Source organism: Anastrepha obliqua, chromosome 1 (assembly GCF_027943255.1).
Source record: "Anastrepha obliqua isolate idAnaObli1 chromosome 1, idAnaObli1_1.0, whole genome shotgun sequence".
In the NCBI taxonomy this organism is placed as follows: Eukaryota; Metazoa; Arthropoda; class Insecta; order Diptera; family Tephritidae; genus Anastrepha; species Anastrepha obliqua.
Genome location: NC_072892.1, coordinates 84,134,127 through 84,206,215, shown reverse-complemented (window position 1 = coordinate 84,206,215; position 72,089 = coordinate 84,134,127). Strand labels below are relative to the sequence as shown.

The window sequence follows — 72,089 nt, the reverse complement described above, 5'->3', positions numbered from 1 at the left end:
AGAGGCTCTCAATGCACTGACACACGTTATTCCAATAGACCTACATATAATATAAAGAAGACGGCAACCATGAGTGCATTTAGGTTAAATGAAGCGGGTCGCTGGAAAGGAAAAACTTATGGTCACGCTAGTCTATTATTGCGACAAACTCAGTTAACCTCGGTGAGGACTGACTACATCGTCCCGATGGTAACGTTCAGTAGAAATTTTGCCACACTCTTTCCATCTAAAAAAGAATGGAATAAGGGATTCTCTCTAAACAACTTCGATACCACAGTCTATACAGATGGCAGTAAAATGGACTGTGGTGTTGGAGCTGGTATATATTTCCATAGACTTGGAATTGAAAAATCTGTGCGTCTCCCTAATACCAGCAGCGTCTTCCAAGCGGAAGTACTAGCAATTGGGGAAGCCTGTAGGTTACTAATCGCAGATTTCTCTTTTAAGGGCAATATCGCTATTCTTTCGGATAGCCAAGCTGCAATCCAGGCGCTGGACGCGACTATAACAACCTCTAAAGTGGTGGAGAAAAGTAGGAATAGCCTCACCAACTTGAGTGAAAACCATAGAGTAACCTTAATTTGGGTCCCGGGACATCGGAACACTGAAGGTAACGAAAAGGCTGATGAACTGGCAAGAGGGGGATCTGCCCTGAATAGCGTTCTTGCAGTACCAGTATTCACTCCACTAGGGGCGGTCAAGAATGCAATTTCCCTAAAATACCTTCGAATTGCAGATTGTAGATGGAGAGACCAGACGAAATGCAAAATCAGCAGAACGTTATGGCCCACCTACAACCTCAAGCAATCGTCGACATTGATAAACATGAAACGACGGAACACCTGTAGACTTACGGCAGTCATAACTGGCTTCTGGTCTATCGGAGAACAAGCCGCCAAAATGGGCATCCCTCATAACACATACTGTCATAGTTGTAAACAACCGGAGAAAAAAGAAACAATCTTCCCTGTCCTCTGTGAATGCCCGGCCCTATGGAAGGACAGAATGTTAACCCTGGGCAAACCGCTGTTCGAGAGTCTCGAGCAACTGTCTGGCTCAGACGTCAACAACCTAATAAGGTTCCTAAACCGCACAGACTGGATGTAGTCCTGCTGTAAATAACTGTTAAGCAATTTGGTAACGAGGATGTGGCAACAAAATGGTGCGGAAGCGCTAGTTGGATTCGGGATGAATCACCACTCTAACCAGCCAACCAACGCATACCATACACATACACTCACACATATGCATATTAATTATTTGGATGATTCGCCCACTTGCGCACGAATTCTGTTTGCTTTGATGTTTGGCATATTTTTTATTTACTCTCGTGGCGCGGTATTTAATCGCTAACCACATGTTTTTAATCAACAACTATCACTCTACGATAGCTGATCGCTCACAATCAAAACAGCAACAATAACAACGCCACAAATGTTGTGCATTATTGACAAAGCAATCAAGGAGACTCTAGAAAACTTTCTCCATTATTTTTGAACATCACATAGACGCACACATTTATTTCACTTACATGCACTTCTCCGATTTAAATTCAAATATTTCACTGATACACATATGCATATACTCATAATCACACAAAATGGTGCAAAAGTGTGGACGCTGGTGGGTGTGATGCTCCATTTGATAGCTACCACACCCGAACCACATTCATTTGTTTTGCAAGTCACGGATGATGCGATGAATTTCATGCTCGTCGGCGATGTTCACCTTGCCTGCTCCTACCTTGCTAATGAAAGCCTCCATGACGAAGGGTAACCGCTGCTTGACACTTAATCGGTGCCACATTACGAGCGTCCGATCTAATTGATGCTTGGCGATGCGCTTGCTTGACTTTTTGTTGCCTATGTAAAATTGTTTGAAATTCTCGAAAGGATCATCGCAGAGTATCTCATTGGAAAGTGCAGCCCAGTAGAATGGCAGTTTCTGCCAACTTTTTAGATCCCACCAGTTGGCAAGCTTTCCGCAACTATTATTGCGCATATGCGAGTGGAGTGTCTCCCATAATTTGACAGCGCGCTCCTCAATGCAATGCAGTTCCAACAATGTCGACGACGAGCATTTATCAGCTATTTTTGACACAACCCGCTTGCACACTGCCTCACAAGTGCATTTGTCACCACCTGCCATCGGATCTGCGTTATTTTCTTCACAGGGTCTTTCACGTCATCCAGCAGGCATTCACTTTCTGCCGCACATTCACTCCGCCTTACTTGTGACTGTTTTGATTTGCTACAGCATTCATTCTCTTCAATCTCCATCTGCTTCAGTTCCTCGCAAAAATCCCCCAATTGGTTATCTGGGTCATCAAAATCCTCATCTTCGTCACATTGCATCATTTCTTCGTCTTTTGTGATATGTGGGTGTGGCTCATAGACATTTTCAAGACATCTCTCCTTTTCGAAAATGCTGGTCACATCGAATTGTAGAAAATGCAAAATGTGATCGATAATTACGTCCATCAGGCCACCAGAATTTTGATACGCTCGATAGATTTTTTGTGCCAGTTGAAAATGGTTCTGAGTTTCCGCAAAATTTGTATTTTGTTTTATTTCTACTTAATATAATTTATATTTTTGCTTGTTTCCTTTTTCGTTTACCTAATAAAAAATCGTTTGTAAAAAAGAATTTTTAATTTGAACGGAAATATGAAGAAAATTTCAGTATCAGTAGAAAACAATAGTATTGATGGATCATTTACAAAACGCATTTTATGTGTACAGGGAAGTTGTTAACTTTTTTTATTAGTTGATTTTTATTTTCTCCATTTAGTCTTGCGTAAGCATTTACTCCTGCTTTACAAGCATTCAAATATTTATATATAGCTTTTTTACCAATTCAATAAAATTTGATTTGGAGAAAATCATGCATGTATACATTTACAGTTGGCATCATTAGAGCGCTTGAAATCAAGTCTTACTTCAATGCGAAGTAATGGTGTTGTGGATATTGAACACACCGCCATTCAACAGCGGTAGGAGAAATTATCAAATGCGGAAATTGTTTTTACATCGAATCACCATCAGCCAATTAAAAATATTCATCGCATTGATTGAATTGTAACCGTAATTATTTAACTATAATAATGACTATAATAAGTGTAAACTGAAGTCGTCTATATCTTTTATAAAACTTGATGATGATGATATTTGATGAAACCTGAAACAAACTGTTAAGTATTGAACTCAAATTGGGGGACATCAGAATTCGTTTTAGAGGTATGGTTCCTTCGGCAAAGTTTCTTATTTTGATCCCTGGAATACGATTTTCACAGAGCAATGAGCGATTTTTAAATCGACCCGCCCTACTGTATACATATATATATAATATTTCAAATTGCGTACATACGATGCATACTGCGTTCTTAACACCTGAAAGTAAACACAGGTCACTGCACTTTAAAAAAAAAAACGGCAAATCATATTTATGTTAACAAAAACTTGCTTCTATATTTTCAAAACTTCTTTGTTCTGGTCTTATTCTGGTTATAACACTAATACGATTACAAAAATATCATCAGAAAATTATGGGTTATTTCAATTAAATGAGTTTGTAAAAACATCAAAGAGTCTAATTTGTCTGATTTTAACTTATTCCACAAAGAACCTGTCAGCAAAATTATTACAGCTTAAGAGCAAGCGTTCCATTTGCTCTCGAAGGGGCAATTTTGCATTCTCCTATAAAATTCTTGCACGTCAAGTACAACATTTCTGCTATGTGGTTTAATTTTATTTCAACCAGAGTGCATTCCAAATCTTTACCAAATTTAGCTTGAAAAAAATTAGTTAATTATTTTGGGTCCTATTTCCACTAACCGCAGCATCGGTGCTTAAAAATGCTATCACTTACGGGATTACGGGACTTGCATCCCTAACACATACATATATATAACGTATTTACAAAGAAAAGCCCACACGTGGTCAATCACTGCCAGCCAAAGCAGGAAGCGAGGGTGCAATCGATACGCTGCGGAAGGTAATTTACTAGTCCAAAACTGACAAACAGTACAAAGAAATACGACTACATAGTAATGTCATACGTATTGCCATTAATACGCCGTTAGGTGTACATATTTGGTTACGAGAATAAAGTGTATTTAAGTTAGTCGCCTGCACTTGACTTAAATGCCAACGAATTTTTGTGCTTATGGAAAGATGCCAGACGCTGTACTGGAAAGCTAAAGTAAATAGTTTTTGTTGTTATTTTTTCACTTCACGGAGACGGTGATTTTGACGTTTCAGGCTAAACGATATTTTGTACATTTGACATGTTTACAATACGAGTTTTTTGGTAAATCCACACCGTTTAGTATGTTTCGTTGAATGTGTTTGTGTGTAAGTTGTATTGAGAAGAAATGATTGATGACACAATATTGACGAGACACTGACTGACTGATAGCAGGGAGCAAGCAAGCCAAGCAGCCAACAGCATTTGCGGCAGCTAAATGCAACGACGACATTAGTAGCCGACTGACTACACTGATATTTGATTTCTGCCGCTTAAGCAAAAAACTACTTATGTACCATATACACATAAACATGTACACACGTAGGTATTTATGTGTGGTTGTACGGTCGTATTAGTGCCCGAGTATGCGTTTTTGCGCTGCAGCCAATACGTAATTTATTTTTGATCGCGATAAGCAGTGAGGCGTTGCTTGTTGGCCTGCCTGTTCAGCTGTCGTTTGCCATAACAGCTAAGGTGATACTGATAAATGAACGACCGGTAGAGAGTAGAGTGGGAGGCTATTGAACTCTAATTCTTCTTCGGCTTGTTTTTTTATTTGCATTTGTTTGCCTTTAAAAGTTTGAATTTATTGATTTTCTTACAATTGTGGCATTTTTGACCCCGAAAAATAATACTTATTTTATTGCACTAATCTTGTATGTATATTCCTTTTTATTCATAGAAAATTGTGCGCCTGAGTGCTTACGTATAATCTCGCATTTCATTATACATATTTTTGCCGCAAGCGCTTCCTTCATTTTTCCACTTAACGTATAGCAACTTTCAGTGGTCACGCTGTACGTGTGCATATGTAAGTGTGTTTGTATTACATGTCAATATAAAATTCCTGCCCATACCTTAGATTCTCAGCGCACGAAAACTCAATTTCCTCTCTGCGAAGCCATCAATGCTTTATGATTTTACGCCAGGCTGCCCCGCCTTCTTACACATTAACTCACCGTTCCAATCAAACTGGCGCACTCGTAAATTTATATGTATGCTTACCCACATATACACACACACACTGCTGTGCCTGTCCCGCAAATGTAATCAATGGCAGGCAAAATCCAAATCATATTTCCTTCATTGACCACAAAATGTGTCTTTTGTAACTCCCCCTACCCCGAATACACTTATGCACAAATCACATATGTACGTACCCTGACTTTTCACATATAAATCCGTATATGCATGTTTGTGTGTTCGCTGGAGCAACCCTTTCATTTCATTGCATTTTTTCTTATGGCCTGTTTGTAGATTTATGGCACCTCATCCTTTTGAACGTGTCCCACACGCTTCAAATTTCTACAAGTACAATCAATATATTTCTTAAACCTAGTAATTTATAAAAAATTATTGGTCTGGACATATGTAGTCTCGACACAGCCGTCATAAATAAAATAATATGCTTACATAGATTTTTCCACAATTTTGCGGTTAAATTTTCTCGGTTTCACCTTCCTTTCCGCCGGTGGCATTCACGAGTATACTTATACTTCTACATTTCCATATGCATGTACATACAAAGCGTATACACAGTTGCATATAAATGTACGGAAAGCGTTTTTCGAATGTCTGTCCCTATGTAGTTATTGCCCTTTTTCACACAAAGATAAACGTGCATACGTTGGCAATTTCAGGTTTTATTGACAGAACATCTTTCATGGCGCATTTTACACAAAGCACAAAAATGCCGTTTACAGGAACATATGTACATACATACATCTGCATTAAGGTCTTCGACAGCATCTATACTGGTCTTACATTGATTGGGTTATAAACTACTTGTAGTTACATACATTTTCGTAATAAAGAGATATGGTCAGATCTGCCTCAAAAGGTGATGGAATACGTGTAACTAAAATGTATCATAGCAAATGTAATTTATTTGGGAAAAGAAATGATTTTTATAAATTTTGCATCGGTGTATAATTTTCTGGAGTTACATTCTTTTGTGGTGAGAGTTTCTTAGCAAAACCAATAGAGTACGGTGCAGTAGCAATTCCATATATCAGGTTGATGTGATTAAAGTTTTCTAAAGAAACTTTAAAAAAGTGATTTGCAACACAACATTGGCATAAAAACATGTACGAATATCAGTTACTCCTCTTAAGAAATAATAATTCGTACAAAAGACAAGTAGCCATGCCTTAATTGCCTCTTACTACCTACAACAAAACCTCAACAGTGGTACTTCCTGATTGAAAACGTGGCGTATAAAAACTAACGCTAATCCGCCATGGCTTGTACGAAACGAAGCATTGCACCGAGGTCTAAATGTTACGGCAATTTACAAAGAAATCAGCAGAATCAGTCAGCGCTACAGCAGTCGGCTTGCCACTCATTCACATCCTCGTGCAGTTAACCTCTTTAATAACAACTTCACTTCACGAAAATTAAAAAATTGTATGCCTAATGAATTAATACATAGATTTAAAATGTAATATGTAAAAATATATAAAACAATATATGTCTCGTATTATGTTACACTTACTTCTGGCAAAAAAATAGCGGGAATTGTTCAATAAAACGCAAAAATATTGTTTAATCATCAAAATTTATTTTGTCGCCTTCAAAATAGGCTTCATTCGAAGCAATACACATATGCCAACGATGAGTCCAATCATCAAAGTACCTTCTAAACGCGTTTGAAGATACTCAAAGCGGCATCCGCGGGAAAAGGAAAAAGTCATAGAGAGCTAAATCCTATGAATGCGGATGATATTCGATGATATTGTTCGAGTTTTTGGTCAAAAAAGAGTTCACAATATGAGCCTTGTGAGACGGTGCGTTATCATGGTGCAAGATCCATCCATTTTCTTTCTTTCCACAAATCTGTCTGTGTCCTAACAATACTCTTTATTTACCGTAGAACCATTTGGAACGAGTTCCGAGTGCACAACACCCTGATAATCAAGGAAAACGAGTAGCAAGACATTCGGCTCATATGGATATCGCCATTCAGCCGCCTGTTGACTGGTTTGCATGCCAAACTCATATACCCACGACTCGTCACGCTGGATAAACGTTGGTTTCGAATTCACTTGCTTGAGCATGTCTTCAGCCACCTTCTTCCGATGAATTTTTTGAAATCCTCTTGGACCGAGTCGAGCAGCCAAGCGTCACATGCCCAATTGATGGTGTAAAATGTTGCGAATTGATTCGTGAGACAGGCTAAGGTCACGAGCTACCTCCCTCAAACTTAAATGATTGTTTTACAGCACCATTTACTTCACTTTGTCGACGTTCTCAGCAGTTGAAGACTTTGATGGGCGACCAGATAGGGATAAATCTTCCACGACTTCTCGGCCCTCTGCAAAAGTCTTATACCACTAGTAGACCCGTGTTTTTGATAAAGCACTCCTGCAATAGACTTTCTGCAACATTTTCGATGATTCCGCACACGAAATCCCGGCCAAGCACACAAAATTTATGACGAATTCTTTGTTCGCTATTTTTATCCATAGTGAAAATTGCAGAGCACACCTGCGGTTGACCGATATAATTAAATGCCAAAGTCAAGCTAATAGACAGATCATCTAAAACTATGCGACACTTTAGAGGACAGTTGTACCACCATTCCAGCAAAAAAAATTTAGACATATTTGTACCGAGCGCTTTTTAAATGAACAACTCCCGATGTTTTTTCGGCAGAATTTATATAGTGTGCACAATTATGTAACGAACTCCGCTGGGTGTTCTCACGCAAAGCTAAATTCCTTTCAAATGTAACTATAACTAATACTAGATTTTATTTTTATGACAGATTGTATGCAATAAATGGAGTTAAAAAAAGAGGGCACCATAAGGCGCAGTTAATTCTGATTAAAACTTTGCGTTACAGACGGTTTCTAGGCAGAATTAGTGAAGAGCTCATTTGCTTATTGAGCAGCTTTGTCAGTAAAAGATGAATCACAGGCGTCAAATACGGATATTAGCCGTTCTGATATTGAAAATATAATTATTTATTTAATAGGAATCTTAAATTGCTATTTCTCAATCGAAATTTCAAACGGGTTAGTGCAAACTAGCTTTGCATACATAAGGGAAGAGAAAGATAAATATAGAAAATTGTAAGTTTAATATTATACAATCTATCTAAGAGTTGGATTTCATATTATATATTCAGGATGGACGACGCCAAGTCTAAGGAACACTTTTGCCTTATGGCCTCTGGTGACGGTCAAGCATTGTTTGACAAGAACTTTATATGTGTGCGTGTCGGCTGATTGACGCTAATATCTAAAATTTTTGATTTTCATCATTCAAAAGCCGACAACAAGTATGTGTGACACGACGACACCCGACTGCACTAACACACACAAAGCTCAGTCAAGCATGCTGGACCGTCTCGCGAGGCCATTAGTAAAGAATGTCATGAAAGTGCTGATATTTTCCAGCAGAATATGAACACATTGGAGGTGGTGATGTGCCGGTGCTGCTTATCGGCGACTGGGCTTTTCGATTGTCGCCTTTTCCATATTCACGGAATCAGCCAGTTGTGGGAAAGTACTGCAGATGCCGCCGTGTAGTAGAAATTCCATTCGGACAACTTAAAGCTCGATTTAGAAAAATCGGCGGAGGTCTCCAAGTAGCCCAAATCATGGTAACACAATAATACATGAATGCTGTATTTTGCATAATTTTTTAAAAGTGGAAAATGATGAAATACCTTTCACATGGATGCAGGACGCTGCGGAAAAGGTATCTGCACAAAATCAATCCAATTACTCTACAAGAGCCGGTGAAAACGACGTAACAGCATTGGCTATGGCTATTAGGAACGCATTAGCTCAAAGTTTTCGTAAGTACAAATTCTGCGAAGTACTTTAACTCTAGTACAAGTCAAACATTTTCGTTCCTTATAAATATCAGTATTTTTTAATTCAAGTATTATCCATGTACATACTTATATACCACAAAAGTTTAATATTACTTCGTAATGTGATTATCAAGAACTTAAAACACAGAGTGACAAAAAAAATAATTCAAGGGATTCATTAAAAAAAATGAAGGTTCAAAATTAAAACTTTTTCTTCTTAGGTTAAATAAGATTAAAAATGATATCTTGTCAATTAATTTCTTCATCAGAGAAATTATACTGGCAGATGCTGAATTGTTTTATTCTACTGCAGAAACAATTTGATTTGTTAATATTTTCGTGTGCGCCACTATAAGTGCACTATTTCTCTGGGCATTAAATATAATATACATTGAATAGGTAGTAGCACTAAAGCAGATGCTTTTATTTAATTTCTTCTATTTATTTGGTCTCTAAATTGTCAAATTTGGTAAATTTCGCCTTATTTGATGGTTTTAATAAAGAGAGTATTATTTTAGTGATAATTTAATTGAAAATCATTTTAGTTTCTGTAGTTCAAAAACTTTTTATTAAAAAAAACAGTTAGCCACTAGATATGTGCTAGCTAATCAAATGAGTGTCAACTTTAAAAGCTCAGCGCATGTTTTAATCAGGCTTAAGTAAAATAAGAAAATGTGGTGATAGGAAAGAATAACGAGATTTGCATTTTTTTATATAATTGTTATTATATTTTATATAAATGTCGTAATTGTAGATTACAGATTATTGCTACTCCTAAAAACTTGATTGAAATAGTTCATGAAGATATCCATAACCTCAATACTAAAGCCAACTTATGGCTATGTAAGAGATCCTCAGGGTGGCGCAAAGTTATTTTCCTATCGGAAGACTTTTGATTTTTGCAAATGCGTCGTACACCAATCATAATTGATAGTTATGAACTAGAAAGTTTCTGAATACAAATAAACACGAAAGGCGATTTCCAGCACTAAATTTTTTTTTTATTCTAGAAAAAAGTAAGTTATTCAAACGTCCTTGTCCTGTTTTCCAAACGGAAATTTTTGCCATCCTTAAAGTAGTGGATAATCGAGAGACGATAGAACGGAAAACAGATTGGAGTTTGCAAGGTATAGTCAGGCTGCACTGAGGGCCGTGGAGAACGCGAAGCAAACCTCAAAGATTGTTCAAGAATGTAAGAAGAAGCTTAATTCTGTTGCAGGACAGAACAGGCTTGTACTTATATGGGTTCTAGGAAAGCAAATTGCCGATGAATTGGCCAACTGTCGATCAACGGTTCCTCTACAAGGGCCAGAGCCAATAACCGGAATCAGTTCCGCAGGAACCATAAATTGGATCAACGATTATGTATGCAATTTACATAAAGAGCGATGGTCCGGCCCAGAACGCTGCAGAACTGCAAACTGTTTTGTGACATGTCCGAACAGAAAACTGTCAAATTTTCTACTAAAACTTGGAAGGAAAGACGTTCGGTTGATGGTCGGTATTATTAGAGGACACAACCTATGGGGTCAGCATATGGCCACCATTGGAATCATTGACGACCCAATGTGCCTGTCTTGCTGGGAGAAGGCGAATAGCACTGAGCACTTTCTCTGTGAATGTCCTACCTTTGTCAGAGCAAGGCTACGAGTTTTGGGTTCCGATGTCGGGAGAATTAGTAATATTCGTTCTCTAAAACTGGAGGATATTTACAGATTTGCCAAAGAATGTGGAAAATTCGCACAGGACTAACTACCTCTATCTCTGTCTCTATTCTTTCTTATCTCTTTCTCTGATACTTTTCTCCTTCCCTCCTAGACTATCTACCCTCTTTGCAGAGCTCTATATATACTGGGCTTTTCAGTCTGAGTGTTGTAGAAGCCACCAAATCTCTTGGTGCTTCTTGGCTCGACCTATGCAGATTTCAATTTCAAATTTCAAGTTATTCAAAAAAATTGTATGATGATTTGCTACCATCTTGCAGTTTCTTGATAATTAAATTTCATATCTACATTTTAATACGATTTTCGTACAACTATTCGGCCTAACTTGTGTTCACGGATAACCAAAAATCAGTTGAAAAACACTCACCGTAACTTTTTGTGGAGGGTAGGAAATGCCACACATTTACCTGGTGAGGGTATAACAGATAAGAACATGAACATTTTACAGCTCTGGCGCGGTTGGAATGAATGCGGCATGAAAACTCCATGCAAAAAGAAAACACCCTTATTTTCTTATTTCGCCTTTTAAATAAATATATCATCAAATACTCGCTAATGCTGAATAAAATTCTGAAAATGTGGGAGTTTGTTGAACAAATCATTTCTAAAATTTTAATTGGTATGTTAATAGTATCGATAAAGGTTTATGAAAATATGCGCTGTCCTCACTTAATCATGTATACCTATAAACCCAATACGGACATGATGAAGTATGAAATTAATCATGAATTACATTTTTCGCTTACATTGATCATAAAAAGTCCACTGTTCGGTAGCTCTGAGAAGGCTTTTGGTCCAAATTTTTGTCAAGATTATTTTCTAAATATGGATGGAAAACTCTGTAAACTTTCAGAGGTTGGCTCAATATCTCTCACTCACATAAAGTCATTCAACTAACTTATATGACTACTAGCGTACCCTCGCCCGCTTCGCTAGACGATAAATTCAATGATTTGCTGAAAGAGAATAAAATTAATACGAAACAAAGCAAATTCTTTGATACAATTTCATTCGAACTTTATTGTAACACTTTTTGGTAGACAACGTTTTTGGTTTTTTCATCTTTCGCGTGAATAATGACGATGGTTTGCCAACTCGTGAGCAAGCTACATACAATTGTTCATGAGAAAAAATTGGGTATTCTAAATTAATACCGCACATTTGTAGAGACTGTCCTTGCGCCTTATTAATTCTCATAGCGAAGGCAAGGCGAATAGGGAACTGCAAACGTTTGAAATCGAATGGTAAATCCGCCGGAATCAGTGGAATTCAGGGTATCAAAATGTCTTCTCCTTTGTACTTCCCTTTCAAAATTGTTGCTTCGATAACGTTACCCATTAGCTTCTTCACATTACTATTGCGCAGCATAATAATCGGTGCTCCAATTTTTAATCGTAAATTATGAGGTGGTAAGCCTGGCAAATCGAGTGAGTTTAAGAATTCAGTTGGATAATTTACGACCTTGATCAGTAATAGTGTCCATTGACATATACGCAACTATGTCACCAGGTATTTGATCTAAAATAGCTGAATTTATATCATTGACGTCCTTATTTTTCCCAGCTAAAATTGCTCTTTCGCTGAGTCAATCATGGTTTTTGTAATGTTGAACTATGTTTGGAAATACACTCTGTATCAATGCCTCTTTAGACTGTGCAAAAGTGCAGAAATTGTTAGGCAATGTTATCATTCCTGTTGTTTTTGAAAAAAGGTTTATTTTTTTTGGTTAAAAAGTGTTTTTGAAGTTTTGAAAAACACTTCGCTCTAACAAATTTCTTCTCAATTAATTGCTGAAAATTAAATATTTTGAAAAAACTAAATATTTTTCTTTAATTTAACGTTTTTGAGAAAATTTTGTTCTTGAAAAAATTTCATACTTTTGTAAAAGTTTAAATTGATTTGTTAAAAAAGATTTTTTTCCGCTTTGAAAAACACCCCCTCGAAAAAATGTATTCTCTGTTAATAGTGGAATATGAAATGCTTTGAAAACACCTTTTTTTAATTTTGTTTGGTTTTCAGAAAATTTTGTTTTGAAAAAATTTCATACTCTTGAAAAAGTTTTATTTTATTTTGTTTAAAATTTTTGAAATTTTTTTTTTGTAATTTGAGAAAAACACCTCTTCGAAGAAATTTCTTTTATCTTTTTGAGGAAAATTTGGGTTTGAAAAAATTTCATGCTTTCGAAATTTTTTTATTTTACTTTATTTCTTCAAAATTTTTGAAAACAATTTTTTTTATAATTTTCGAAAAACACCCCTTTGAAAAAATGTTTTCTATGTGTCATAGTGGTATTCCATTAACTTTTAGGATTATAGTCAAATACTTACAAATATCTACGCTTTCACAAATAGCAACAATAAACAAATTTCCTCAAAACCAAAAAATTTACTTTTTTTCTAAAAAAATTCTAAACAAACAACGTAATAAATTTAGAATTTTGTGTTCACGAAAAAACAGTATTGTTTTTATTGTATTAACTGAAAACCAAAATGTTGCAAAAAATCAAAACAAAACTAAATTATTTTTTTGTGTTCATTTGGTCCATATGTTCCATAAAAAGTTGATATGGTAAATAATATGCAGGGTCTGATACACGCAAATTTCCATTGACCATTATAGTGACAAAATTATCGATCACCAATTCCAACAGGATTTCAAAATCAGAGTTGGAATGAGTTGTTGTGTGGTGTACTTCTGAAAAAATGAGAAATAAACAAAATAAATCTAAAAATTCGAATTCTAACTTTATCTTGTGCATGTTCTTATTACCTTTGAATTTTTCCAATGAAGCACCATTCATTTTAAATTTTCCAAGAATTTTTTTTATCATTTCGCGTTTCTTTCCTTTTTCATTCGATTCCAACATTTGTTCATAGCCGAAAACATCGTTTGCAAACGCATTCATTTCCATATAGAATTGGTCAAAGAAAGCATTGCTCAATTGAATTGAAACATTATTTTCATAAATACTTAGGACCTTAACTAATGCACCTTGGTACATACCTAACGCAGATATTCATCGCGATCTTGACATCGATACTATTGATGAAACAATACAAAGCGCTAGCAGAAGACACATAAATAGACTATTAACGCATACAAATCCTATGATGAGAAGACTACCAAATAAAGAAAAATCTACCCAAAGTCGGCTTAACCGTCAAACACCAACAGATCTTGCAAAATCCTTGTAATCAATTGTCAACTAATCGTATATGTCATTGTTTGTTAACCACTTGTTTTTAAATAATATGTATATATTTCTTCTAAATGAGCTTGGGGGCATTGGTCCTTCAATATCACTCTCATACCACCTTTTTGTAAATCAAATTACTTATTGTCTAACGACAGGTGTAATATTTTATGGAACAAATAAAAAAAAAAAAAAAAAAATTCATTCGAATCATTTGAAATTTCTGTATACAATAACGAAAAATTCAAAAAAAGTTGTACACATAAAATGAATGTCGATTCGAAACTTACTTTAATCTAAGAATCGAGCAAGTTTTGTTTTGTACAATATTTTGATTTTTTCTTTTTTTTATATGAAGAAAATATTTAAAAGAAATTTTTTTTTGCTAAAAACCTTCCCCTAGTGGATCCCTATAATATGAAAAAAGAACGAATAAAATTGGCCTCGTATCGGCCCAAAAAAATGCGTACAAACGAACATCATTTCATTTTTATATATATAGATTTGAATGCTATTTCTATCTGCTTCTATGTGATTCCTTGACTTAGGGCTGCAATTTCAATCGGAAATTTCAATTATTTTAAAAGATTGTGAACTAATTATTTATAGATGCTCATATTAGCTTTGTTCCAATGGCCAATGATCGTCATACAAATTTTGCATTCAACAACAAAGATGATAGAGATCTGGTTCAATCTGGTTCGTTTTGTTTTTGTCATTAATTTGGTAGCACAGCCGTTTGTAATTGGTAGCTTTCAGAAGTGAATAATAAACAATAAGTTATATAAAGCCAATTAGAAAAACTTATATGATCATTAAATAACTATTCACATAAACTATTAACTATTAAAATTCGAATTGATTAACTCTTGAAAAGCTATATTATGCCAATTTTCATTTAAAGTATCGCTCTCTTGACAATGTGTATTATTTACAGGTCCTTCAGCTTGAATCATGCCATGTTCCTATCGGCAAATCTTGTGAAGAATATATCCACACATAATTATATTTATGCTTACTAACAAAACAGAAATTTTATATCAGTGTTTTTAACACCCATAAAAATGAGCCGGATCACTCCCGTGGGAATTGATCGGAATGCTGAGCCGTATACCAAAGAACTTTTCACGCCATACAAATGTAGGAAATAATAGGCATGCAGTGAACATGCTTAACGGAAACCGTTGGCCATATGAGCGAAAGGACAGATTAGTCATTGTAATACCGGCCGACTTCAAGCAAAGTATTGTACAAATGCAATTTGTAGCAAATTGTGACGCGACAAGATTTCGAGGTGTTCAAATTTAATTTTGAATTTATGATAAGTTGTGAATAAATATATTGAACTAAAATCGGTATTTTACTACATAAATAAAAATAAAAAATAAAACTCCCCGAAAAGAATTGTCAGACAAGAGCCACCACTAAGAGTCGATCCGGACCATGGAAAGAATTCAAAAGATGTGACCAAGATCCGACCGTTAGTCGTCTTTCAGAGAATTTGAAAGGATAGGCTGATTGGCTGGCGTCACAGCATTTCGTTTACAAAAACACTGAGATTGTGTTGGTACTATAGTACGACCACTCATATTGCTTCGTTGCCATTTCCCTCCAGCTCAAGTACCACAACAAGTGTCAAGTAATCCATTTTATTCACCAATTTTTTTAAGTTATCAAAGATATATGATTTGACACGAATGGATGAAATGTAGAGCTAATTGTCGTAATTTGGGGAACAACATCAAGACGCACGCCATAAATAGGAGGAGGAGCTTGGCCAAACACCCAGAAAGGGTGTACGCGCCAATTATATAGGTATATATATATATATATATAATTGTCGTAATTGTATATCATTGGTGCCCGATATTTCTTTTATAGTGAAGGATATGAGTAAAGCAAGTAAAAAAAAATATTTACTATCATTCTTGTTTTATTAACAGATATGTAAAATTCTATGGTGACTCAGTTTTTATGCCTACCGAAGAGGCAAAATCAATGGCCCTACCAAATCGAAGAAATAACAGCTTAAAAATGGAAATAACAGCTTTAAAAACATGTATGCAAAAAACTTTGGACACTTGGCACGTCAACAAAGAACAACAACAACTATACAACGCAAAGCAACAACGATATGGTCAGCAGTTGCACTTCATTGCCCTTTATAGACTCGCGTGAACAATAATCAAAGATGTATTTGAAGAATGCATGCCCACATAAGGAGCATACATACCCATATGGCAACAGTGAAAAAGGGATAACAACTATAAAGAATAAAAAAATATGTTCTTCAAATGACCACCACAACTGTGAATAACGAGAAATCCAAACACGTAGATATGGTAGTCTATATAAATGCGAATTGGTATGAGTTCGAATATGGATTTAAATATGCATGTTCGAATAGAATTCTCGTTCTGCTCTCCCCTGCAATGGTCGCGTAGGGATATTGAAATCATTTTGAAGTACGGCAATCAAAAAAAAAAAAAATTACCAATGAAACAGCTACAAAAAACTTACAAAACTAAATCAAATGCGAGCGAGGTGTTGCCCCAACCGTACAACAAGCAGCCAGTTAAGTATAGCATTCCCATTATCCGCTGGCGCATATGTGTTTGTGTGCCGTTGGTGTTGTAAAAAGGAATACAACAAAAGCATCATCAAATGTACACCAGCGTTGGAGAGGGCCAGCTTACAAAATGCGACGTGTGTGTGATCTGACTGCAAGATAAAATGATTACCCTTTTTATTTTGGTGCGATTTTTTGTGTTCTTGCCTCACTCACTCCTTGACACCCATGACATATCCTGTTGGGATGATGTAGCCAAAACGTACTCTGCGCTGCTGGTCAGTAAGTTGGTTTTCGTGTGTTGTTGCGTTGTTGGTACACTTCAGCTGCATGGCCTTGTCGTGCTTACGTGTTTGCTTGGACACCGTCGTCGCCGTTGCTGCTTGTATTTCCTGTTGGACTTTTTCCGGCTGCCATTTACGAATACTGAAAAGATAGCAAAGAAATAATTTGAAATTTTGGTTTTTGCATAAGTCGGCTACTATGGCTTTTGTTGGCTTGTTAGTTGCTTTATTGCACTGAAAGACATTTAGAAGAGTACAGTGTATCGCAAAGTAATATTTTTTAGAAAATACAAAAAAATATTTCTGGAAAAGTTTTCATATTCTACATGTTGTAATTTTGGAAGACTTCGAAAAGGAAGGTCTTTTTTGTACCCTGTGCGGAATCGAGATAGATATAAACATATGTTCAACGAAATATCAGACTAAAACGAATAATATTCTTAGCCATATTTGTTCATCGGTCAAACTTGAGATAGCTTCACGTACTTTGGTATACCAGTAGAAATACTGTGTCACCCTTTCTGATAGCCGGAATTTTGGTAAATACGACAAAAATTATATTTTCCAAATTTTGTGTACGTATACTACCGGCCATCATAACAAAATGTGTTGGTGTGTAACTTCACTTCGGTAGGATTTTTCAAAACAAATGCCTAGATGTCGATAGTAAATTATTTCTATATGGTACCTTTTTTCTATGTCATCTTTGACATTTGTCTAGGTAGGTAGGTATATAAAATTGTTAGAGTACCACTCTGGCACTCCTCAAATAGCACTAAAGCGCTGTTTTGAGACCATCATGAGACCTCCAACAGTCAGATATCTATAGCTAGCTAGAACTGTTGATTTCATGGAGAAGATTGAGAAGATTTAGGTTGGCGCACTGCCCCTGGCTGTCGAAGAAAGGAGCGCCACTTAATCGCCTAGCTGCCAGACCCGGACATTTATAGAGAAAGTGCTCAACTGTTTCCTTCTCTGAAAGGTCCCCAAAGCTTCAGGAATGGGGGTTAAATGGTAAACCTAGCTTTTCCGCGTGTGTGCCGATTATCCAATGACCCGTAAACGAGTTTGGAAATTGAATGGCGCGAAGCCCCAAGGACTGTCTGAGTCCTTGGTATATTGTATTGCGGCCAAAGGGTTTTCGAAATAGCACTTGAAAAAATGGAGTTCCATCTCTTCTGCGCTTTCCTGAGAAATTATTTGTTCAATTCCCCTTTAACAACTGTCAGGGAGATGCCGATGACCGGGTAGGAGGCCCCTGAGGCCAACTCATGGCAAGCTCATCAGCATTTTCATTTCCCTCTATGTTCCTATGTCCTGGAACTTAAATAAGAGAAATTTTACTTGCACACCCAAGGGGTTTGATCTCTTCCTTATAGGTTCTATATAATTTGGTTCTACACCGTGGCGTCGTCAGAGCCTTGATCGTGGCTTGCCCATCGGAGAAAATGTTAACATTTCCCTCGTTCCCTAAGCATTTTGCACGCAAAGTTTGGATAACAAAGACTTCTGCCTGAAAAACACTAGCAGTATTCGGCCGTTTAAAGGAGGTATATAAGTTAGCTGATTTAGAGAAAACCCCTGCTCCGACTTCCGATTCCATCTTGGAACCGTCAGTGAATACAAAGGTGCAAGCTTCGGTGCAGATTTTCCCCTCGATCCAATCCTGCCCATTTGGAAAGATTGCTCCAGCCATTTGTCTAACAGATAGACAGATTCAAATTAAAGCGTGTTAAAATTATTGAAACGTATTATGAACATAGTCGACTCGTGATTTTTTTGATGGAAATAATCGTCCGAATGAGTCAACAATTCAAAGATTGGTGAAAAAATTTGAAGAAACTAATCTTTCCGAGGTTATAAAACAGAGGCCAAAACAAAAGCAGACCGCAAATCGGACGTCATGTTGAGAATATTGCTGCTGTAGTGCAAAGTGTTGCTGAACAACATCGATATCTCCAATTTTGGCATTCATCAATCGACTGTTTAGCGGATTTTACCTGTAATCGTGCTTATGGTGGGCATTTGTTGTAATTTTTCATCGTTTCATATATTACAAAAATTATGAAAACCAACCAAGCAACAATCAAAACAAAACATATAAATTATTTAATTAAGTTATTAAAAAAATTTAATGTTTTTATTTAGCTGTTCCACAATGTCAGATTTTTTTCCTCTAAATGCTATCCTTAAAAATTTCGAATACGTTTTATTGCAAACCTAGATGAAGCCACACCAAGAATAACAACAAAACAAAGAAACAGTTCGAATGAAAAATGTATATGTATATACCACACTGAAAGTCGACAATGTGGCAGCAACATCATCGCCAACACATTGTGCAACAACGCCTGGAAAGTACGAGCGTGATGATGAGTACGTTGATACTGACGTTTGGCCTGCTGCGAAAGGGGTGTGTGAAGACGAACAAGCCATGGTGATGATGTCGTATGCCGATAATGTGCGGCCATAAGGTAATGAAAATTTTATCAGATTTTATATTTGAGAGCAAGCAAAAAACCCAAAAAAAAAATGTACAAAAACTACAAAGCTTAGAAATAGGATGGGAGAGCATAAGCAACCATTGTGGTCAGCGGAGAAGTTGAAAGTGCAAAGGATTTGCGTTTTTGTGCAACACAGAACTCATTCAATCTTTTTTTTTAGTTTTGCTGCCAATTTCTGTTTCTTTTTTCTATGGCTTTCAAGTCGTTTGCGGGCGCGCAACTTCCGTTCGACCACAGCTTCCGACTACCGCCTAGTATCAGATATGTGGTGATAGGAGGTTATGCTATGTGATTGTGGCATAAATGACAAACGTGTCATAGGTATTTGGTTACTTATTGGAATTTGAATTACAATGCATAAAAACCGAATGAGTGACCAACAAAACATTGAACTGTAGTTGGGTGGGGCGAGGGCAATGGAAGAAGGATATTGCTTGTTTCATTTGATTGAAGGGTGAATGTCGTCAAAAACAAAATCAAAGTGAATGATCCAAGAAAGGGTGTCACAAATATGAAATTGTTGTATGTGGGGATCTAGAGATTTTGCAAGTGTTATGCGCGCATTGATTCCTTGCTTAGATGTTCCCCTTTTATTTACTGATTTTAATCAAATTTACTTTAATGTGACACGTTTTTAGCTTTGTACGGGCAACATATGTCTGTGATGAGCGCCATTTAAAGATTTACAAAGCAACACTGCGCTATGTACAAACACCTACATAAAAAAATATGTATTATAATTCTTTGCAAGTGTGCATGCACTTCAATTATAAATACAACACTTGTCAGCTGGCAACTTTTCAGCCATTGGAAATGCATAAAAATATAAACTTAATATGATTAAATTTGATTGGCCCCAAAAACAGGATGCCACTTTGTCGTAAGCGCCAATAAGGCGGAAAGCCAACAAAAAGAAAACTATTGTCCTAACAGTACAGCGTACAACTAATAACAATAAAAATGCACACACATGTAAATAATGTAAGTGAATTGAAATCTTATTAGTTCACATTTAAATATCCTGCGGCTGCCAGGCACTCGATTTCACCACTTCTTTTGCTCGTCGAGCAAGTTTTTAATTAAATTTCTTTGACAAATTGTATAACTCAATCAGAGCAGCGGTCAGAATAGTGACCGAAAGCAACATAATTACGTACGTACATATGTATGTGTGTATATGCTACTTGTGCCACATATGTGACACTTGTATTTGGCTGCGAGGCGTTAAATATGCAGCAGCGATCACTTGGCATCTCAAGATGTTCATGAATGCTTCGAAGTGGTGCTCCTTAGCAAGAGCAATAAAAGAAAATATATGTATGTGAATGTGTAAGTTCAGTCTAAGTTCATAGTCCTTACTAGCAACAGGCAATGCCTTTGCCTGCCTGCCTGTCCTCGTAGTCAACTTTGTCGGCGACAATAGTTTTATGCACAAAAACTTGCCCAAATTATTTACATACATACATACATATATGGTATAAAGACTTGTGTGACTACCATACCTCTGGCTAACTTCAGAGAAGTAAGATTGTACAATGAATATATTTATTTATAGACAATTATATTTGTTCGTACTCGTATACCTATGCACATTAGGGCAGCGCTTGTTTTATGATAACGACAGTTCAAGTCATTGTTATCATTCAAATTATATTTAAGCCTACAGCCATTGAATTACCCGGTTGATTTTTTAGATTTATATGATGGCAGTCAGCATCTCAATTACTTCTTGGCGAGTTTCTGCTTTTCCGACAAAAAATATCACTTATTGTTTTGAATACTGCATAGATTCTTTCTCGGCTCGTTTCCAGGTCGACTGTATTAACATTGACTTTGTGCAAGCCTTCGAGAAAGTTTCTCATAGAATCTGAATTAAAAAATTAGCTTGTTTTGGTTTTCATTCGGCTTTTCTGCAATGGATAAACTCTTATTTGTGCAATAAATGTTGTGTTGTAGCAATTTATGGTATTTCATCTCCTCCCTTCGTTACCGCTTCAAGTGTTCCGCAAATAAGTATCTTGGGACCGCTCGTATTTGTGTTACATATTTATTAATGATATCAAAAGTTATTTCTTATTTGTTAAATTTTTGCTTTATGCTGATGGCTTTAAGATTTTCTCAGTAATAAAGACTCAAGAGGATGTCATTAATCTTACTAAACTTTACACATCATTTTCTAGGCCTCATTTAGAATACGTCGTTTTTATTTGGACACCACGTAGTCAGTAAGCTATCAATAGAATCGAACGTGTGCATAAAATGTTTCTTAAATATCCCCTTCGGTCTCTGGAGTTCATTGTTCCCATACTATCATATTCTGCTCGTCTCGTGCTTATAGGTCTCAAGTTCTTAAAAATTCGTAGGTCTATACTTTGCTTGTCGTTTACTACTAATATTAATAGTGGAGACATTGATTGTCCCTACTTATTTGAGAGAATTCGATTTAATATTCCCCAGCGATCTCTTAGGAACCTCTACCCTTTTTAGGGAGAAAACTTTAAAATTAAATATGCCAGTGATGCTCCCTCCCATTACTTCCGTTTTATGTGAATTAAATTCAATTTATAACGATGTTCTGGATTTTTCTCTTTCAAGAAATGCTCTTTTGAATTTTATATTATAAAGTGTTTACCAATAAGAGTTGTTATTTTGATAGAAAGAAAAAGGCTATTTTTTATTCTACTGTGGGCAAAAAGTAAAGTGAATTTATTTGTCAAACTTCGCGGGGTTAAAATTTCGCTCTAGTTATTTTTTCATGAGTTGACAGCACTGTTAATAACATCTGGGCCAACTTTCATGTGAATGTCATTATCAGTAATATATTTACGCTTGTGTTTACCAAACGACCAAAAGTGCATTTTTCGATTTTTACAATGTCTGATTTGATTGAGCAGAGAAGTGCCATCAAATTTTGTTTGCAGAATGAAATTTCGGCTGCGGAAACGTTTAGCATGTTGCAGAAGGCATTTGGTGATTCGACCATGCCGCAAAAAATTGTTTATAAGTGGTACAAAGACTTCAGAGAGGGTCGAGAACGTGTTGATGACTTGGAGCGCTCCGGACGACCATCGACGTCAACAGATGACCAACACGTCAATAAAGTAAAGGAGTTAGTACTCAAAAATCGTCGGTTGACTGTTAAAGACCTTACTGATATGATCGGAATATCAGAAGGATCTGTGAAAACTATTTTGAAAGACCATTTGGGCCTACGAAAAGTCAAATCTCGTTTGGTACCGAAAACTCTCAATTTCTTGGAAAAAAGTCGTCGCGTTGATGTGTGTCAAACAATGCTTTCAGACTATCAGGACAAGCTCAAATGCATCATTACGGGAGATGAGACTTGGATATATGCTTACGACCCTGAAACAACCGACCAATCAAGCGAATATCGTGCTAAAGGCGAGGCCAGACCAAAAAGAGCACGTCAAAGTCGTTCAAAAATAAAGGTCATGGTGACAGTTTTTTTCGATTTTCGTGGTGTGGTGCACTATGAATTCCTTCCACCTGGCCAAACTGTTAATAAGGAATATTATTTGAGCATTATGCTTCGTTTACGTGAAGCAATTCGTCTAAAAAGACTAGAATTATGGGCCAACAACTCTTGGTTTTTGCATCACGATAATGCACCGTCTCACACAGCACTCGTTCTTCGTGAGCTTTTCGCCAAAACTTCCACGCATATCGTTCCGCAACCACCGAATTCACCTGATTTGGCTCCGTGTGACTTCTGGCTATTCCCAAAACTCAAGAGACCACTCCGGGGAACGCGTTTCGAGTCGATTAAGGAGATAAAAGCTGAATCGAAGAAGGTGCTGATGGCTATACCGGAAATGGACTATTTGGCATGTTTCGGGGATTGGAAAAATTGTTGGCGTAAGTGTATTTCATCGAGAGGGGATTATTTTGAAGGGGATGAAATTGATTTACAAGAATAAATAAAGATTTTTCATTTTACAACCAAATTCCCTTTACTTTTTGCCCACAGTAGTATAAAGGATCGGATGTTTATTTCATTACAAAGAGGAAGGTTTGCCGTTAACAGTGGAAAATAACATCAGGTAAATAACCAACACCACCATGTTTACAGGATATTATCCTTTTCATGAAATTATCCATAACCGAATTGCAAAGTGACTGCCCTATGTCTTCGATAGCCTCACGAATTCCATCTTTGTGGTCTTCAATCGACCCTGGGCTGTTGACGTAGACCTTCTCTTTCACGTGGCCCCAAAGAAAAAAGTCAAAAGGTGTTAAATTACAAGATATTGGAGGCCAATTGTGATGACCACTTCGAGAGATAACACGGTCCGGAAACTTTTCCCGTAAAACATCAATGGTTTCGTTGCTTGTGTAGCACGTAGCGCCGTCTTGTTGAAAATAACATCAATACCATCCAATTCCGGCCATAAAAAATAGTTAATCATCTTTCGATAGCGCAATCCAATTCAAAATAACCCTTTACATTACGAGATGAGTTTGACTTTTTCATTTACTCATGAATATGACTGGTCTCCAAGTGCTATACGTATGTCTTCTAAACTTGATCTGCAAAATTATTTTTGAATAACTTTTTTACTTAATAAAAATAAGAATTTTGAGTAATGGAAATCTTTATTTGGATTTATTTGTGTTAGGTGGAAATATCCATTGAACGGCTGCCGCTAGTGTTGATACACATTTATACCCGTTTTAATGCGTTTCTTTTGACTTTCCACAAGATTTCCAGCGATAAATGTTGCCATTACTGCAAGTACTCTCTTTAAGATCTGCGATTGTCTGTTCGATTGTTTGACTTGTTGGCAAAATCGTCTGCGACTTCAAATAGCCCCAAAGAAAGAAATCCAAAATAGTTAAATCCGGCCATCTTGCTGGCCCGATGCACATGCCGTTTCAATAACAGGAGATTACGCAATCAGCAAACACTTCCTTCACAACACGCCGTGATGTGTGTGCGGTTGCACTGTCTTATTGAAACTACTTATACATGTTCATCAAGCCACGCTCATCCAATTCTGGCAGTAAGAACTTGTTTATCATAACCCTGTAGTGTTCACCAGTAACAGTGACCGTATTGCTGATGACGTCCTCGAAAAAAGACTGCCCAATCACCCTTCCCATGTGAACGTCGCATCCTTTTGAGATTCTGAGTGGATGTAATGGCTCTTTGTGTATCACACGCGGATTTTCAGTGCTTCAGGAACAAAGATTTTGCTTATTGTTTAAATGGGCCTCGTCCCTTATCATGATTTACGACACAAAAATCGTCGCTTCGTGTTTGATATTGAAGATGGCTTCATAGTAATTCACACGCGACTAACGGTCAGCATGCATTAACTGAGGCACTGTTCGTACGTTCTAGGGGAACGTGTGTAAGTCTTTCATTTAAATTCGGTGTAGGGTCAGCCTGGTGATACTTAATTGCGTAGCCCACCGTCTGGGTGAAGGTTCTTCTTTTTCACTGGCATCGACAGCCACAGCCGCAATAGTCTCGGCCGAACGACCAATCTGGCGGCGGCCACGTACTGCAAGGTCTCGTGAGGTTCCAGTATATTCGAATCGATCAGCTAAGCATCGGAGTATTACCGCTGCGTCAACTTAACTGACCGATTATTCTTGCACGCCCTTGCGTGCATTGCTTATCTGTTTGTATACTGGAGCTGTCTAGTATAAAAAATGATTGACGGTTGCAAAAATTATAACATCTTTTGATGGGATGACTAATTTTCCCCAATTCTTGGTGGTAGCTTTCAGGAACTGCCTTTATTCAGGCTATATTAGTGTATCCAAGGTCAATGGGACCTGCTATCATATCAACATCCAGGTATATCACCATCCATGTTGAAGAGGGCAATAATGTCAACGAAACTGACATATTTTCTTATTTAGAGAGTAGTTAAGGCCAATTGTGACACCTGTAACACCTTTTTTTGGAAAACCCTTTATTTAGTGCCCTACTGGATGTTTTAGAAATAGTTAGTACTAGTTCTTTTGACTGGCCCTACATCCTAAATGTATGTATTACATCAGGTTCTATTTAACCTGGATGTTCTCGGCTTTAGGTTGGGAATTGATTGAAAGACAAATTGTGTCATTCAATTTTCCTTTTAATAATATCTGCGACATGAGCATTTTTGAATTCATTCGGATACATTTGATCTCGATGAAAGATGTGTAGTAAGGCCTTTGCCAAGACAATAGAGTTGCACGAGATATGCTCTGTGGCTTCATCATACTCCAGAGAGATGTTATACTCTGTCTCATTCCCAGTATGAATTTTAGAGATGGTAATTTAAGTAATAGTTGGTTTTCTGACAGAGCCAACTATTTTCATTATGTCTACTTTACGCATGTTGTACAGTTTCTTATTGTAGGTTAAACGTATTATAAGCCTTTTGGCTTGACGGAGTTTATCTGCGATTTCCCAATGGGTAATTCTTAGAGTATTCTCCCAACTGTTTACCCTGCCATTAACTTCTGACAAGTTGACACAACAGAATGGTTCTGAACCATGAAAATCTGCTGTCAACCCTGCCCTAGTAAGTTCATTACCTTTTATTGCAGAGTGGCCCGAAGCCTAACAGAGTACAATTGTATTTGTTGTACTAAGCCTTGGCTTAGGTTGTTAAGGCATGCGTGCACTAGTCTCAATTCCAACAGAATGTAAAGCGATTGATGTCCAACTAGTTTACTCGGGCTGCCTATTTAAATCAGAATATTTGTTACGAGGGGGAATAATTACTTTTGTTAACTTCATCTTCTTATTATTTGTGTTTAGCGCAGTAGCCGCCGAATTCAACAAAACTCGCCAATCGTTTTTTCCTCGTACTAGCAGGCGCCTAGTAGATATGTCAGTGAAGCCAAATAACTCTAAAGCTTCGTACTTCAAAACATAACTATCAGAGAAGTGCGAACCGAAGGCGAGTGCGCTAATAGTTTGCTTGATGGCAAGACGTACTTCGTTTTGCATTCGTCTAATTACCAGACCCGCTTGATTTATATAGTGTAGAGAACGCAGAAGTAGTGGCCTGGTTGTTAAGGCCGATCATATCATTCTTTTTGGCACATACTAGCAATCATATGCTCCTTCACTCGTTAAATTTCACCTCACACAAAGTTGAAAACGAGCATTTTTAGTTGTTCTTATAGCTGCCAGAAATCAAAACTTTTTAGATAGTGAGTTCTACTTGAGCCACAATAGACTTTCAAAATCACCTTAGAAAAGCATGGAACTCTAATTATGTACTGAAAATAAAATATGCTTGAGCAAAAAGAAAGAACTTAGAAAGGTTCTCAAATATATTATTAAAAAACTACGGTGCCAAACATACTAAGGATACCGTTAGTCTATTTTAGATTTTTAAATTTTTTATGTGAAACTGAGATAACAAGTTTTTACGAGCTCTATACATTCTCCATCCACTTAAGTAGCACCCTACTATACAAATATTCCATTTTCGTGCACCCAAAATTAACATCCTGTTTTGCAAATGTCCTTTCGGTGCTTCTAGATTCACATATGATTGCCTGCCTCCATTGCCATCTAATAAACATTCAACAGTTGCACATACATATATACAGTTTAGATCAGTTTCGTGCATGGAGTCTTGTGTGTGTGTGTGCTCTATCACAAAGTAAAAGTTTTCGCCCGACAGCTAAATTCTCTCATCATCAGTGTTATTCACATTGTTGCAATGAATGACTTTTATGCACATTCCATACACTCGCACATGCATACTTACGAGAACAAGCGTGCTTCAAAATATTCACACTTGCTTTTAAGATGCTTTTCCAGTTGCATTTTGGTTATGCTCAAGTGTATATGTGTTTGCGTTGATTTTGCAAACAGGACATTCCTTTTACGCTCGACTTCTTTCACTTGAGTACTTAAGACATTTGTTCGCCTGCTTGACCACACATGCACCCACACACAAGTATGCACTCACTCACACACCTAATAGACTTGTCAGCAACTCTATTGATGTACACTTGATTTCCGGCGCTTTGACGTACTCGGCGCCTGACTTGCACTCAAAGACGTGGACTTGAATGTTGAAAGGGACATGAAAGGAGCTTAGAGGTGATTAGTAGTATTGGATACTGAAACTTTAGTGAAGTATTATTTCTTCTCTTTGGTTATATCTTTGATTACCTGTCCAAGAATAACTTCTCAAAATGTTTCAACTTGTATCAATACTTGGTTCTAATAAGTTATTTAAGTTATCTATAGCACATACAGTCTGTGTCCGAAGAAAATAACCGGTTTTTTTGTAACTTCAGGATATATTTCGTTCTGATTTTTGCTGCTGCTTAGTCCCACTCAAGGGCAACGAAGCCAGTGCTAACTCAGGTTAGTGTCGTTCGAAACTTTCCCGTAAACACAACCAAACAAAAATGGGTTAGATTTTTATGCATGAATTCGAAAGGACCGAAATTATCTTACGCCGCGACTGCAAATGTAATTAAAAAATAAAAAAAGTTTGTTGTGATGCGGAATCAGCGGTTTAAGGTGTACAAAACTGGCCTTCCCAGTCCCCAGACGCCAACCCCATTGAAAATGTGTGGGAACTATGAAAACGCATCTTGCCGGAAGGCCAGCCCATGATTTAAGGGGTAACACCACTCTACACGCGTAAAATAAACACGATTTTTAAAGAATTTTTTTGTATAGAAGGAAAGTTAAAACAATCATTCTGATTTGGGAAGTTATTACTTATATACTAAAATACAAAACTACAAAGTTTGATCGAAAAATTTTACAAAATGGCGGCATTGGAGACATTTTTGTAATGTGGTTTCTCTTGAAGGAGCTCCGCGGCACGCAGCACAGAGGGTGCAAATTTTAATCTGGAACAAAGAAACATTTTTTTTCTTAATCTAGATAAGAATAGCTAGAGAAACACGTAGGGGATTTAAAAAATATTTATTTTTGTGGAATTAGCAAGCATTTGAAGGAAAAAACTCTATTTTGGACTAAAAAAACGGCACTTAAATAATTATAACAATCGTTTAAATTAATCTATCGAAAATCACCTACGCTCTTCTCTTAAGAAGGTTATTATACAGACGTAGTGAAAAACCTGATTAAAAATATTTAAAATTGTTTGAGTTATGCTGAGTGCCAATTTCAGAAAACGTGTTTTGAGAAAAACGCGTTTAAAGTTTGGAAATTTGGAGAAATCGTTAGGTAGCAGTCACTAACGCTTGGTTAAAAGCTTAAAATATTTATGAAATAAACTTCGGTAACGTATAAATCTTTTTGTTCTGTATTTTAAAAGGTTCAAAGAATTGTTTAAGCTTATAAAAAAAAATTATTTTTTGAAATTTCTACAGTGGTATTACCCTTTAAAACAACTCGTCGTTTGTCGACGAGCTACGCAAGAAAAACTGGTTCAAAGCATGAAGAAGATGGTAGGCTATACTCGACAACGATGAAAGCTGCACGGCTTACTTTCATGTAAGAAAATTTTAAATATACAATATATTTTTTATACTTAATAAATAATCGCGGTTCCTTTTTTCTGACCCAGACTTTATATCGTGTTTTCAGCATCGCAGGATACTTTTTGGATAGTTGCGTACACGAGGATTACCTTTTATACAAGCATTTTGCGCCAATACTGAAACACAGTAAAATAATAATGAAAATAGTTTTATTGTTTTCCATCTTATAGGCCAAATGAATTTTTATATTCACTGAAAAAAAAAATACAGATAGTAAGTGAAAACGTCATTCGTAAGTTTATGCTAAGCAATACCAAACCTTTCGATAGAAATATCGCAAAATTTAAAATTGAACCCTAAGGTATGAACCAATGTATAAAATTGCAAAGTTGATTACCCCCACAAAACGATGATGCAGACTGGGGCGGATGCAGCTCCATATATGTAGTTTTGTGAACTTCGCATCAATGTCAAGTCTTAGAGCCTAATATTGGAAGAGGTATTGGAAGAAGATCTTACAATCGTCTTCTTAAGATCTTACAATCTTGTACATACTTCTCGAATTTTTCTTGAATAAAACTTTGGCTAGTCGTAATGATTTACATCCATTGTCAAGAACCACTGACGTACCCGGTGAGTAGATTCCGTGCAAGCTCAGTGAAGGTTCTTTAGATATTTACAGTCACGACTAAAGGGTTTTCCAATAAGAGGTGCTATTTCCGTAAAACATCAACGGCTTCGTTGCTTGTGTGGCACGTGGCGCCGTCTTGTTGAAAATAAACGTTGTTCTGATCAATACCATCCAATTCCGGCCATAAAAAGTCGTTAATCATCTCTCGATAGCGCAATCCATTCACCGTAACTGTGGTTCCAGCTTCATTTTCGAAAAAGTAAGGTCCAATGACTCCACCGGACCATAAACCGCACCAAACAGTCACACGTTGAGGATAGAGAGGCTTTTCAACAAGAACTTTTAGATTTTCTGAGCCCCAGATATAACAATTTTGCTTGTTCACGAATCCACCGAGGTGTAAATGGGTGTCATCACTCAAGATGATTTTTCGATGGAGTCCGGATCATTTTCATGCAATCAGCAAAGACACGACGTTGTTGATGATCGGCCGGCTTGAGGTCTTGTGTTAACTAGACTTTATAAGCCTTAACACCAAATCGTTATGCAAAATACGGTGTAATGACGTTTATGGAATGCCTAATTCCGAAGAACGACGAGGAATGAACAAACTTGGGTTTTCTCCGACACTTTCGGCTACAACAGCAATATTTTCGGCTGTTCTTGAGCGAAATACACGGGTTTTATTCTTTACATCACTAACTTGTCCTAACAGTTCGAATTTTTTCACCAATTTCTGTATAATGGTCCGACAAGGTGATTCACGATGACCCAAAAATGTTCGAGTTTTACTAACTGTCACTACCAAATTTTCACCATTTTTATAGTGAATTTAAATAGTTTCAATGCGTTGTTTAAGCGTGTATCGTTCCATTTTTATTAATGGCGTAGTTTCTACTTGTAAAATATCAAAAAATGACAGCTTCAAAAGTGACATCTACCAAAATAGTGGGATATTCAGAATAATACCTGTTTTTGGAAAACCCTTTATAAAGCGCTCAACAACTTAAAAAATTAACTTGAATAAATGGAGTTGGTTTTGTTTTAAAACATCTTGGTATATAAGATTTTCATTTTTGAACTCTCATCAGAAGTTTACATAATTTCTCGCTTGAAAAAAAAAAACCGGGGGTTCAGGAAAAAACCCATGCTGGGTTTTCTGACACACTAAATGTTGCAGCTCATTTCTAAAAGATATGTAGATATTTAAAGCGTGAGCATAAACATGACCTCCTTGGCTTTCAAAAACTTTTCCTTTCCGACTTGGAGGATATTTTGGGGAGATTCAGATGCCTTTAAGTCTTTAGTATGAAATTATTTGCAATATGAAGTCTAAGGAATGGTCAAGCTCTGGAATTTTGCCGAAAAGATACAAAGCCAGAGTATATATATGTATAAAACTCATTAACAATTCTATGAAGGAAAAAATATATGAGAATGGAAAACAATTTGTAGATAAAATTGCATTAATTCATGTGATTTAAACACGATTCCCCCTAAACTATCGTAAATCACTTCGTGACTATTCCAAATTAAATTTTTGAAAGCAGGGGTATTTCGAAAGATGCACATAGATGTTGTTTTAAAATAAAACATGTAAAAATTGTAATTCTTTTAGATTTCACTATTTTTATTCAAAATACGCCTCTTAATAATTATACGTGAAAAATTACGCCAGTTATATGTCCACCATGAGCACGTTTGCGGGTAAAATCCCCCATTCAGTCAATTAATGAATGCCTAATTGTTGAGAACGTCGAGGTATTGACGCTGAAGGTGGTTCAGCAACAGTCTGCGCCGCAGCAGCAAAGTTCAGTCGTTTGTCTGCCAGTCCTTTTCTATCTGTAACAGAACCAGTTGCTTGAAAACATGATTTATGTACCACGCCATTTGCAAAAATTATAAATCTTTCGGTAGGGGGATTAATTTTGCTTGTATTAACCTTGTATTAGCACATATTTCGAAAACAAATTATGTTTTAACGCTGTTAAACAAATTTTAGTTCTGTGATTTAATTTTTTACGTAAATTCTTTCTCTTTATAAGAAAGAGTTTACTGGCACTGTGGATATTTTATGTGTCAATTCCTATTGTATTGTTTCAAGGGGAATCACATTCAATAGAGACAAAAATAAGCCAATTTGTGTATACCAATATACAGGTAATCAAATAAATACTTAAAATAAATACACAAAAAAAAAAAAATTCGAATATAAAAACGAAAATCGCCAAAAGCAAAATTACAAACGGTGTGGCCGGGTCAAAGGTGAATTGAGAATGTCTCCAGACGAAATCAATTTCGCTCCAATGCATTACATTGCGGCATTCATTCATTGTCCTGCCACGCATAAAATTTAACCACTGCCAGCGGTGAGTATTGAATTTCAAGCAGCTGTGCGGAATCACTTGGCGCTGCTCTCAATTGGCAATTGTTTCATTCACCCATGCTGCCATTCATTGTTTCACTTTAAAGCGGTGGCCAAATTCAAATGGCAAAAGAACCTGTTCAAGACGATGGGGGTGGCGGGGTAAGAGAATCACCGAAATTACCATAGAATCATTGCAAACGTAATCAGCAGCAACAACAACGACAGTTACAAGTAGAAATGAAATAGCAATACTGGGAATAACAATTGTAAACTGAATCCGAAGCGTAACAAGTCCCAAAGTGCGGGCTAAAATAAAAGTTGATGCAAATGCGTTAGCGTTGGCTAACCCGCATCCCTTTGGAATTCTCAGTATAAATAGCAGATGAAAGAATCTGCAGGGAAATTCAATTGAGTCGAATGTTCTTGGACTATTCAAATAAAGTGAGCAGGTTAGTGCCCGGAAGGTGGACGCGTACCTGATGAGGTCCAATTGCCGTGAATAAAGAAAGAAAAAAAATATAAAATACATTTGCAAGAAACAAAAGTGAATTAAGTGAGTCGTCGTAGAAACAATAAAAAGGAAAAGTTGCTCAATTTATGCGACAGTGGATTGTGATTTTCCGCCTGCGAAATAATACCAAAGAGAAGGGAGTTTATGTTTGGTAGTATGTAGTGAGAACGACGGCAGGTGACTCAGGGTTTGAACAGAAAAAAAACTAAAAATAAAGAAAACTTTTATGACAACCTTTCCGAAAACTTTTACACTTTTGAATTTTCTATCAGCGCACAGAAAGAATGAGTAAAATTTAAATTTAGCATAAAAAGTTTAGTTTTCCATCTGCGACATTGCAAAGCCTACAACGCTGCCTGCCTGACCGTCTATTTCACATAATATGCTATGAAATGCCATTTTAAATGCACGCACCTAAACGGAAGTCATTTCGGACATGTTTTGTCGTTGCGGAAGGGCCTTTAATATTCGTCCCGCACCACTCCTCTGCGTTTCAAATGTACACCGTCGGTCGTCGGTGGCTTGCGTTGCGCGTCCATGTATCGCTTCCAATTTTGGTCAGCTAACCAGGCTAACCACGTGGCCACGTTGCCGCTGCCGTACGCCAAGTCCGATTCCGATTCAACTATGAGGATGTTGTAATTAATTTAAATTTCCGTATTTTCCTGTTATGCGCAATAAAATTTGCTGCTCATTAAAAAAAGTATAATTCCTTCTCTTTGCGCCTATGACAAATGATTGTCCGCCCTGACTGAGTGTAAGTGACTTTATGTTTGTGTGTATGAGTATTAACTAAAATGTATGCCATGTGGCTGTTGGCAGGCGGAAATGTTGAACATTTTTCATGCAACCAACGCGGAAATAATAATGAACACGCACTGTAAATAGAACTAGGATTTAAATATAATTCTGAAAAATGCTATAAATGTCTTTTGAAAATAATTATATGAATAGGGGCATGTAGAAAATATTCTTTTCACTTTCTATTTCCTGTACTGCACAAAGTAATATAATATTACTATCTTATCTGCCGTAGTGTTACTATTTTATCAGCTAAATGAAAGGCTTAAAGTATATCTGCGCGATATAATTGTCCCCTATCAGGCAGGGGTCGAGAAAGAAAGATCATCAATTCTCCAGATATTTTCCTTCCACCAATGCGATTTTACTCAGTCACATCCATTTATAGATATCAGCAAGCTTTTTATTCTGTTGATAGACGAAAACTGTGTAACATACTTTATGATTTTAATATTCTGCTTAAGCTTATTACACCCTGTTGAATTAGCACATTGAAATAGCGAATACCACAATATACCTAGCACGGAGGTAAAGCATTTGTCTAAAGTTCATTCATGTTTATTCTGGAGAAGATTACGCGGATGTCTGGTATATCCCTGTCTCTATAATGGGAACCTCTTTGCAAATTCTAGAACATCGCTCTAATATACCGGAGAATAGCAGTTTTGAAAACGTATTTTCTAAACCCTGAGAACGTAGACAGAAGCTTGGACTTCATCATAAACAAATCTAGAACTGAACTATATATAAAACTTATTATACATAAAACTATATCATATGTGTACAGCTATACACATATGTATATTATTTACAAGGTGAAGTCCAAAATAAACAAGACTGGCGTTATAAAAATGTTTTTGTTGTCGCCATCTTTTTAAAAAATTAGTGCGTTGGAAGTTACATCCCTAGCTGACTTCTAGTGAAAGCTTGATGACATTCGGTTCACGGGAAACGAACTTATTGCGTCTAAATTGTCAGTATGTTTGTGTCATCGGTACAAAAATTAATTTCAGACAAAGAGCTAATATCAAATTTTGTTTTAAAATCGGTAAAATGTTTGCCGAAACATTTGAATTGATGAAAACCTCTTTTGGCGATGATTGTCTATCTCGGGCCAAAGTTCATGAGTAGTTTACACGTTTCAGAGATGATTGTGAGGACATAAATGACAAAATTAGTAATCACCGCCCAAAATCAGTATCTACCGAAATCTCCATCGAATTTATTCGTAAATTTATCAAATATGAACCGAAATCATCGTTGAAATTCATGGAATCGGAGTTGAATATCTCCAAAACATCGATTTATCGCATTTTAACTGATCATTTGGGCTTACGGAAGGTGTGTGCACATTTCATTCCGCACAAGTTAACTGAGGACCAAAAATTGCTCAGAATTCAACATTCGAAAAACCTCATTAAAGGCGCGAGAAAAGACGAGAACTTCCTTTACAACATTGTAACTGGCGATCAAACGTGGTGTTTCCAAAATGAACCTGAAACTAAGCGTCTAAGTGCCGAATGGAAGCCCCAGACAAGGCACCACCCAAAAAATTGCGTTTGGAGAAGTCAAAAATCAAGTCGATGCAGATTTGTTTTACGATCCCAAGAGAATTGTCCACAAGGAGTTCGTCAGTGCAATTTTCTATCTTGGCGTATTGAAGCGTTTGTTGCATCGCATTTGTCGAATTCGCCCCGAATACCGCGAAGGAGGAAACTGGCGCTTATTGTCTGATAATACACTATCTCATCGATCTACTCTCGTGACTGATTTTTTGACAAGAAATCGCATTTTAACCATCAATCACTCACCGTATTCACCTGATATGGCTCCCTGCGACTTCTAAAAAAAAAATAATAATAATTGGCGCGTACACGTCTGTTAGGTGTTTGGCCGAGCTCCTCTTCCTATTTGTGGTGTGCGTCTTGATGTTGTTCCACAAATGGAGGGACCTACAGTTTCAAGCCGACTCCGAACGGCAGATATTTTTATGAGGAGCTTTTTCATGGCAGAAATACTCTCAGAGGTTTGCCATTGCCTGCCCTGTGACTTCTACCTATTCGGAAAATTGCATTTGGCCATGAAAGGAAAACGTTTTGCGGCCATAGAGGCCATCCAAAAGGCTTGTACCAACATCCATGAAACAGTCTTTCAAAAGCCTGCCTTTAGATCGCGCTAAACAGTGTATCGAGACCAGGGGACTATTTTGAATAAATAAGCTCGAAGTGGTCAGAATAATGCTCCTGTCGTTCCTATTTTATCTCAGCCTTGTTTATTTTGGACTTCACCTTGTACATATGTTTGCCTTTAGAACGACAAACTATCGCTCGGCACGGTCCTTGTGCAATCCACTTAGTAAGTCTACTTACTAACAATCGCCAAACACAACCGACCGAAATGGTCGATAAAATACAGAAGGTGTTCAGACGGTTATCCAGCTCTCAGCGATTTGAAAGGAATCAGCTGATTTGCTGACCTAACAAGGAATGTGACAGGGGTTTATTTACGAAAAAATTATGTTGTGTTAGTGATATACGAAAAAAATCAACACAACTTTCGCTCATGTTATTTCGTTGCCATCTGAACAAGAACTTATTGGAAGAATGACAGAAACAAGATTGTGCTCATCGGAGAGAGCGTGACGAATCCTTTTCTCCTTGCAATAAATTTAATGCATAGTTTAGTGTATTTAGCATATACCCAATTTTTTTTTTATGAAGCTACCAAAACTGTAAGTTACAAAAAATGTATAATTAAAAAACAGCTGCCTGCTGAGATTTCAGTGATATTGAACATTTTTTATTTTGAAAGTGCAAATCTCATTTTTTGCTCCTTTCGAGGTTATGCAAGAATATTTGATATTCTTCTCACATTTCTTCTTAACATTTGAAACCTTTTTATAAATCTGAAGAAACCTTTGCGTTTACAGAATACGAATTAAAGTTATAGAGGTGCATTCCTAGTAAAACAAAAAAGAACAAAAAACAACAGATAATACTGAAGAAACCATAAAGACCTTTTTGAAAGTGGAGTACCTTATCTTGTTACATAACCTCAAACATATCAAGTGTTTTTCAACCTTTTTTTAAATATTATCTTAACATAACTTGTAAATATAAAAATAAGATTTTGAAAACTCTGTTTTTTTCATATAGTCCATTTTACATAACCATAACATATTTATTTAGAAAGGACGCACACGATAAATTTGTCACGCGTACAAAGTTCTTTAAATATTTTAATAAACATTTGGTATTTTCTCTTCTTTGAATACTTTTTAGTGGTTTTTTACATCCAAAACTAGGCAACACTGTAGTTGCGAGAGGCAGATTTGACTGCTCGAAGGAGCAGAAGAAGAAACAACTTGGAAAAAAGCATAAATACGAGGGGTGCCTTTTATATGTCGGGATTAGAGAACAAAAACAGATTTTAATCATCGAAAATCACTTTATTGTTTTTCAAAATATTCTGCATGAAGATCTATACACTTTTGCATGCGTTTGAACCAATTGTCGAAGCACTTTTGCCACTTTGAATGAGGTACCTCCAAAACATGCATTCTAAATGCCGCAACCGCTTCTTCAGGTGTCGAAAAACGTTGACTCTCAGTTTGTTTTTTACGTACGGGAATAAAAAGAAGTCATTCGGTGCCAAGTCAGGACTATACGGCGAATGACCCATTAATTCGATGTTTTGGGTGCTCAAAAATGCAGTTGTTTGAGCCGATGTGTGAGAGCTCGCATTGTCCTGGTGAAGAGTGATCCGTCTTCGGCGATTGGTTTTCCTAATTTCTTGGAAGACAACTGGCAAACAAATGGTTGTGTACCACTCAGAATTTACTATTCTGCGTTGTTCTAGTGGTACGGTTGCGACATGTCCAGTTTTTCCGAAAAAACAGGCGACCATTTGCTTGGAAGTGCTTCGTGCGCGAACAACTTTTGTTGGATTTGGCTCATCTTGAAACACCCATACAGTCGATTGCTGTTTACCTTCGGGCTCATACGCGTAAATCCATGATTCATCACCTGTAATGATGTCATAGACGTGTTTCGAAGCCCCGCGATCGTATTTTTTGAGCATTTCCTTCGATCAATCGACACTAGCCTTTTTTTGAGCGATTGACAAATTGTGTGGGATCCAACGCGAACAAAGTTTTTTGACAGTCAAATGTATATGCAATATTGAATGTATGCTGGTCCCACTAATGCCTAAAATTGTCTCAGTCTCACGATAGGTCACATGACGATCTTGCAATATCAGCATCAGTGGTCTGCATCAATGGTCTTCGGAACAACAACTGATTTTGGACGACCTTAACGAAATTCGTCTTGGAGTGAACTACGAAAGAGACTGTGGAACACTTTCTCTGCAGATGTCCGGCTTTGGCGGCTAGGCGCCTGAGATTCCTCAGCGTCCCATTTGGGGATGACTTGATGAAATTCTCCAGCCTAGATCCCTTTTCTCTCCTCCGCTACATCAACAGCACTGGATGGCTGTAGACGGTCTTATCTCCTCCCTTAATCCTTTCACAGGTAGTGGTCGGCACGTAAGTGCTACTTGCAGCGTACCTGGGGTACTCTTGCCATCTTACCTACCTACCTAACTACGACCACGATTGAATTCACCATACCATCAATAAACACTGGTCCTTGATGGAGCTTCATCGCCAAAAAATGAATTAAGTTCATCCATGCAATGTTGCTGAGTTAATCCACGTCGAAAGTTGTAAAAAATAATCGCACGAAAATGTTCACGATTTAATTCCATTTTTGGACCGAGATGATTCTTTTAAGTTACTGTAAACAACACAAATAGCGCTGGTATTTTAAAACGTTCTGAGTACGTAAAAGCCAAAAAATATCAAACTTTGCAATACAGCTGTCAGTTGCCAGATCGCAACACCAGGGTTGCCCCTCGTAAAAGACAAGAGCCGTCAATTGAATCGTGTTGTAACGAAAATAATTAATTTTGATTTCGTGCAATGTTTAATCAGGTCAGTCACAAAGGCATTGCGGGAATAGGAGATCAACCTTTTGAGGTTTCATACGAAATATAATGAAAGTTTTCATTCTTGACTCTAAAAGTTAGAAAACCCATATTGTTTTAAGTTGATTAGATTTTATGGGCTCCATATTGAGACCTAAGAAAAGTTCATCCCTAAACGGAATTAGCAACATAGGTATGTATATACCATCGTTTTAAGATCAATTATCTATCAAACAATTTTCCAAAGTAATACGCTAAGTAATATAATGAAAATGTTAAGTATTTACAGGCTGCCTAATAGAAGCGTGACCGCCTTAACTTGGAAACTATTTGACCAATTCGATTCTAGCAAACTACATTGTATGAACTTATAATATTTATTATACACCAAATATTCAATGGAATGTATACTCATCACCTTTAGCAATAAGGACTTCACATCTACGAGTCATATTTTGTTTTAATTTCTGAGCAAGTTGTAGAGGTAATCGGCTCCAAATCAATACAATTTGCCTTGACCATTTGTTTTCCTATTAGCATTAGTCGATTGTGAAGGTCAATCCAAAATTTCATTCCCATTTTTCTGTTTCCTCTCTACACACCTTCGGCTTACATATCTGCTTGAGGTCGTTGTTTTCTTGTAAACCCCAAGGTTGGCTTGTTCTTTTAATCATCTTCGGAGCTGACGTTAATAATGGCTTCTCGTGAATTTTTTTCATAAAAACTTCATTCAAATTGGCGGTAAGTCCATGAACGGCCAAATCCTTTGTCGGAGAAGCAGCCTTAAATATGAGCCTTAACTGGATACTCAACAGTTCGTTAAAATTGTCGATTATCAGCAGTGCGCCAGAACTGACGTATGTAACTATAGATCTACAAAGAAGATTCATCCGTCGTTATTAAGTTTGCTTAATTCCATTCAGAATTTGTTTTAGCCCATGCAAGTCTGTTTTCAATGTGTGATAATGGGAACTGCGGTTTCTTCAATGTGATCCAGAAATTGAGGTCTGCTGCAGGTAAACGCTTTGGAAAAGTATTTTTTCTGTTTGGCCTCGACCGCGGAGTCATCAACATTTTTAACTTTGGTATGCCATTGCACCCATTCACTCATAGTTATGAACGTCTTCGACTTCTTCAAATATTATGTTGCAAATGCTCGTGACACTTGTACACCTTTAAGGTGTATAATTGGGACCACTGCTTCAAAACGTTTTCCATACACGGAACTCATTTTGTAAAAGCAACATGGGCTTTCTAAATTTCTCACAAAACTAACAAATTGCACAACGTGAATTGTGAAAAGAAGCTTCCATCAGACAGACATATATATATATATATATTTGGGGTGTGTGACTTGATGTTGTTCCACAAATGGAGGGACCTACAGTTTCAAGCCGACTCCGAACGGTAGATATTTTTATGATGAGCTTTTTCATGGCAGAAATACCCTCGGAAGTTTGCCATTGCCTGCCGAGGGGCGACCGCTACTCGAAAAATGTTTTTCTTAATTTTGGTGTTTCACCGAGATTCGAACCTACGTTCTCTCTGTGAATTCCGAATGGTAATCACGCACCAACTGCAGTATATAATTATTTGTCGCATTCATCAATGAAAGGTGTTTGGTCAAACTTCTCCTCCAACTTTTGGAGTACTGGTGATGTTGTCTCACAAACGGAGGGCAGATAATTCTTATTAGAAACAGCTTTTCATTAACATATCACCTACATGTAGTGCACACACACACATGCGAACATTGTGGCGTCGTAAATTTTTTCCCTAGTCTTTCGTGCAGCTCTATCACCACCTTAGTGCACATTCACCTTGGCTCTAGAGCCAACAGTTGAATTACAAATCAACTGATTTCTTCAAAGTAATTAAAAGTTTGTACAACCACTGCACAAACTTCACTACCACATCAAGTTACGTAAGCCACCATATTGCATTCACCGGAAAGCAATCACTGCGTACTGTCAAGGTAAGAACACATCGTTTTCCCCACTCAAATAGTGCAAGTGGCAAGCACTCCAGCGGAACAAATGTCAGGCAGAGAGCTATGATACTAAAGGTTGCAGACAAAATATTTTTTCACTTCCGTATTCCTATTAAATGACTTTTTCGGCGGGTGAGCTTGGGAATGACTCGACCGAAATTGAATTGGCACGCGTCCGCCCACATAGAAAAAATAACTCCAGAGAATAGGCAGATCTATTGCCAGTTCGGCCAAGACAGTGGTCGCCTTTTATTTCACCAACGTCACTGACACGTTTATTTAGTCTTAAATATGCATTAATTCAAGCAGCCAATTCAAGGAATTGCCACCACAGCCCCACCACAAAAAAAATCATCGCTTTTACCTCTGCAGGCAACAACTGATTCTTCCTATTCTTTATCTGCTGCCACTGCCAGCTGCTGGACGCTACAGTAGTACCAATTCCACGGTAGTGCACAATTTTCCTGCTAACTTATGTACTTCGCCTCCCTTCATGCATGCATCCATGCGAATGCTCATATACACATAAATATACAAACATACGAAAGAAATCAAGAAGCTCGAAATTAAATTAAATTCGCTCAGTTTACTTTTACACTGCCGCCACCACAAACTTACTTAAGTCTCAAGGTGGGTGGGTCGTGGCGTCTGATTACAGAAGGGCGGGGGAAGGGGAAGATCCAGCAGTGGCAGTGCAGTGCAGTTTTTGTGTATTGGACGCGTGAAGATACTTATCGTCGCGACGACTGACGATGACAGTGGCACTCCTGGTAAAGGTAGGTAGGTGTGACGGCATTCGCTTGCAGAGTCTTAAAAGTGAAAGAATTATTATTGTTGTTGCTGCTGGCAATCAAGTATCATAATGGAGCGAAATAAGTCAGCAGCAAACCCTTGCGAAACGATATGGAAATAAAAGCAGCAGAAAAGCATACTAAAAATAAACAGAACAAATAAAAAACAAAAAAATAAATAGGTACGAGTACAATTTGTATCTAAATGCTGCAAGTAAACTCACACCAATACATGTACTTGTAGGTATGTATGTATGGAGACATCCACAAATTGGTGTGTAAGTGCTGGTAGAAACAAGGATGGGGCCGCGGTGTGTCGTATCATCGGAATTAAGATGCCATGATAGCGGAAAAAAGTTAATGCAAAAAATGTTGTAAGAATTTTATTTGTAAGCTCGTAGAAGCAATGAAGACAATCTGCTTTTGAGCATTCGCAGGGGTATTACGAATGTACTTTGATTGTTATTTATTTGGTTGCGGATGAAGTATCTGAAGTGTGGAACGCACTCCACCTTTAGTTAGCGGAAGTTACAGCGATCTTATACCAATTTAAGGGGTTTAAAATGTGTATGGCTGTTAAGATTAATTAATTAGCAGTAAGTAAAAAAAGTATAGTCAGTAGTAAGTAGGCACGAGTATCGATAAGCATTCTGGTTCTACAATTATGAAGAACTGGTTCAACTGGATATTCGTACCTCCTACGAAGTGAAACATATCAATGGAGAAGTTTAGACAACCGGCTTCATACATCTTAGCTCCAGATATGTAAGAATAGGCATCTTCGTCCTGCGCCAACATAAGCTTCGATAATGTTGAAGAGACATTTATAGTTACAGTATATAATTGTATTACATAAAACTTAAATCTATTTAAAAATTATATCAAGCGTTGATGACCCCCCTTTCTTACACACATACAAACTAGTTGAGTGCAGAATACGAGGGAAGTCTTTAGTTTTCAGCAGGAAAAATTAACTCAGTTATATGCTGAAGAGGAAGTCAAAAATGGATTAATTAATGGTAATAAGTAAAAATTTGCAGCAATACATGACTAATAAAATATTTTAGTTTTAAGTACAAATATTGCCGAATGTTAGAAAACAGATTGCATTAAATAAAAGGATTCAAAAGCTGTGGTGCTAGGCATTCAGTTTCAAACTTATCTTACTGGGGTACAAAATACCTTTTGCATCTTTATTCTGCTACCCTAAATATTAATCAATCTAACCAGAAAACAGTGAGTTTTATCGAATCTTTAAAAAACACTACCAACAATAGTTTTTGTTATGGAAACTGATTGGTCGACAAGAATCTATTAACTCCGGTTACCTTGTCATTGTCGTCAAGTAAATTAAAAAAAAAAAACAAAAATAAAAACAAAAACAAAAAAATGGAAAAAATTAATAATTTTTGGATTTATTCAATGTAGAAAATTTGGTATTGAGTTTTTTCAAGTGAAATATTTTCGATTTCTGAAACAATTAAACGGTTCATTAACAGTTTTAAAATTTTGGTTTTCATTAATTTTTATTTTAATTAATTTAAATTTAGTTTATACGACAAAATATAATTCAAAAAAATTAGGTGGCGGTTGAGTGCGCCTTATACACTGCAGCGAAACGGCATCGCAGAACGAAAAAATAGAACGCTTTTGGAATTGTCTAGATGCATGTTGGCGCAGGCGAATCTACCAGGGACATTTTGGGCAGAGCAATTAACACAGCGATTTATATCAAGAATAGGTGCCCAACTAAAGTCCTTAAAAGTGAGTACCGTTGAAACTCTGGTCGGGGAAACCCCCCACAGTTGTTCATTTCAAGCGTTAAGTGTTACGTTTTGATGAAAGGCAACCAAAGCGATAAACTTGACCCACGATCTGAAGAGTGTATTTTAGTTGGATATTCAAATGAGGCTACAGCTTATCGACTCTGGTCTCCCAAAAAGCAAAAATTCTGGTGAGCCGCGATATCAAGTTCATCGAAGAAATGCTTCACAAATCTGATAACGAGAAAAAAGATTTCGAAATAGAATTGGAGTTGAAAGCGATTAGAAACGAAACTTGTTGCGAAGAAATTGCTGAAAAATCAGTCTGTGAATGCGAAAGTGAAGATGCATCTCCTTCTTCGAAATCGAGATACGGCGCAGATAAGCCAAGATTAATGAGAGTTGGCTGAAGGGGGCGACCTCGAAAGATATATCAAAAGACGGTCAGTAAGACAAACGAACAAGCGAATGACGGTGTGACAGAATCGAGCTCTGATTTTGAAGATTGTGAATATGTTAATATGGCAGCGTGTGAAGATCCAGTGACACTGGAATATGCATTTAGCAGCAACGAAGCAGCAGCATGGCAAGTAGCTGTTGAAAATGAGTACATCGCACAGATTTGGAATGAAACATGGGACATCGTGGAGCAATCTATCAGGCGAAAGATTATTGGCAATCGATTTGTTTTTCGAACAGAAGAGGACAACAAGAAAAAGGCACGTCTCGTAGCAAAGGGGTGCTCGCAACGTCCATGGGCGAATTTCAATGTCACATGCTCACCAGTCACGCGATTGACATCAATCAGAACAATGGCAGCTTTGGCAGCGGAAATGAATCTTTAGATACACCAAATGGGTATAATCACCGTTTATTTGAATGGTGATCAAGATGAAAGCGTTTATATACAAATACCAGCATAAATGGAATTGAGCCTCAAAAAGGTCAGGTCAGGTAAGATTCCGGACCCAGCTGATCCCAAAGCTAGTAAAATTCGAGCTATAGCAAACATATGGTTGACAGCTTTATCCGAAAACAAGAACCTCGTATGCAAATTGCGAAAATTGCTTTATGGGTTAAGACAATCTGGTTTTCAGTGGTACCAGAAATTGAGCACTAAATTACGTGAAATAGGAATTCATTCACCTAAATGTGATCCATGCCTTTTTTCTAATGCGTAAGAATTCGTGTTTTGCGCTGATTACCGTTTACGTGGGCGATTTATTAATACCTACAAATGATCAGTCGCTCTTAATTGAAATCAAACAGTCTCTCGTCGCAAGCTTTGATATGAAGGACATAGGTCTAGTAAAAACTTGTTTGGGCATAGAATTTCACCAAGACCTCAAAAAGTACAGTGTGTTCCTAAATCAACGTGATTATCCAGAACTAATTTGAAAACGTTTTAATATGGAGGACTGCAAACCAGTCAAAACTCCACTAGAATTCCACACTAAACTAGAAAAACCCGCTGTACGTGATGAAACTAAAATGAAAAAATATCCATATCAAAGTTTGATTCGTGTCTTATTATACTTGGCTATTACAACGCGTCCTGACTTGGCTTGCAGCATTAATTTTTTGAGCCATTTCAACTCGAACTACACCGAAATTCATTGGAAGGCAGCTAAGCGTGTTTTAAGATACTTAAGAGGTACAATAAACTATGGCATTTTCTACAAAGAATCAAATACAAAATTGCATGCAATTGCTGATGCAGATCGGGGCGCGATCGTATTTTGGTTACGCCTTTATATTAGCTGGAGCAGCAATATGGTGGGAGGCACGCAAGCAGAGGACTGTTTCACTGTCGAGCACTGAATCCGAGTATATGGCGTTATGTGAAACTCCTAAGGGAAATCGGATTAAAAGATAGCTCAATTATAATCTATAATGACAACCAAAGTGCACAAAAGTTAGTGCAGAGCAGCGCTTATCACTCGCGTAGCAAACATATAGATAGATGTACGTCACCACTTCATACGCGAAAAACATCAAAACTGCGATATCGTACTAAACTCTATGCCAACTGAAGATATATCTGCAGATGTGCTCGCAAAAGGATTACCTGCCGATTATGGTTGATGCGAATTGATTGTTACCGCATCCGGAATTCTTCGAGGGGAGGTGTTGGACAATGCAACAGTACGGAGCAATTTCTTCTGCGAGGCTTTGCGCCATCTATAATTCATTAAGGTTAATTGAACGTTTTATTATGTCTTACATACTTGAACATACAATATTCCGTTTCTTTATACTTTTTCTTCTTAAATAGAGCGTGTTTTGAGCAACAGTTGTCATACATTTTATAATAAAAGACGATCTTTTAAAGCTGATGAGAAAAGATATTTATGACTGCAACAATAATGATGATATTGTAGAAGATTTTTGTGTAGATGACCAATTTGATATATCTACCTTTTTAAATAAATATTGATATTTAATATCGTAACACTTAATTTTAAAATAGTAGGAAATGCAATGTTTTTGCATAAATATGTCTATCTAATTTTTTTTTTAAAAGTACCAGATGTATTTAATGTGATGTTTAAAAGACTATTTTTCGTTTGTTTTTTTCATAACTTGTTATGAAAGATGAATTGTTTAAAAATAACTTAAAGTAATTTTAATTTTTTAAAAAAATAAAAGATGTGAATATACCAATGTGAAATTTAATAAAAGTCACTTAAAAATATTTTAGCTCTTTTTATTAGCTCCAAAAAATTTGTGTTAGCTCTTTTTAGCTTTTTTCGATAAATTTAGCTCCTACAGCAATTTTTTTCTGGCAACGCTGCTAAGTAGCTGTACTGGCTGCGCTCTTCCTGTCATAATAAAATACCGCTACAATCAACGCCGCTCTTCGTAGATCACCTGAGCACCTGGCTACTGGCTACTCTTTTGAACAGCGCTCAGAGCCTTATGAATACTCGTAAGTCACCTGATATCATTATCTCCTCTTATCACTCTTACATACGTCGTGACAACTGCATGACAGTGGGGCCCGAAATGCACTCAGTTATACGTCAAGATGATAAATTCTCGACGGTACTAAATGGATCGCTGACCCAACATATGCACTTATAAATATGTATGAATCGTAATCATAACTTGTAATTTTCAAGGCCAATGCATACAGGTAATGGCGCATACCATAGCAAATTTGTATATAAGGGCACAATGAATTATGACGCACACAGTCCACTAGGTACTTGCGTTGGCCATCTACGACTGCGTTATCAATAAAAATATAAGCACAATTTAGTATAGTGTTCCAATTCCAAACATTTTTGCATTTGGTAAACGCAAATGGAAACATCCGTCCCGCTTATTCAACTATTGTTATTAGTTTTCATAAAACGAAATTTGCTATGATTTATTACAGACTTATCTTATAACCATCGAACTACTATTTGCATAATTTCCGCAATTAATGCTCATATATTCTTCATTTCAACTACCTTAAATTTTGCAGTATCAAACTGAGGTTGCTTACTTTTCATTATGGCGGTCGCGCACAAAGCTTTGAAACACAAAAATTTATAATGTGCAAGTATTTTGTTCTAATGTATACCACACAAATTCAATTACCTAAAAATTGGTGAAATGAACAAGTGAAAGGTAGCCAAGGATGTTCGTTTGAGTTCCACAGACAATCAACGACTAGAGGCTTCCAAACCATCGCCTAGCGCACACTTTCCACGAGACAGTGACAAACAAAAGGATTCAATTGAGCCAATGAGTTTTTCTGGGCAAACGCACAACATCACTCTTCGCTTTGTTTGCTTTCGTTAAGCTATCTTTATTTACCCCAAAGTATGTAGTGTAAGTAAGTAAGTGAGTAAGGATCTGTAAGATGGCAATCTATCAACATAATTGATTACATTCGATTAGTAACCAGTTTTCAATGGGTGTAAATATTTACAACCGAGTAAGTGAAATACACGTAGTGCAATGGAGTAAAATTGAGTGAGTTAAGGGAGGAAGTATAAAAGATTTCATTGTAAGACAACGCACTTGATTCATTTTGACGTTGTGTCCATTATGTGTTTTCACAAATCGCCGATTAATTAAATATTTGCTAGAGCTTTTACGTAGTTTGAGTAAATGATTCCTAAAGCAAGTAAAATTCACTAAATAATGGCTCGAGTGCCTTCAACGAGTTGTGCATGGAATGGCTATCCCCATGAGCGCTACATTTAAAACAATTAATCGGCAACTTTGAGATGCTAATTTATAAATGGTAGCCGAGATTGCAGAAAAGAAACTAATTTGAAGAAAGGGTGGAGAAGTTTGCTTGGGTGGTTAGGAGGGCTATTTATTTTTTAAGCAACAACAAATCTAGTAGAATTGCTTTGAAATATATTAAAGCATTAAATTGTATGTGTGTGTGTGAAGAGCAATGTGGGTCAACAAGAAATACATGCAAATACTTTACTTCAAGGATAACCCTTTAAAGGCAGACAATTGTGAAGAAACCCAGCGTTGAGGGTCACTCGTCGCTCTACCAGCTGCTTTCTGAAATATCTGAGATAAGTGGGTAAATACGTCTTTGCCCTTAGTAAAGTTGTGTATGTATGTATAATATGAATGTGCGAGTAAAATGTCAATGGTCAGTTTCCACTTGGCTAGCGCATTATAACCGTACCTGATTATCCTCTCAAAAATTAAAACAACCAAGGAGAGAAGAAGGCCTGCCGGCACGCGATAGATCTACTTTAATGGACCCATACGCGTACTAGAGGACAAACGCGCAAACACATTCTTTTGTGCTCAACCTTCCATGTGTACATTTCTCCACATCGCAGTAAAAATATTTTCCAGGTCACAGGTGCTTTGTCCGGTTTAAGACTAAAGTTATAGCGCGACGGGACAAATGCCGCTGACAATACATTGCGTATACGTTACTTTTCATGCTTTGGTTACTTCTTTTTAAAATTTTTCCCCTTTTTATTTGGTGTATTCGTGTGGAAAATTTATGAACGGTGCACATTTGCCGAATTTGCAGCATTTTCCTATAACAATACTTTTGCAGGCTTTATTTATTTTTTTATATTTGTTATACTTTTACTTTTTTTTTGATAATTTTGCTCTTTTTAGTTTGGTGCCTTTTAATATGTGTTGCTGACAGCCCTAACTGACAGGCGAACTTGGCATTTTGCTGATGTTTGCGCTTTACACTGCCCGCTTGGCTGGCTGGCTGACCGGCTGAATGGCTATTGTGTAGAGCTTAGGCTGCACAAACACACATGCCAGCACATGTGCGCACATATAAATACCTACTCGCACTCGCATGTGTGTCTTTGTATATTTCTCTTTTTGTCGAGCATCCTAAAACTCTAGCATTCTGACAGCAACGGGTGTTATTTGTATTGTAGCGTACTTTTAAAAGGCACAATAAAATCATTCATGTTTAAAAAAGATAAAAAATGTATACAAAAAATATCTACCTACGCAGGAAAAGTGAAAAAGTTTTAAATTGCGCAGAAGGATAGCGCAGCCATAATTTTGATTTTAAAGTTTTAAAGGCCCTATAAATATTGCGTAGTTTTCCAAAATTTCAGAAACATTCAGAAATATATTTTGCGCTCGTACGCTCTAAACATTAAATAGTGGAATTCTTGAGTTCTTGCAAGATAAAATATTAACAGTTATATCTGCGTAGGTATTTTAACATTTTACCATAGCCTTGCTTACCTTTATTCAAAGTAGCCTCTAAAGCATTCAACATACCGCGTTAAATCTTTTGCCACATTTGAGTACATATATAGGTATGTTTGTGTATTTCTATGCTTATATATATACATAAGTATATACTTCACTGCATTTTCTGCTAAATATTTACAACGGGCACATATGCAAGAGTCTTTACAAGCAATCAATCATTGTGACTTTCCCTCGTCTGCCTGTCTACTCAAGTGAGTATTAGCTTTCCTCGCTTTAGTCCCTATATGGAAAAATGTTCGTAAATACACATACATATTTATACGCTGAATGCTACAGACATTCAACCTAAGTACAAGTAAAAAGTTCTTTATATGTTGCAGTTTCGAGTAATTAGCCATTCTCTTGGGTAATGGCCTTATAATATTTAAAAATATTTTTTTTATTGCTTAAAAATCTTTAGTCGATATGATCCACAAAACTAAATTATCTTTAAGGCTAGCTTGAAACCTTGCGCAATGGCAAGGTCTTAAAGAAGCCATACTTTGCGCGGCAAATGAAATTATTGGCCGCGAAGCTATTTCCAGCAACGAAAGGTATGACGCTGAATGCAAAAACAAAGCCTATATTAAAAAAGTGCTCATAGTAATCTAATCAAGTATCAAAAAAGAAGAAAAGAAGCCTAGAAATTTATAAAAAAAGATTGGAGATTACATGAAAAAAGAAATGCAAAGCATTGAATAAGACTTCCGAACCAAATAATATCTATGTACCGTAGAATAAGGAAACACATGTGCCAATATCGGCCGCAAAATGGCTTGTAAAAATAATAACGGTGATTTAGTGAGCGATAGAAAAGAAATTCTAAATATCTGAAAAGAACATTTTAATAAGCTCTTATATAACAATGAAGATGAGGCTTCTAGTGATACTGTATGTACAGTAGAAAATATCCCACAAAATGAGCAACAGGGAAGCTAAAAAACTACAAGTCAAGTGGAGAGGATTGTATAAATACAGAGTTCATAAAATATGTATGTCAGAGAAGAGTTGATTAAATAGATACATCAGCTAATTCTCGAAATTTGGCGAACAGAAATACGCCTAAAGTATAGTACACAACAGTAATAGTTCCAATTTACTTCGTCTTACCATAAATTCTGTGACAAATTTTACAATGCATACGGCGAGAACAAATTCGCAGTAAATAGTTCCGTTATTTTTGTCTTTGTTCGTATGCGTTGTGTACTCACAAATTATACTCAGTTTCGTGACGAATTTTACTTGTTAACAATTGAGTGGAGAGCTAAGTAAAATCGCATTGCAGTGATTGCAGTACAAAAGTGTGGTAAAAGTGCAAGTGAGATTTACGAATTGCTGACAAAACTTAATATTTCTGGAATGTTTGTTTAACGCACAATCAATCGTTTTTCCCAAACGTCTGAAGTAGCAGACAGAAAAAGAAGTGGCCGCTCTCTCGCAGCCGCAAAATCCGTTCGAGAAAGATTCCAGAGAAATCTCCTTAGAAAGCAGAAAATCATGTCCGGGAAATGGTCATGAACAGATCCATACCAAGACTAATTACTGGCCACATTTTGACAACGCGTTTGATGAAAATTAGACTCGACAGAACCAAGCAGCTGCCTGGATGGCATGCGGTTAACGGCCATAGAAATATTTTTTTCACAGATGACAAAATTTTCATTGTTGAAGAAATTTTCAATAAGCAAAGCGACAAAACCTATACTAAAACTTCTAAAGACGCAAAAAATGTTGTTCCAAGGATACAGCGAGGCCACCATCCAGCCTCCGTAATTGTAAGTGGCTTGTAAAGACGTTACATATCTTCATTTTTGCGGAAAAGGGGTTAAGACCGGGGCAAAAGTGTACCAGGAGGATATCTTAGAAGACGTGGCGAAGCAGTTGAGCACTACTCTCTTATATGGAGAGCGTTGGATCTTTCAGCAAGATTCCGCTCCAGTCCAAGAGCAAAATCCACCCAGCAATGGATAAAAAGGCTTTGAAGGCCTTTGAAGGCTTTTTTTCTTAATATTTACATGGTTAAATAAAACAAACTGAGTCAAACCACGTCAAGTGGGCCCCGAATTTTCCATCAAATTCCCGATTTTAAAATCAAATGCATTTTTGGATAGAGAATTTGTCATATAATAATTGCTGTAAATAGTTTTTTTTTATTTCGCTATTTGTTTATGTTATTAACAATTGAATTTTTTTGCGTGATAACAAACACAACAATAATTTTTAACAATAATTTTTATAAACAATCGCAATTATTTTTGCGTTCTTCACGCTCTAAATGGACAATATTACAGTCAGATTAAGCGCACAATGCTCACCTTTAATAATCTGTAAAAAAAACTTTGTTCATCCAATCCGTTCTGAAGATATCGAATTTTTTGTCAAACTATGTAAGGTTTTGATGCGCAGTATTGTCTGGTGCAACGCGACGCGCTTCGCAGTTGGCCTTGCATTGTCCCATGGGATCATACGCTAAAACGTATAGCACTTAAAAAAGGATTAAAGATTCACAAATGAGGTGTTTCATTACCAGAATTTTTATTACATACATCCATATCTACATGAAAACATACAAAATTTAATTAGTAATAATAGTCTCGAAACAAGATGTGTCCTCGGAGAAGATTTTACTGCGAATCTTTTCGTTACTTGCAGGTCCGAAGTGATGAAATTGCCGCGTTTTTTTATAGCTATTGCCTCATTGAAGCGTTTGGAAATTTTTTTTTCATGTGCATCATGAACTTTTTCCGAACAAAAAACAAAATCTATCGATTTGAACGCACCTTTGGCCCACTCGAAAAGAGCTTTAGCATCGCGAATATGATTTCCAACAACACACTGCATACTTGCTTTTCGGGCTAGCCTTTTAAAAATACTAAATCCTTTTCGAAATACTAAATGTTTGTTTCGATGCTACCTCATCTGGTACCGTTGTTAAAATTTGAATTTTATCATTTGCATTTTTTTTGTCACGAAAAGCAGACTTTATATTCTCCACAAATGCTGAATTCAAATTTTTTTCCCTTGTTGAATATTTGCTCTCGCTGTATATTCATTTTTTTTTTTTTGTTGATGATTTCTGCTATTATCTCTTTGACATTCATATCACTTAATATCTCTATATATCTTCATACGACATGATTTGCAAACGTATTTACCGATGTATTGTTTGAATTTTACATCCCAGTTAGCGGTTATTTGGAATAAATTATGACGTACGCAATTATGACCTTTTTCCCCCAACGGATTGCAACACTCATTAGGTCGAACCATTTTCATAACAATACATAATAATTTTTTTCTAACCTCAAACAACATACTAGGAATCACAGCACACTGACACTAGAAGTTGCGGCGACTGTACGACTCTGCAAAGCCATGTTCATGCAAGTTCGTTTTTGTGCGTAGTGTCTCGACTGACAAAAAATTTGATATCTTCAGAACGGATTGGATGAACAAAGTTTTTTTTATAGATTATTAAAGGTGAGCATTGTGCGCTTAATCTGACTGTAATATTGTCCATTTAGAGCGTGAAGAACGCAAAAATAATTGCGATTGTTTATAAAAATTATTGTTAAAAATTATTGTTTCAACAAATACACAGTCTTTGAACGTTAAATCGATAGAGTAAACAATTTTCGGTAACCGAAATTATTAAATTTCATCAAATTATCAATTGTAGTTTCTGAGATATTGATTTTACAAGAATATCACGCAAAAAAATTCAATTGTTAATAACATAAACAAATAGCGAAATAAAAAAAAAACTATTTACAGCAATTATTATATGACAAATTCTCTATCCAAAAATGCACTTGATTTTAAAATCGGGAATTTGATGGAAAATTCGGGGCCCACTTGACGTGGTTTGACTCAACTTCATTAAAAAAAGTATTGTAATTTCATATCTATAACGGACTTAACATGTAACAGAACTGACTATAAGAAAGGGGACAAATTAAACTGTGCAAATTTTGTCGGACACTCGACTCGACAAATCAATGCTTTATTATGTCGCTGATATTCGAGAAATGTTATGAGTTCAATATTAACCCACACTGTCTCTTCATAGACCAAGCGTTTGATGAACTTAACAGAAATATACCGATTATCACCTGAAAATACTAGGTATATGCAAAAATATATAAATCTGGGTAATATGACTATCATTTACCCCAACGCTAAAGTAATAAAATAGTGAAATATCATATAAATTTGAAATGAAATCCAGCGAAAGAGCAGGCCACTCTCTGTCGACGCTTCTGTTAAATTTAGCACTACATTCAATACTGGAATAACAATGACAAGATTTTGTAATCGACACAAATATGCTGACGACATCGTCGTCTTTACGAGAAATAGGGAGACTCTTCAGAACGTTTTCATGTGGATAAATTAAGAAAAAACTAACTATATGACACGGTCCTTTCAAGATAGTAACACCATAATTTTGAGCTCATACAGGAATTTAAATATCTGGGCGGAGTACTCTATACTGAGTAAAGATTTGTCCTTCTCAATACAAGATCGCATTAATCCTATACAAACCACGAACGCAGGGTTCTAATCACGGGGCGAAATGTAACGCGGCTTATAAAGTCGCAAAGAATTACACAGATGGGCACGTCCTAAGAATGAGTAGCAAAAAAACGTGCAAAATTTGTTTGAAGCAAAACCAGATAAAGCGAGAAAGAGAGGCCGACTACAGCGAAGATGGTTACAAAACGTAGAAGATGATATACGAAAGATGCGATTGCCACAACATAGAGCGACAACAAAATGTAGAGATAAATGGAGGCATATTGTAGAGGAGACAATTATTCACCCGGACTGAAATGCCAATATGATGATGAAACTTTGCATATACGGTTCGTCAAGGAAGTGTTTGGACATCTACTTATTTAGCGACATTCAGACATATTGCTCAAGAAAATATGTATTTGTTCATGCTCTTTCTTCAATATTTGGTTTTATTTGACTAATATAAATAACTTATAAGCCAATAGTAGAAAATACGGTTATCTCTTTTAAAAATAACATAAAAATAAAAAGAAGATGCGATTTAAACTTCAAACACTTGACAGCTGAGCATTTTTACATTGTAGTGTGCTTCTCATGAAACTAATAAATTTTTAAACATCATAGTCATAGCCCTGGGATATCTTTGCCATTCCTCGAAAGTAATGTTTTTGAGCTCTGCTCGAGCTTTTGAGTGTTTTTTTTTTTACTTTTTCCTTTAAACACACCCACACATTTTCTGCAGGGTTAATATATCGGCTATGGGCTGGTGTATGCAGTACTGCAATAAAAAGAAACGGTTTCTTTCGAGCAACTCGTGAAGTAAAATTATACTTTTACAAAACTTGATGGACTGTTTCTTGAAATACTTCGACCCAAAACTCATCTTTAAGGTAACTAGGAAGATATCTTGTCGGAATATGCAGGTTGGCGGGTACTTTTTTACATAATAGGTTCAGCGCGGTCAGATACGTTTCGTGGTCTTCCATTTATAGTTTTCGGCTCCAGCCTGTTTTAATTTTTTACACTATTTATTATGTCATAAATAGTTTGTCAGGTTAAATAAAACTTTCTGATAATTTTTTTTTTTTGATACGTGAAAAAAACGGATGCACATTTAAGTAAAGTTCACTTAAACGGGAAGGTAAACATTATAGTTTTAAAACAATAATATTCGTAAATGCCGTCAAATCCCCTCAGCTCTTCCAATGAGAGCATACAGATTTTTTGCAGTGTGCGAAATTAGCAAAGCAAGTGCGGCAAGAATTCGATATTTTCTTAGTCTTTAGAATTTATGCAGAATTGGGCATGCAACTCTGCAAAACTTCTGGTCATACAACGACTGGTGAGTTGTTTGCTCATTTCTGCGCAAGTTCTGTGTTTTTCGTTCCTTGAGGATTGGACAAGGCAAACGCGATGCTTGTGAGTGTCTAACGTTTTCCGCTTTGATAAATAGAGGAAACGAACTCGAAATATCTACTAGAACCCCAGTACAGACTGGCGTTGTGCTCTGTGACTGTGTGTGTGAAAAGATTTTAAAGAAGTTCAACATTTTTTATTTTTGTCGATTGATATGACTAATCTTCAGCCCGGCTTTCTATGGTGTAGCGGGGTGTAATCTTTTCCTACTGGGAGCAAACGCCACTTGTAGAAACAGTTTAAATACTTATAACAGGCCAATCTCAATTAAAGATGTCTAGATTTCCACCACTGAAAAAACCAGTAATATCATCCTATAAACACATAGATTTTTACAAACGAGGCTGCTAATGAAAAGCGTCATAAAAAATTTTTATAATCAATTGCAATTTTTTCCGCTTAAAGTTTTCTATATATAAGTACAGTATAATATCCCCTAACGGACATCTCTTTTAGCCGGACACCTCTTTTAAGTGGACATTTTTTCTATACCAAATCTAAGGTAACGGAAGAAGTTATCCTCTTTTGAGTGGACACCTCTCTTGGACGGACAAAAGCTGACAGTGAGTGTCCGCTCAAGAAAGGTTTCATTGGTATCACGCACTGGATTCGTTCAAATAATGTTTCGCCATACTTTTGGGTGCACGTGTCCATTCAAATGGATCAAAATATAGATTTCTACCACTCAAACTCATTTTTTTGGTACACATTTTTTTGAAAAACAAAATTGGATGATTAATTTTGCGCCACTCCAATCTAACATTTTTCGAGAAACAATACAGAGATTTGTTTGCTCTTCCATTTCCTCTATAATAAAATACCCTAACTCATTATCATGCTTTGCCACTTAACCTTAATACCCAACCGAATGCACACCTTTGCTACACTAAAATATTCCCAACCACAGAATATCATTTTACGTACTCAATTACAATATCATTTCCAATGAATTTACTTACCACTTAAACCAGTTACGATTTTGTTATGCAGATTTCATAGCCGAAGTGTGCAAATATCTGTAGGTGTATATGTTCAAGGTGCCTGTGTGTGTGTGCGTCTGTAAACTGTTATGGATACGGCCACCGCAAATCAGACGTCACACGAACGAATCGCTGAGATAATCACTTTAGACTAACATTTAATGTAGGAAAATGGCAACGCAGAAAAAGTGTGGCATACCAACTAATTCTACACATGCACATACACTATAATATAATAATAGCAGAGAAAAGGTGGAGTTTGATAGACACATCCTGTTGGAATAAATGAAGAAGCTGACGCTTGGCGCCACAGTGCCGCACTGTGGACGGTGTACGTTGATTACGATGCTGTTGGGCTTGGCTCCAAACCGGAGCGGAATTTTTGCGCCACTTAAGTGGCAGCCGTGCAACACCAGTCATATTTCCACTACAAAATCCCAGCTTCACTTTGCATTCACCAACAACTTTGCATTTCAGTTGCCCTCCCGCCTTGAAGCTTGTGGTTGTACGAATGTCTGACAGCGCGTACGTGATGTGAAACTTAATGTTTCAATTAGAGGTGAATGTATGAATGTAGCGCTGCAGGTTAAGGTGACATGGCCGGCATGTAGCAGCGTCTAGGTGGAAGGTTGGCGCACTATATGCCGTTCACTCACATATCCTTTCGCTTTCGTAAACAATATAAGCAGATAGTCAAGAGCGCTCGACATCTCGTACCTACAATGTCAGCACTTATCGGGATAAAAAGTTTTTATAATGATCTGTTTTTGGATACCAGCTTCAGTACGCGTGCACCCGCATTACACCTACTTTCTGTTGCTGCGTCCTATAGACATTCTGAAACCTCTGGCAACTGTTTGCACGTATGTAGCAACGTCCTGGTACCCGTGTGTTTGCGTATGTGTGTGCCGTGCTGTGGTTAACTCTAAAGTGCTTTGCAAATTTTTACTTACTTTTCGTGTTGTTTGTACTCAGTTCAGTAGGGTTTTTATACGCTCTAGTGTTTTAATGTAATCCACAGATGAGAAACGAGATATAAAGCACTTTAGTTAATTTGTTTACACAGTGTTTGCCACGTTTTTTGTTGCACACATAATGTACCTACAATCGAGAATTGCAATTTTATAAAGTTTTGAACATAATCAGTGAAATTATGCTGGTTTGATGAGCTACATTTTTTTGCACATTTTTCTCTATTTTCGATCAGATTATTTGGAGTTTGAATTTTTTGCTTACTGATACGTATAAGTGTACGAGTATTCCTCTAAGCTCACATATACAGCTATTGTGCCATGACATCCAGCTGTGGAAACAAAACGTGGGTATTTACCAAAAGTCAGTCACTTGCCATTCATGTCCCGAATCGTGCTACCTGTCTTTAAAGCTCGATAATATCAAAATAGAAACTTAAGTCAAAGACCATGGCCTCATGAGCGAGGTGACTAAGTCATTGTGAAAAGATTTCATCTATCTTCCTTGTGCTAAGCGCAAGGCCCTTATTTGCCGAGCAAATTGAACTTTAAATAACTTCTGATATTTCCGTCTGTCTCATTTGTATTGTTTAGATATTTGAACGTGAGAGGAATGCAAGAATGGCTCATTTTCTCACCATATTTTGAGGAAGATAAGGCGGTGGTGCACTTTCTGTACATTTGGCTCGCCTTCGCTAGTATTGGGTGTGAGGTCTACAGAAGAGATTTAATGAGAGATGAACTTCAAGGCCAAGGATGATAGATTATCAGGTTTTTCACCCGATGTGCTGGGAAACAAAATTGTGAGAGTAACTTGGGTTGCCACGTCGCCGAGAACCGAATGCTGGCCGCTTACTTCTACACTTACGCATATTCACACACAGTCGTCCAATCAGTCGTTATTCAGATGGCAACGGAGTAAAATTAGTGGAGACTGAATTGATTTTTTCTTAATAACCCCGGTTACGTCAGGCAATCAACTTATTTCTTTAAAATCGCTGAGAGCCGATTAACGGTCTGATCTTGGCTACACTTCTAAGAATCTTTTCATCGATTAAGGGGTTAGGGGTAGTCAGAATTTTCAAAAAATTCATTTTTTTTTTTGCATTTTCTTAAAGTATAATGTTTTAAAAATACTGTGTAAAAATTTGAAGTGAATCCGACAAACACTTTTCAAGTTATTCAACAATTAACAAAGGGCGCTCGGCCGCTCCGGAGCCGATAGCAAAACTTTAAATGCGTTTTTCTCAAAACTATGTTTTTCAAACTGGTGAACACTGTAACTTAAAAACCGCTACGTAGATTTCAATAAAATTTATACAGCTTTTGAAAAACATAAAAAACTTGTGCCTGATCGAAGGATTTTTTTTTTCAAAAATTTCGATTTTTTTTAACAATTAACTATTGGTTTTTTGCTCTAAAATCTGGAAAAAATTTTCTGAGGCCGCCATTTTGTTCATTTTGAAAAAAAAAAAAAAAAGCTTCGATCAGGCACAAGATTATCTATTAATAAAACTAATTTTTCTTGTCCGATTGGTTTTAGATGAATCTGCAAGGACTTGTGATGTTCACCGCAAGGGACTTCTGGAGAAACGGGCTTCACACAAACAGCGATAACTTTTGCAATTATTAATTTTTTTTTTTGAAATTTTGGTGAAGTCAAGTTAAAACATGATGTTTTTATGCTATGTTTTTATTTTTGTTAGCAAAAAAAAATTCGTGAAAATCATCATTTTTTCGGGCCTCTGACTACCCCTAACCCCTTAATTCGCCAAAAAAAAGCACACAAAATTCCTTAGCCAAATGTCATCGGATGGAATCAGCCAAAGAGGAATTTGGCAGAAAACTTAAGTGTGAGCTAAAGGTGTTCCTTGAAGGAGTTAAATAGAAAACTAAAGCAGAAAAATAAAAAAGAGGTGTGTGTGTCAGCTCCGACACGCGACTGGAGTTTACTCCTTAAGAACGATTACCGTGATATTTAAAAATATATTTAATATGCAAAAGGAGTAAATGAAGACCTTTTCTATATTACTGGAAAAATATAAATTTATTTATTCTATTCGCTATAGTAAGCCACCTGGAATGAACAATTTTTTTGGGCTTTTTCTTTTTTCCACTTATAATAGCACTACAAATATCAAATAGGTATTTTTGATCCGTACTAAAATCTTTTTCACTGGATATATCTGGTAGTGTGAATATAATTGGTTTATAATTGACGAAAGAAAGCTTCTCACAATCCTTCAATTTTTTCTCTATTTCACCGTTAAAGCTTTCAGACGTAGAGCCATCAATGTATTCAAACAAATGTCTTAGCGGTAGTTCATTGGCGTGTAATTGGCAGGTGAACCATTGTAAGGGTTTTTGAAGACAATCTCCTCCAAAGGTTCAGACGATATCACTGGTATATGTAGGTTCTCAACGAACGCACAAGCACTAGATAGGAAACGGAAATAAGCACCAAAATGTGGGCAGTGTTATTTCTGACTAGAAATTAGCATCCACAAGGAAATATATATTTCCTACTGCACAAGGTAGGCAGTGCTATTTCTCACTGAAAATTAGCACCCACAAGGAAAATATATTTCTTGCAAGTTTTCACCAACAAAGTAGCGCCACAAGGTAGGCAGTGGTTTTTCTCACTATAGAAAAAGGGCAATGCGTCACTTCCGTCAGCGTACACTTCCGTCAGCGTACGCCAGTGATTCACACGATTTTACTACCCATATTTTTTTCATACCGTGGGCCTTATATAATATATCGTTTCTTAAGGAGCAAACTCCAAAAAAAAGCTTGAAAAACCATCCAACGATCCATCCATTGTTGAAAAACGTCAAGACATCGATCACAGATTAGAGGAAGAGTTCGGCCATACACCAGACAAAGGATGTACAGGTCAATTATATATATAATGCTAATAATTTTAAGAATTTACACAATTTTTTTAAGCAAACAAAATTATGTTTTTAATTTCTTCAGTTCCCTTACTCATTATGGCAAAAGTACCAATGGGCTTAGTAAGCCTTGGTCTAAGAAAACAAAATTGTAATACATTTGAACACAACTTCGTGCGGATATAAAAATCTAAATATCTTAAACCTAATACACTACCACGAAGAATTAAAAGTTTCATGCAAAATTCTATACAGTGCAGATTCAGAAAAAATTGATCAGCAATTTGTCCAGATCAAAATCCGAGATCATCTGCATTCATATGTAAAATAAAGCTGCCAGTACTAAAAATGTGGATAAAACAAGATGTTTAACATCAGCATTCCTCTTTCGAATGCAGTCCGCCCCTTTGTTAATTAGTAATTGATTTAACTTTCCTTCGCATTAGAGCTGTTTTTATTTATTCAGATATATTACATAAAATTAATGTAAATTGCTACTGATGCTGAACTAACAGAACATCGTAAGGGTATGTTCTTGTTGAACTCCATGTCGGAATAATGAATAAGCGACCCGAAGTCGAACATCCGCCCTATTCAACCAATTTTGCGCAGCACAGTGATTCGCATAGGACAAGCTAGACAAAAGTCGCCAGTAAATTTCTAAATTTTAATTATTGAAAATGACAAGTAATAATCTCATTATTACAAATACTAAATAATTTTATTTAGACAATATAAAACGCGAAAATATAAGATCAGTTAACCTACTACAGAATAGAGCAGTTTTAAATCTGGCAACCAAGTTTGCGAACAAACAGAGAGTTTATGCCGAAATTTAAAACATGCAAGACACGAAAGACGAAAGAAGGATGTAACTTGTTATTAAATTTCAATTTAAAGCTTAAAACTCTAAAATCAAACAGTTTCTATTTAAATACACACCTGAGTTGGATTTGACATATGACATATACTCGTATGGATGATGAAACCCCTTCGAATTAATAACGAAAGCGAAAGAGTCTGCGAAGACAATGGAAGGACCAAATTCAGAAATTCATCTGCGTTTGTAGTGAATACAATGAAGTCTTGGTCCAATCCTATAAACAGTTGAAGAGCTCATAAGAAACGGGATCTTATAAACCAAATACTCAAAAAGAAAAACTAAATTTTTATTTTTTTTAATTTTTTAAAATTATTTTTTTTGCATCGTTTCACGTTAGAGACACGTCAAGATAACCAAAATAGCCGTATGAATTCGAAACCATAAATGGTATTTAAACTGATTTTAAGTAATAACACCCATATGCATATTTAAGCTGATAGTTAAGGAGTGGTGATATAATGGACCTATAGGTTACCCCGCTTCAGAATGACAAAATACTAACCGCTGTTTGTTGAAGGAAATCGTTTCACGACAACATGAAAGTCTTATGGTGTATGGGAAATCTACTGAAAAGTTCTAATACCAGAATATCATTACGTCCAAATAATTTCTTAATGTTCAAATAGATCTCAAAAAAATTAAAAATTATCTTGGCTGCTAGAAAACAAATACTTTCAAGAACAAAGCCAAATTAAATAATACGAAATTTCCTCTAATTTCTTCGAATAAAAGCACATGGAACTTTTCTGTTTTACATGCTTTAGGAGTAACTGCAATTAGGAGTAATAAAAAGGATATTTATATGCCAAACTAACAACATTTTCAAACCAAAAACTGGTTGCTGTTTGCTGATGCGCTGGTGAAAACAATCAATGGAAAACGGACAATACTGGTAAAGTATAAGTTGGATGAAGAATGAGTAAATTAGAGAATTTGCGTATGTAATTTCAGGCTCATATGTGGCATACAAATTTGATAATTATATACAGAAATTAAACGAAGAAAATTCGAGCACCCAAACAAACAACTTCTCTAATGTCCAAAGAAAGATAGTTGAGTGGACATGAGTGCAATTTTATGAAAAACAAGCTGTGGAATAACAAAAGTACATAACTTAGGGCAAAACCTGCTTAATGATGAGGGGTAGATTTACATACTCGTGCCTACTCGTCAATTTTCGTTGTAGTGTAGTAGAGTAAATTTACCAGGGGTTGCTTATGTGTACGTGTGTGTATTGTATAAATAGCCGACGGAATATTTTGATTTTAGATTCCAAAGGTTAGATAACACGACAATTTTTCTTTTAATTAATTTCTTGTTTTTGGTCTTTTTTTGATACTTGAGTGGGCCATGGGTTGTATGCGTCAGTTGAGAAGCAACACTTTGTAGGGTTGGTCACACAACAACTACTTTAGTTGAGTTTGAGTTACGTGTCCAGCAGTGAAAATTTATTAAGATTTTATGCCGCATGCATGACAGCATTTATTTGGAAATTTGTTAATTTAGTATATTATATGTAAAGTTGTTAAGTCAAAACGTAACCTGACTACTAATAGCATATTTGGGAGAAACTTTGATTATTGATACCACAAGCGTTTAAAGGGAAAAGTAAATGTAATAAAATAAATTTTGTTTATTTATATATGTATACAAACTCTGGTGTAGAGTAGACTGACGATATTGGAATGATATTTTATTTAATTAATCGATAGAGCAAACCTATTTTTTAATTCATCGGGTGTTTTTTAAGATCTTGAGAATTTAAAATGATAATAAATACAAAACGGAAATATTGAATTTAATTATAATAAATTTGTTTTTATTATAATCTGGTAGATTAACTCAAAGCATTTATTTTTTTAATATGATATTCGGCATACGTCCGCCGCAGCTACGAGTTACATTGTCAGTTACATCAGTCCAATAAATAGATTGTTAAGCGCTCTGTATGTCAAGTTGTGCCGTCTTGTTGGAACTAAATGTCGTCGATATTTAGGTAATTAATTTCTAGAAGCAAAATAGAATGACCGAATGAATTTATACATGACTGTGATTCGGGGCTTTTCACAGAGGTGCCTATTGCTGAAAGCTTTCTGTTTGCCAGGGCATGACCAGAAGCGACTCCTTTGTTGAATTGTTCAAGCAGCTCAAAACCTTCAGCTTCAGCTAGGTGTTCACTGGATAGCTTCTTGATAACCATTATGAAGTGAACTAATGTGAGAAGGCCCGAGCTGTAAAAAATGGTCGCAAAGGGAGTGTGGACACCTTAAATTGCACCGCAAATCCCACTGTTGAACAATAGGTTGTGTCAGGCCAGTGACCCGTTCGTAAAAATCAACTTAATTGTGTTGAGAAAACGTAGTTCGGCCCTCTGCGCCCACTAAAAGAATACATTATCAAGAAATTAAACAAAGCATTCGCTTGTCGCTGGTTTGAAATCTTTTTCCCCATAGGTAGGCGTTGCCCAACTTCTGAGTGGATTTCCGTCCAGAAAGAGCTCCTCATAGAAAACTATCCGCTCATCGGCGGTAGCATAAAAATGTAAGAAAACATCAAAATCCACACCATGATTTGGTCGTTAAGCTCGGCGAAACACCCCCCGAAAGATGTGCTTACCAATTATATACATACATATAGCAGAATAAAGAATTAATAGTTAAAGCCGGCTTTTAATTTATTTATTGTACATTAATCTTTAATTAAATGTTGGAAATCGAAAAAAAAGAAAAAGTGTATGTAGACACCAGCATAAAATCTTTCTTTAATTTTTTATTTCATTGCCGCAAACAACGCTTGCTATTCGTTCTCAGTTGCAAGCACAAATGACATTAACAAAGCCGAAGATTTCTGCGTTTAACCGCACAACAACTTGTTGTACAAGCCCCAACAACATGCCCCGGCAGCTTAACAGCAATGCAACAACACTCGGCATTGCTGATGGCGCAATCTGCCTGAGCACAATATGTATATTCAACTGCACGCTGGGCGCTGAACTTGCACCCACACCTAGGCTATGCACATAACAACACCTCTCTAATCAACCTCTTTTTGGCCATCAAGACGTTTTGTTGCTACAAAACCAATAACAGCAATAAGAGCGCTTGTAGTGCAAATCAAGCAAAATGCCATACAATCGGAAAATGATAACAACAAGAACAACAACAAATGTTACGATTGCTACTACAACAACGCTATCGGATTTTAAACACTAATGCAAACGCTGTTCCCAATCAGTACTTGCCTCAGTCGCAGCAGTGACAGCATGTTGCGTGCAAGTTGTTGCAACTTTAAAGTTTATTGTTGTTTTTGTGGAGCAATTTCATGCCATTTGGTAGCTTAAATGTGTAGGCACATATGTATGTACTTGTATATATTACTGCTGCTGCCGCCGCTTCCTGTTGAATTTTCACTTTAGCCGTAATGGACTTTTCCAATTTTAACGTAGCATCATTGCGGTGTATTGCCGCTGCTGCTCCCACTATCACTCGTACAATTCTTTCTATGCGCCGCAGTTACCGCCGGTATATCTTTTACTGTTTGTGGCGTCTCCTGTCTTCGGTATTTTCTTCTTGCCATTTTCTATTGCACATTGCCCGCTTTTGGCCACTTTTCTTTGGTTTTGCCAAAGTTTTCCAATTAAGAATTCCATTCATACTACGAATGTGGCATAGAGCTGAGCGGCTACGAACACTTTTAGGCTATTTTAGAAATTTCGAATTTGAAAAGTTTTCCAAGTATCCATTTTCTTCGACGTTTTTATTGGAAACTTGTCGTCAAAGCGGCGTTTGGCGGTGAGCGTGGCATTTCAAGTTGTGGTGTTGCGGTGATTTTACTGATGTGAATCGCAGTAGAAGCATTGATTTGCAAGTGATGTTCAAAGTTTTTTGAAAAGCGTCAAAAGGGTACTCATAAACACTTAAAGTAATTGATGAAAAATAAATAAATATTTATTTGGATATGATATCATAAAAGTATGAGTTTATCAGTAAAAACTCGTTGATGGTAATGATGATAAATATAATAGATGTAAGCTTTATTGAAAAAGCAGATATTAGAAGATATGTGCGTAATTTAACACTTTCATCTGTAAGGTGATAAGATGTTTACTTTCCACGTAGCCGACCGACCTTCAATGGAATCGAGATCGGTTTAGAAAGCAATAGCGAAAGTTAATGAGAATCGTTAAACGGTAAGACCATATTTAAAGGTTCGTTAGTTTCCCATCGAACATTTCTTTGTTGTACGAAGTTAACAGTCAATACTTTCATATACAAAATCCTTCAAGCTCGAGTCTGTTTTTAAAATTCAAATTTTTAGTGGGAGCTCGTATCTTTATTAACAGAGTCCACAATTTGGACACCGATTCTTTTAGTAAAATTTAAATATTCAGCCATAATTCAGGCTCCATCCTTGGAATTTCGAGCCGAATATTATCTTTGAAAGCTCTATTTGGTGATATTATTTTTGTTTCTGTTTTATTCACTAAAACTCTATTTTTGGGCTTTCCGTTCAGAAAAGAGTCTAAGGCATTTCCATGTACTGCGGAATATCGTGAAATTGTTTTTCCGAACATTTTCACACGTAATGACCAGGTTGCTCGTAGGCTATGCGTGATATGTCGGACCTTTTTGATGAAACTACATATCGTCATGATCCGCAACACCAACAATAGGCCAAAAAGTTATTAGTATATCCCAATAACGCAATCTGCTGACGCCATTCGCATTTGCAACTGCATTTTGATATCTTCCGTTAGATCCGAAATGAAAGTGCATTGGAGCGATTCTAAGTCAGGTGATTCAAGTACTTTAACCATTGTCGTCAATTCATCTAGTTATTTGTAGACTCAAGTATAGTAAAAGTGAATTAAGAAAATTTAAAAAAAAATTTAATATTTTGAGATTTATTCAATGGACTTTTAACATTTCTATAGTTTTTTGTATAAAACATACATAAAAAAAATATTTTTTCGAAAAAAAAACTTATAATTTCTGTAGATATTTTTGAGAATATGTATATATTTTTTAAATTTGAAAACGTATACTTTATCTTAAAAATGTAAAAAAACTGAACTATAAACACGATCTTCCTACTTTAGTGCACACAATAGCAAGAGTATTATTATACAAAAAAAACAATTCTAAGAAAAAATTGTATTTCTGTTTATCGCTTCCTCCCATTATATTGCTAAGTTCAAAAGGAAAATATTGCAGTTTTTTACATTTCATGTAATGCATCAACATGAGCACTAAGTGTAGCTGCTGTAAATTTGACTACTTCAACACAGGCTTCTTTAGTATTGGATTTGGTTATTGTCGGCTAAGCTCTTCTCACGTCGATGATCAAAGGTTAAGCAGATTAGACTTTTTTTCCAAAAATCAATTTTATTTTATTTTTTTTTTATTCAAATCAAAGGAAAACTTCCGGAAATATAGAACTTTAGCCGAAAGAATTTAGTAAGGGCAACTTGAAACTAATAAGACTTTAGGCTCATTTCACTAACTTTTTCCAAAAACTACTACAGTTTTTTTTGCATTTTCCTAAAATTTAATGCTTCATTATTATTGTGCCAGAGTTTCAAATAAATCAGAGGAAAAATTATGGAGATATAGAACTTTAAGAGTGATATAGAAAAGCTTCCCTTGTGGTGCTTGAAGTCGCGACTTTGTGTAATGTCGCGGATTTTAATTACTAGGTGATTAACTGAAACACGAAAAGAAAGCAAATATAAAACCAAAATACAAAATGCCTGGAAAAAGTGAAATGTGCTATATAAGATGTATCAATTTTTTAACCAAAACACAGTTAGAACTTTAATGCTGCTCGAATTATTTGACTCAAGCTTTTCTAGTTTTGTATTTGTTTTTTATAAGTACTAACGGGTGATCAATCATGAGGTGCTTTTTTCAATAGTTAAAAAAAACAAAAATGTAAATTATGTTCAAAACCTTTATTTATCATTTGAAAGGACATTCTTTGACATTTACTTTTTGAATATGACTTCATTCAAATGTTGGCCGCAACTACGCTTAAGGTGGTCCATTCTGAAGGTCCAATTTTCAATCACTCATTCGAGCATTTCGACTGGTATGTCGTAAATAACACGCTTAATGTTGGCTTCCAGAGCTTCAATCGTAGCTGGTTTATCAGCATAGACCTTGGACTTCACGAATCCCCAAAGAAAAAAGTCCAAAGGTGTGATATCACAAGATCTTGGTGGCCTAAACGTGAAATCAGCTGCTCTCCGAAATGACTTCTCAATAAAGTCATTGTTTCACGAGCTGTATGGCAAGTGGCTCCGTCTTGTTGAAACCAAATGTCGTAGATTCAATTTCAGGTAGCAAAAAGTCCGATATCATGGTACGGTAGCGAGCACCATTCACAGTTACGTTGCGGCCATCATCATTTTTGAAAAAATATGGACCGATGATTCCACCAGCCCATAAACCACACCAGACCATTGTTTTCTCTGGGTGTAAAGGTAGCTCTTGAACCTGTTCTGGTTGCTCTTCATCCCAAATACGGCAATTTTGCTTATTGACGTAACCATTGAGCCAGAAATGCGCCTCATCGCTGAACAAAATTTTGCTCGAAACCAGTGGATCTTCTTCAATCTTTTCAAGAGCCCAATCAGCAAAACGGTGACGTGCAGGAAGGTCATTTGGCTTTAGTTCTTGTACGAGCTGTATTTTGTATGCTTTTAAATGAAGATCCTTCCGTAAAATTGACCAAGTTGTTCCATACGACAGTCCAAGTTGCTGAGAACGGTGCCGAATCGATTCATCGCGGTTTTCACGTACACTCTCTGCTACTGCCGCTATATTCTCAATGCTTCTTGCTGGACGTGGTCTATTCGGTCGAGAATTATCCACCAATGAATATTCGGATTCAAATTTGTTGATGGTATGTCGAATAGTGTTTAAGGCAGGCCGATTATGTTGACCATAATGCGGTCTAAGCGCACGAAAAACATTTGTCACAGAACGCTGATTTTCATAATACAGTTGAACAATTTGTAGACGTTGTTGCGGTGTGAGTCTTTCCATGATGAAATGCCAAACGCTGTTCAACAAATCCACGATGACAGTTTGCCACAACTCGAGCGCGATCTGTAAAAAAAACGCAAATGAAAAAAACTCCTCTTAATTGATCACCCGTTATAATTGTTTACTTAACTTTAGTTAACTTTTTAGTAAATCGCAGTTTTCATAACAGAAGCTACTGCAATATTCAATTCGATGCATTATTCCGTACGAAATAGAGGACAATTTGGAATTGTCTCTGCTAGCTTGTCGTATTTCCAAGCAAAAAAGGGATATAAGCAAATAAACCACGACATTAGAAGTACACAAGATATCATTATTTCCTACCCTTACAAAATTAAACATCTGTGAGGACATATATCGGCTTATTAAGCCCGATGGAAAAAACTACTATCTGAGTGGTGCAGATACAGGCGTTATTTTTCCTCAATTCCACCTATTCAAACTAAGCCCTGCTCTACTGTGTCCATGCCGACAAACTATAGTACTTTACGCCATACACGCGTCTTTTTGGCCTGGTCACACTTTTATCGCAAACTCTCATAGACGCTCTCCAAGGCGCTGCACCAAGTTGCTGCCCAATAATAATTTTATTGTTATGTAAGCCTTCGTAAAAAAACCAAAAAAATAAAAACAAATCAATCGCAGAATGCAGTAAGGAAGAAAAAGAAGGGGAAATTCTTCATGAATTGGTTTTTGCCACTCTGATTGTTAGCTGTTTTCAAATAGCAACCCTTCTCGACTTAGTTCGATTTTAAAGGCAAAAAGTTAATTTTTAATGTCTTACCGCACTTAGATGAAAAAAATCGCAGCAATTTTTATGAAAAAGCTGGACATTCTTTAGTGTAATAAAATTTGATTTTCACTCACGTTTGTTCACCAGTTCCATGGCGCTACTCGGCAGAGCTTTGGATATAGTGTTTTTCCTTCTTTTAATTGGCGATTAAGTTGCTCTGAGTTAGAGTTGCATACTTTCACTTTCCAGTTTGTTTTGCTTGTCTTTCGTTTTCTTTTAACAAGTTCGTAGAATATTCGGATACAAAGGCAAAACTATGACTCAAGAATAATTTGCCTTTCATAAAGTTTTCTAGCGTTGTTTTTCGAGGTTTTCGAGGCATTTGAACGTTTAAGAGATTCCCAAAATATTTTGCCTACAAGTTAAATTTTATCAAATTGTGTCCTAAAGGACGTTATTGAGATTGAAGAGCTTGAGTAGTATTCGATACCTAAAGGATCTCTTTTAGTAAGCGTAACATTTATAAAACATCCTAATCATGTTCCATACTAGGTTTTGTACATTTTTTTACATACGGGCATGTGTAGGCAGCCGTTTCTTCAGTTGTTCACAGACGAATACTAAAAAAAATCTTTATTAATTATCTATTTGAAAAGTATAACCAGATATAATATTCACCTCTTTCCACCTGAGGCTTTTGCGGGCCCTTATATTGAGTTTAGGTTCCGGGCAACTACTTCATCTCGCAGCCTTTACTGTGCTAGCGGGTTTGTTTGGTTGTTATTTCCATCATGAAGCAATAATTAAAGGTGATGTAAGTAGCCTAATTTTCACCCTGTGTTAGCCATCTTGAAGCTACTTAATAAATCCGTGTTGTCCTCTTGGAAAAGCTACTTTTTATTTCAGAGCAAATTCTGAAGAAAAAGTACTCAAAAGCGTAGAAATTAAAACTTTTGCTGAAAAAGTTAGCAGGCAATTCTGTTTTGCCTATTCCATTTTGCTTAGACTTTCGCATCATTAAAAAATCAAATGTACATATGATTAGCGGACGTGACGAAATAAAAGTGGTTTTTCCTCGTTAAGAATTTCCACTATTCTCAAGTTGTTTTATTTATTACTTCAGTGTAGGCTTACAAGTGGCACATATAGATTCCAATCCGATGCATGGTCAAAACACACAACAGGGCCCGCCATCTATCGTTACGGATTTGAACTAGGTATTATTTGAAGAATGGTAACACCTAGCTGTCATCTGATTTGACAGAAAATTAGTTTTATTCTTCCGCTGAACGAAAATGGTTGTGTATACGCTCAAAGAACGCTGGGAAATATTGCGACATTACTTTGAAAATCATGGTAATGTTGCGGAATGTGTACGAAAATTACGTACGGCAATGGGAAGAAGAAAAGCACCGAATGAAGCGTATGTGCGTTAATGAGCGAGGAGTGGCCGTAACCGTCAATGCATTTGACGCCGTTGGATTATTATCTTTGGGGTGCCGTCAAAGACCAGTGTTATGCCAACAAACCAGCAACAATTGATGCACTGAAGCCCAATATACGCGATGTGATAGCTGAAATACAGCCGCATACAATCGAAAATGTGTTGAAAAATTGGACCGATCGTATGGGCCGAGGCAGCCATGTGAATGAAGTTGTGTTCCATCATTATCTGGAAGGATTGTACTTCAAAATAAAAAAACAGTTTGGAAAAATATTGAGTAGTTTCTTTTTTATAGCATTTTTAATTCCGTAAAGTTATATGGCGGACCCTATATATGACACAAATCCATGGGAATGGTTAAGTTAAAAATATAAATAATTAAGTACCACTTATAAAATTACATAAAACTATTCTTTGGCTTACAACGACCTTTTTCAATTTTTTACTACATTTTCAGAAAGGGGATAAATTTATGCCCTTTTTTCCCTTGCTTCCAAATTGCATCAATGGATTAAGTAGCATCCGAAATCAGTTGTCAAACTTTACTTAACCTTGTATAATTGAATCATGATTTCCATTTACAATTTGAAGATCCTTCACAAATCGGAATTATCATTTCATTTTCTTTGTTCTTTTTTTTTGCTTTCTGAAATGTCGTGCTTGAATTTGGAATTTGACATTGTCAAATTGATTGTCAAATTATGGCGTGCTGACTTTGGTTTATAAAATATTTTAATCAAAATGGAGTGCTATAAATAAGTAATAAAATTTGCTTTACCAGCAGCAGAGCCTCAGAGTGGTAATTTGGTCTATGCGCTCCTTCCTTTTTCTTGTGGTGAGGATATCCAAATTTAGTCATTTAAATTTGAGCCTACATCCGTAAGCACTTCGATATAATTTTTAATTAAGTCGGGGAATGAAGCTCGCTTGTATGTAAGTATACCTGAAGTATCGACTAAGTTTTTAATTAATAAAACAAAAAATGTATGATATGAACAAATTAATGAACCTTTCTATAAGATAGAATTCAAAACGCTTGTCGTTAGAATACTTTCGGCTATGAAATTTTCATATTAGCCAGCCTCAATCTAAGGCTCACTTAGCAGAGAGTGAAATGATATTCCAAGAGGAACACCAACAACACCACTAATTCAGAAAGCTCTCGTTCGATTTCTAAATGCCAACTAACTACAAATATATGTGTATACATTTTTTATTTCTACAATACATAGAATACAATTTTTTTAAAGGACTTTAAAATCGTTTAAACTTTCCTTATCAGTGCTTGGCGCGCGTGTTCAGGTGAAAAATGTGCAAGCAAAATTAGCAAAAAAAAACCAAGGGAAGAAACTACGTTCATTTATTAAAAATTATTTAAAATTCAAGTGGGCTTAAATCTTTCAGATCAGCAACTGGCAATCAATTGCAAACAAAATCCCCACAAGACGTTGTCAAATTTGTCTTCACTTGCCATTTGATATACTAAATCGATTATTATTTTTCACCGCGCCTGTCAAATTGTGCCTAATCAAATAAATCATACAAAACGCTGTGCTGCTTACTGACATACACACATTTGTGTCTATGTACCTTTTTAAAATACCTTGAGGAGAAATAACATCATTCATCATTGCAAATAACCAACAAATTTTTTCATTTACTCGCACAAACAACAACGTCAACCAGAGCGCAAACATTACAAAATTTGCAAAAATTGAAAGCAGCTGACAGTTTTACCTTTATACGGATTTTATAATGCTTTTGCGAGCGATGGGATGTAGATGTGTGTCCGGGATTTTGCAAAATAATTTTACGAGCTGACGTCATATTAACTACAAACACTGTGATTTATTTACATGACAAGTATTATGGGTTTTTTATTTGTTGCGGCTAAAAGAGCACGGAAAGGAAGAAAGATGAAGGTGGGTAGATGAGACAAGGCCTTGGTAAGGCAAAATTAGGGGGTTGCGATTTAAGAAGAAGAGCTTTAAAGTAAAATAAACTAGAAATACACAGGGGAGCAATTTGGTTTAGCATTGCAAGAGCAAAAAGACGGTACACAAATATCGTGTGCCTGATGAAGTTGATATTATATTTAAGGGAAAGTGACAAATCGAAATTTTTGGTTTTGCAAATTTATACTAGGAGTTTATACAAAGGAATAATTACAAGATAGAAATAAGAATAGGTATTGGAATCGGAATAGGAATTGGAATTAGAATTGGAATAATAGGAATTGGAATAGAAATAAGAATCGGAATCGGAATAGGAATAGGAATGGAAATGGGAATAGGAATAACAACAAAAATTGGAATAGAAATAAGAATAGGAATTGAAATAGCAATAGGAATTGGAATTGGAATCGAAATGAGAATAGGAATAGGAATAATAGGAATTGGAATGGAAATAGAAAAAGGAATCGGAATAACAATAAGAATTGGGATCGAAATCGGAATGGAAATGGAATGGGAAAAACAATAAAAATTGGAATAGAAATAGGAATCGGAATAGGAATAAGAATTGTACTCTTAATGTGAATAGGAAGAAATAAGAATAGTAATCGGAATGGGAATAGAAGTAGGAGCAAGAATAGAATTCGGAATGAAATTTTAATCGAAATAGAAAAATGAGTAGAAATAGAAATCGGAAGAGGAATAAGAAGCAGAATGAGAATAGGAAACAAAAAATGGCAGGTAAAGCAGATTTGTAAATATTCTGAAAACGGGGCGAATCGTTCCTTAGGTGAAAAACTCCGAATTTCTCCATCTTAGCGTCACTTTTATGAATCAGATTTGAAAAACTCTTACTTTGACACTAACTAACAAACATTATGGGTAGACAAATTGACCTATCGAATACTACCATAGATAGAAAT

At 36.3% G+C, this 72,089-nt stretch overlaps 2 protein-coding genes and 1 long non-coding RNA gene across 3 annotated transcripts; all 3 read right to left on the bottom strand.

Annotated features, from left to right (window-relative positions):
* Positions 1-1,581: 1,581 nt before the first annotated feature.
* On the bottom strand, positions 1,582-2,170 carry LOC129252951 (uncharacterized). Its single transcript, XM_054891145.1, has one exon. It carries the CDS (start codon positions 2,146-2,148, stop codon positions 1,669-1,671), a length of 480 nt encoding a protein of 159 aa, XP_054747120.1. The 5' UTR covers positions 2,149-2,170; the 3' UTR covers positions 1,582-1,668.
* Positions 2,171-2,174: 4 nt separating this feature from the next.
* Positions 2,175-2,674, bottom strand: LOC129235748 (uncharacterized; the record flags this gene model as incomplete). The annotated part of the gene is made up of 1 exon (XM_054869767.1): positions 2,175-2,674. A coding segment is annotated over exon 1 (306 nt), but the record flags the coding sequence as incomplete, so codon positions are not given.
* A 14,068-nt stretch (positions 2,675-16,742) lies between these two features.
* On the bottom strand, positions 16,743-68,554 carry LOC129252983 (uncharacterized). The gene is made up of 3 exons (XR_008583687.1): positions 68,449-68,554; positions 67,822-68,390; positions 16,743-16,979 (listed from the first exon to the last, which is right to left on the bottom strand). It is a non-coding gene; the product is annotated as an uncharacterized LOC129252983 (long non-coding RNA).
* Between the last annotated feature and the right edge of the window lie 3,535 nt (positions 68,555-72,089).

Bases quoted from the DNA above. Each gene is read 5' to 3' on its own strand.
- LOC129252951 (XM_054891145.1), bottom strand. From the start codon at position 2,148: ATGGCAGGTGGTGACAAATGCACTTGTGAGGCAGTGTGCAAGCGGGTT.